Raw genomic sequence first — 72,089 nt, forward strand, 5'->3', positions numbered from 1 at the left:
TGGCCCTTTATTACATGTAATTTTTATTGCATCATGATCTGAAAATAATGCATTTAATATTTCTGCCTTTCTGCACTGAATTGTGAGGTTTTTACGCCCTAATACATGGTCAGTTTTTGTGTAGGTGCCATGTACCACCGAGAAGGTATATTCCTTTCTGTCCCCATTCAATTTTCTCTAGAGGTCAACCAAAAACTAACTTTTCTAAAATTCTATTCATCTCCTTAACTTCTTTCTTGTTTACTTTGTAGTTAGATTTATCTAGTTCTGAGAGGGGGAGGTTGAGGTCCTCCATTAGTGTAGTTTTTTTTTTTATCTATTTCTTCCTTTAACTCCCTTAATTTCTCCTCTAGGATTTTGGATGCTATACCATTTGGTGTATATATGTTTAGTAATGGTATTACTCTTCCTTATCTCTTTTAATTAGATTTATTTTTGCTTTTGCTTTGTCTGAGATCAGGATTACTACCCCTGCTTTTTTTTACATCAGCTGAAGCATAATATATTCTGCTCCAGCCTTTTACCATTACTCTCTGTGTATCTCTCTGCTTCAAATATGTTTCTTGCAAACAACCTATTGTAGGATTATGTTTTTTAATCCACTCTGCTACCCAATTCTGTTTTATAGGATAGTTTACCCCCTTCACATTCACAGTTATGATTATGATCTATGCCTTTCTCTCCATCCCATTCCCCCCACCCCAGTTTATGTTTTTCTCTCTTCTTTCTCCCTTTCCGTCCTCACTAGGGTTTTGCTTTTGACCACCACCTCCCTCAGTCTGCCCTCCCTTTTATTAGCCCCCTCCCTTTTCTTCCCCTTTACCCTTACTACTTCTTCCCTTTCTTTTATTCACCCCCTCCTTTTTCTTTCCCTTTCCCCTCATATTTCCTATAGTGTAAGTTAGATTTCAATACCTCACTGATTATGTTATTCCCTCTTTGAACCAAATCTGATGAGAGTAAGATTCAAACAATGCTCATCTCTCTTCCTCCTTTCCCTCTATTGTAATAAGTTTTTGTGCCTTTTCATGAGATATAATTTACCCTGATCTGCCTTTCTCCTTTCCTCTTCTCCCAGTACAATCTCTCTTCACCACTTTATTAGATTTTTTATCATCATATCAAAGTCAATTTATACCCACTCCCTCTGCTTACACATACCCCTTTTAAATGTCATGATAACAGTACAGTTCTTAAGAGTTACAAGTGTCATCTTCCCTTGTAGGGAAGTAAACAGTTTGCCCTTACTAAGAACATGTTGTTGTTTTGTTTTCTGTCCTGTTTACCTTTTTAGACCTCTCTTGAGTCTTGTATTTGAAGATCAAATTTTATGTTGAGCTCTGGTCTTTTCATCATCCCCTATTTCGTTGAATGTCTATCTCTTCCCCCAAAAGATTAAACTCAATTTTGCTGGGTAATCGATCCTTGGTTGTAGTCCAGGCTCCTTTGCCTTATGGGATATCATATTCTATGCCCTACAATCTTTAAATGTAGAAGCTGCAAGGTCCTGCATAATCCTGATTGCAGTTCTATGATATTTAAATTGTTTCTTTCTTGCTTCTTGCAGTATTTTCTCTTTGACCTGGCAATTTTAGAATTTGGCTACAATATTCCTTGACATTTTCAATTTGGAATCTCTTTCAGGTGAGTGATGGAGTCTTTTGATGACTATTTTGCCCTCTGGTTCTAGGACCTCAGGGCAGTTTTCCTTGATGATTTTCTGAAAGGTGCTGTCCAGGTTCTTTTTTTCATCATGGTTTTCAGGTAGACCAATATTTTTTAAGTTGTATCTCCTGGATCTATTTTCCAGGCCAGTTGTTTTACCAGTGAGGTACTTTAAGTTTTCTTTTATTTTTTCATTCTTTTGTTTCTATTTGATTGATTCTTGATCTCTCATAGAGTCATTATTAGCTTCCACTTGCCCAATTCTATTTTAACGACTTGTTTTCTTCTATTAGATTTTGTACCTCCTTTGCCATTTGGCCCATTTTACTTTTTAAGGAGTTCTCCTCAGTGAATTTTTGTGCCTTCTTTTCCATTTGGTCAATTCTACTTTTTAAGGAGTTCTTTTCTTCAGTGTGATACTATTGAGTTTAGCCAGTGAAAGCTTATTTCATAGCCTGACCATCCATTTCAAGATCTGCTGGCATCCTGACATTGCAGTTTTGACTTTATTGGAGGGTTTGTATTACTTCATTTCTTGGATTCAGTGGACCAAAATGGAATTTATCTTCATTTTAATGTGACATTTAAAATGAGGTCTTCAAAATCTGGATATCTACCAGAATAACCAAAGCTCAACAGAATTAGGTGGTTTTAGTTTATTTTGAAGTCATGGAACTCCCTTCCTATATATATGTATATATATGTGTGTGTATACATATATATACACATATATACATGTATATATATAATATACACACACACATATATACTATGTATATGTATGTGTGTATGACTTCAACAAATAAAAAATTTTAGATCAGGATAATTAAAAACTTAAAAGATTAGTATATGTGGAAAAGAACTCACCAGATTTCAGGTGGCACAGCAGAGAGAATGCTGGGCCTGAAGTCAGGAAGACATGAATTCAAATCTGACTTCAGACATTTAACTAGCTGTATGACCCTGGGCAAGTCAATTAATATCTGTTTGCCTCAGTCTCCTTAGCTGCAAAATAGGGATAATAATAACATCTATTTCCTAGAGTTGTTGTGAGGATCATCTGAAATAACAATTGTAAAACACTTAGCACAGTGCCTGGCATGTAGTAAGCGCTATGTAAACATTAGCTATTATTATTATTCATATGACATTTATAGGAGAATGTAAATGCCATTAGTGTATACATCCTCCCAATTACAGTGGTGCAGCAATTATATTTTTGGGCACATATCTACAATAGTAATGATTCCATTATTTAGGTAATTGATCTTGTTTAAACAGGCATAGTATTCATAGGTGCTTGCTTCCATATAATACACATCTGAAAGAAATAGTTCATAATTTATGCTTAAAGGTTATAGACATAATTCTTATACTAAATTTAGGCCACAGTTTGGCATATGGGCATAGCAGAATGGGAGGGGGGCAAAAGAGATTACCTGTTAGAGAAAGATTCATGTAGAATGGAGACATGTATCTGGTGTTATATTACACTCATTACCTCTCAGATTCTATAATTGTAGAAGTTTCAACTTATTATGTTAGAGATACTGGGACATATTCTTTTAAAGGGTGGTACAGAAAGGGTGGTATGAGAAATGGATATGCTTCCAAGGGAAGTTTGGTTTTTCTAGGCCTATGATTTCATTGATGTAGGGTACTCCTGAGGAGGATACTTCTTGAATAATGCAGATTACCAACTGTTCTGTAGTTTATAGTCACAGAAAGTTCCATGAAATTTTGAGAGGTCAAACAGTCTAGTACCTATATGAGACAAGATTTGAATCCAGGTCAATCTGACTCCAAGGCTAGCTTGCTTCTCAATTAAAAAAAAAAGTCAATGCCAAAACTTAATATCTAGGGTTAGTTTGGTTTTTTAAAAGGCTTTTTTTTGTTGTTCAGTTGTTTCAGTCACTTCCAACTCTTTGTGACCCCATTTTGGTTTTTCTTGGCAACGACACTGGAGTAGTTTGTGATTTCCTTCTCCAGCTCATTTTACAGATGAGGAAACTGAGGCAAACAGCATTAAGAGACTTACCCATAAGTGTCTGAGGCCAGATTTGAACTCAGAAATATGAGTCTTTCTGACTCCAGGCCTTACACTCTATCCACTGTTACCTTAGTTCACCTTTGGGACAGCTACTTATCCATTCCAGATCAGTGATTACAAAAAATGAATAATTTATGACAAATTCATCTGTTATCAATTGGTAGTATAAATCAAAGAGTTTTCATTATTTTGGCCTTTTATATATCTTCTCAGTTGGTTAAAAATGTAGGTAAGTATTTTATTCTTATTTTAAAAGCTAACATAGTTATAGAAATAATACTGTCTGGCTTGATTGTGAAGTTGGTATATATGGTCAGAATTGAAGGAAAATTGATAGATACATAATTCTCTTAGGTTTGCTGTATTAATCATTATATTTTCCCCTTCTATCCCTTTGCAAAACTTTAACTCTGAAGCTACATTTGTATAAGTATTTATGCATATATATGAATCCTTACATATATGTATACATGTATGTATGCACACACACACACACACACACACACATATCTCTAGCCAAGCAGAAAATAAAACCTTGAAGTTTATAGAGTTTATAGAGAATAAAACCTTAAACAATGGTAGAAAGATATTGGTGAAACATGTCACTTTTAATTGGCAGACATTTTATCATATCGTATCAAAATAATCAATCAAAAATGATCCACATAAAGGTACTGATCACAAATTTAGGCAGTCCAAAAATCAAGAAAATATGCATAATCTATACTCTGATTCACTTGGATGCCTAGTCTGATTTCAACTTGTTCTTATTGATGATGGCAACCTATTGGCTCATTTTTATCTTTATATTAATTAGAACTGCATAGGAATATTAATATATTTTAAAAAATCTAAACCATTATGTTGGATAAAGAATAAGAAAGTTCACTTGTAACCAAAGTTTTCATTTTAAAATTTAAATCCAATTACATTTTAAAACTTTATCTTTTATTAAAGTCAACAACATACATATTGTATACCCAGACAAATTCTTTTAGAATTGAAAAGCTAAATGGAAAGTGTTGTGATTTGGAACAATAAGAAAGTAACTAGATCTCTATGACTTGAATTCCATTCTATCCTTGGCCTCAGAAGGAGGAGCTCTAAGTGTCCCTAAGTGTGAAATAGCTCTGTGCCTCACTTTTTCTTCCAACTTAAACCTGGAAGGAAGAGACAAAACCTTGGTGTGCTTAGGTAGTTTGTGTTTAAAACATGCTAAAACATGAACATCTTGGTTTCTGAAAGGAGGTAGGAGAAGACAGAGAACAATAAGTCCCACTGATTAAAAGTGATCACTTGGGCCTATGGGAAGAAATCTCCTGGGATAGAAGAATTTGGAGAGTAGGGTAAGTAGGTTAGGCCAGAGCTCAGCTGCATGCCAAGGCAAGAACAAGGCAGGAGATGGGAATTGAATTTGTAGTAGTGACTTTGAAATCAGGGAGTCAGAATGTAGGACAAAGTCTGATTACAAAGTGGGGTGAGATGTTGATACATCTCTTGTAAATTCCCTCTTCCAGAATGCCTTTTTTCTGGTAGTGGTATGCTAGCTACAAACCCCTTTTGCTTTTCTGTATTTGTATTGCCATGATTGAATGCTATTCCACTCTCTGTGATCCCTTTATTGACCTCATGAATAAAGCTTGATGGAATATCATTGCTAATAGGCCTCTTCCAATTCCAGGGCCAACGTCTTACATGTGGACTTTTAATTTTACTCATTAGGCAAAAAGCCTTAACAAATACTAGGTTTTGGAATTATCCTTGTTGCCTCCATGGATTTAAGATATAGGATCTTAGATACAGGGGTGAAAAGGACCTCAGAGATCATTTAGTCTATTCCCTTCATTTTACTGGAAATGACTGAAAGAAACTGGGGATCTTCCTCAAGGTTTCACAGGTAGTAAGTACCCTGGTAGTATTTGAAAACAGGTCTTCTGACTCCAGAGTCAATGTTCTTTCATTATATTACACCAAGAATGTAATTTCTTTTTGATCCTACTATTTTTGGTGGCAATGGGTAAGGATTTCATGACTGTAGTTTGGGGTTGGGGTGAGCCTGTTGTGACAAGAACCAGTGAAACATGGTGGGGGGCACGTGAATGACGCATAGGATAACTTAGCAGGTAGGTCATGGGTCTAACTATTAGAAATGGATGAAGGACTTATTTTCCTGCTTGCCACTTTCTTTTTTTTGGGGGGGGCAAGGCAATGGGGTTAAGTGACTTGCTCAGGGTCACACAGCTAGTAATTGTTATGTGTCTGAGTCTGAATTTGACCTCAGGTCTTTCTGAATCCAGGGTCAGTGCTTTCTCCGCTGCGCCACCTCGCTGGCCCGTGCCTGCCACTTTCTAGGAAAGTTTATCAGACTTCAGGTTACAGGTAGATAGACAGATCTGATCACCCACATCTAAGGACTCTTTGGAGTTGTGAGGATATTTAGTCTGGGGATTGTCTAATTTGATTAGGTCATCATTGGCCATTAGGATTGTGGTGCACAGGGTAAGTGAATGCATGAAGCAAAGAGAGTTAAAAACTGTGACTTGTGTGAAAGGATATATGTTTTGCATAGTCAAGTGAACTATGTAATTATGAGAAAAATCTTTAGTGGGCAGTAATGTGATAAGTCATCTTAATGTTAGGAAGTATAGCACCAAAGATATGTTCAAGGGCCTAGTTCATATATTTGTCTGCCCATCAGAATGAGAATGATATGCTAGGTAAAGATGAAATATTATCTAGAAGGTCATTAATACTATAATCCTTAAATGAGAGGTAAACTGGAGACCTCAATTGGAGGTGATGGAAGAGGAGATGTTCAGCCTTAGTAGTCATGGGAAATTCAATGAAGGGGGAAAGTGAATCATCTTGATCAGGTGTTTACTACTATAGCATGATATAAACGAGGGCAGGTCTTATAAATACGGGCAGGTCTATAATGAAGTCTGACTTTACAGGTACCTGAAGATGAAAGAGCCATTTGGGAAGATAATAATTGGCTTCTCTATGGGCTCTTTGATCCAGGTATATTCTCTCAAGACTAGAAATACCAATAGGCTTGGTAGTCACCAGAAGTGTTGGTTTTAAAAAAATTATTATTTTTTATTTATTTCCAGGCTGTCATAAAAGAGGTATAGCACTGCTCATTAAGCCTCACTGAGGGTAATGTACATGTGTGAGCCAGGGTGTAGGAGTCTTTTGAAGCCTTAATCTCCTTTGGGAGCAGATATGGTGTTGACTTGGAGAGCAGACAAATATACAGGATGTGAATGCCATGCCTGCTGCTCTCGGATCATGTTTAATAGGTCTAGTCTAGATGACAAAGTTTATGGATAGCAGAATGTTGTATTGGAGTGACTAATTCACTGAGTGTCTAAATTATGATTTTTATGACAGTATGATAAATTTTGCCTCATAGGTACCAATTAAACTTTGTGGGATGGAACTTCCAAGTTGAATATGGTTATAGAAGGCTATACCTTGTTCAAAAGGAGCAGGATAGATAAAAGGGATGGTGGGTAGCATTATAAATTAAGAGAATATTATCCTATTAGGAAATCTAGGAACAGAATGGGAAAACATGATGTAGAACACTTGGGCAAACATCAATAAAGGGGAAAGTGGAAAATATGAGAAAACCCTAAGGGAAGATTGCATCTTATAATGTGTAATAGAGAAGAACAAGAAAGTCAGGCAAACTTTCATGTGTCCCTTAGATTGAAGGACAAAGAACTTCAAGGGGCTCACACAAAGATGAAGTAGAATCCCATGGCTTCAGATTTTTACAGGGAAAGTTGACTGGAATTATGTTCAGAGAGTTATTAAACTACCTATACCCTTTGATAGAGCAAAACCACTATTAGGCCTATTTCCAAAGATGATTAGGGAAAAAGGAAAAGAACCTATATGTTCTAAAGCATTGTAGTAGTTCTCTGTGGTGGCAAAGAACTGGAAACTGTGGGGATGCCCATCAATTGGGGAATGACTGAACAAGTTGTGGTATATGATTGTGATGGAATACTACTGTGCCACAAGAAATGATGAGCTCATTGATTTTTAGAAAAACAGGGAAAGACTTACATGAAATAATGAAGAACAAAATGAGCAGAACAAAGAGAATGTTACATACAGTAATGGCAATATTGTTATTAAAAATAACTTTGAGTGACTAAGTCATTGTGACTATTATAAATACCCAAATTAACTATAAAGGACCTATGAAGGAAGATGCTATCTGCACCCAGAGAAAGAACTGATAAATAGAAGTATGTACAGAATGATTTTACATATATACATATATTTTTACATATAACATATACATATTTGTATCTAACAGTAGCCATCTCAAGGGGCAGAGGGAAGAAAAAAAGGGAAAAAATGAAATTTACATGATAACTTTATTGCATATTTAAAAGGAATAGCAAGTTATACATAGTATATTTGCAGTTTCATGTGCAATCATTTTTAAAAGTCTCCTAAATTAAGTTCTCAGAAATGAAAAATGAAAAATGAAAGAAGGCTTCTAAGAATGAAATTCTGAGGATACAAATAGAGAACGTTCCAGTGAAGTAAAAAGGACTTTTGGTTTCCAAAGGAAAAAAAATGTGGTAGATGGAGGCAAAGAAGAAAGAAAATGAAGAGGACAAGGACTTTAGGAGAAAGTAGATGGCAAGGCAAAAGTCAATAGGAAAAGGTAGTTAAAACTAATGGGTGTAGTAAGATAATAATATTAATAACAATAAGTTACAGAAAAGAAAGGGGGCTTGGTGTGGCTGTTAAATTGTTAAGAGATATTTTAAAAGCTGTCATGGTGTCAAGGAGATGTCAGCATCACCCAGATACAGTTTAAAAGTCAATGACAGAGTATCTCATCTCCAGTAAGGAAAAATTCTGATTTGCAATAAATGCCTATAACCTTTAAGAATTTCTTATTTAAACTTTTTCTTTCAGTGTATGAGGATTTGTTACTGTAGGTTCTATAGCTATAACTAGTGAGGAACCAGAAAAGAATGTTTTTCTCCCCAAAATCCTTGATGCTGTCAAATAGTTGAACATCAGAAACTGATATGACTTTTCTCAGTGGAAATAATATGAAGAGGCATACTTTGCTGTTACACCCTAAGGACCATGGGACCTTTTCATCTGACTTTGCCGCTGAGACTTTCCTTATGTGTTCTCTCCTCCATTTGAATGAGAGCTTCCTGAGGGCAAGGACACTCTTACTTTTTTCTTTATATTTCCTGAGCTTAGCACAGTGCCTTGCATATGGTAAGTGCTTAATAAAGACTTTCATTCATTCATTTATTTGAGTGGAAGCATAAAACTGTGCTACATCTTTTGAAACAATTCAGTTATAGAAATATTGGGATCATTCCTATTGCAGACAGGTATACATGAGCAGTCCTTATACAACTATAAGTAAGGGGACTGAATATGAGCTATATAACTGTCATGGCCAAGGGACTTTTACCCATGTTTAAAGTCCAGACCATTGTCCCTCATAGAAGAGAAGGCGAAAGCATTTGAAGAATGACTTTTCCTACTCCTTATTTTCAGGGACAATGAAAAGTTTCCTAAAAGCCTAAATAAACAAACAACAAAAAGAAAAATGAATGAATAAAAATCATTTATTTGGTGCCTACCATGTGGTTTGTACTGCTTTAAGTGTTGGAGATGACAAAAACAAAAGGGAAGAAGATTGTCCTGTGGAACTTACATTTTTTAATAGGAGGAGACAATGCACATAGGAAGGTGGTTTCCAGGGAGGGGCTTTTTAGTTTGAAAAGCTGCTGGGCTGGCACCTGGAGCCAAAGGAGTGTAGATTAACACACTCTTTCCAGTAGCAGTAGCTATAGCAGTATTGATCTGATTAGGGCTTCAGAACTGGAAAGCATGGGAGTATGTGGGGTAGGAGAAAGAGGGGCATGTATAGGGGCAAGGTTGCAGATGAGAAGATGTCAGTGATAAAACAGTGCAGCATGGCTGAAATAGTGCACTGATATAGTGGGCCACACAAGAGGCATCTATCAGAACTTCCGGGGCCACAGGGTGGGAATTCTCCACCCAAAAGAGTTAAGTCTGACAGGGTATAGTCACTCTTTTGGATTTCAATGTGGGAGAAAAAAGGGTAAAAGAATCTGAAAAGGCAATCTCTATTTTAAGAAGTTGAAAAGGGGCAAATGTAATACAGAAGAGGAAGAGAAGAAAAAGGGTCATTGAACACTTGGAACTTAAAAACACATTTAAGGCTCTATCTGAAGATAAGAAAACAGAATGCTTTGTAGAGGAGGCAGCTGTTCATCCTTCCAGGATAAAATGACTTCCAGCTGGTGCCAGGTGAGATGTCATTCTGTAGAGATAAAAAAAAAAAAACTTGAGGTGTTGCTGGGTGGAAACTCTTTGCTGAGTACTATGAAAGTAGCATATTTCTTGACCTGATAACAATAGAGGCCTAGTGTCTTCCTAGGGCATGTGTCCAAGATATGATAGAGAATCTCTCAAGACTTGTCAAAACAAATTACTACTACCCACTTCTGGTGATTCACATGAGCCCATATGATGCTGCCAGAAGGAATCCACAAAGCATTGCCAAAGATTCTGAAGTCTTGGGCAAGAAATTGAAGGCCATGGAGACACAGGTGGTGTTTTCATCACCGTTGCCCATTGAAGGCAAGGGATGTAGAAGAGGAAAACAGATTTGGAAAGTGAACAGTTGGTTAAGAAGATAGTGTCTGAAAATGGTATTTGGATTTTTGGATCGTGCCTTAAAATATAGGCATGACAGGCTCCCTGTCAGTGATGGGAGACAGCTAGCAAAGGTGGATAAGATTAAGGGTTGGAAAGGCACTGTGGTATAGCGTGGTATAACACTGGGTGACCTGGATTTAAATCGTGCCTCAGACAATTTATCAGCAGTATGATGCTAGGCAAGTCAATTAACCTCAGTGATGGCACAGGAGATAGTGTTGGGCCTGGAGTCAGGAAGACCAGAGTTCAAATCTGGGCTCAGATGCTTACTAGCTCTCTGATCTTGGGCAAGTCAATTAACCTCTATTTGCCTCAGTTTCTTCATCTGTAAAATAAATATAGTAATAGCACCTACCATGAAAGGCTGCTGTTGTGAAGATCAAATGAAAATGAACAGTGCCTGGCACATAATAGGTGCTATATAAATTCTTATTCTGTTTTCTTGTCCCTTCCTTACCTTCTTGTACTCCCTCTGAAGGGACCATGAATCTATGATTTTACAGAGATATTTGCCTGATGTCTTAAAAACCTGCCAAGCCTCAGCTTTGGGATCACTCTCACCACCTGATGCCTTTGCCCTTACACATATGATGCTAAATGAGGATGGGGAAAATCATGCAACTGCTCTGACTGGGGCCACTACAAATTTATGTTTCTCAATCTCAACTAGGCCCTCACTGCTACTAGGCAATCCTACTATACCACTCGTATCAACTGACTATCCCAGTCTCCAGAATAGCTCTTCTAAACTTCCCATGGCTTCTCTTCCCACCTTCTATGCTGGCCTCCTTGCTTTGTATGTTACAAAAAATTGAAGCCATTTACCATGAGCTCTATTTTCTCTTCTCTTTCATGTCTCCTATTACTCAGATGCCATCTGCCACTTTCTTCTCTTTCACTCCTGCCTCACTTGATGAAGTAGTTTTACTCCTTACCAAAGCTAATCCCTCTACTTGTTCAAGCAATTTTATTTTGTCCTGTCTTCTCCAAGAGATTGCTCTCCGCCAGTCCCCCGCCCTGGGGGTCAATCCTAATCTGTCACTTATTTTCAATCTTTGCCTGTTTATTGCCTCCTTCCCTACTACCCACACACAAGCCAATGTCCACTCCCTCATTCTTAAAACAAACAAACAACCATATAAACCCTTAGTTGATCCTTCCATCCTGGCTAACTATTGTTCCTATTCCTCTTCTGTCCTTTGTAACTAAACTCCTTGGAAAGGGGTGTGTGCAATAGATGCCTCCTCTTTCCTCTCATTCTCTTCTTAAACCTCTACAATTTGGTTTACAACCTCATCATTCCAATGAAACTGCTCTCTCCAAAGTTACTAATGATCTCTTAGTTGCAAAATTCAATGGCTTTTCTCAAACCTCTTTCTTCTTGACCTCTCTGCAGCATTTGACACTTTTGACCACCCTCTTCTCCTTGATACTCTCCTCTTTCTAGGTTTTCAGGACACCAGTTTCTCCTAGTTCTCCTTCTACTTGACTGTTACTTTTTATTAGACATCAGACAAGAGAGTTCCAGCATCACTGGGAAGAAGAGTTCATATTCAGCCTTAATTCTTCACAATGCTCCTTAACTTGAACCCAGAGGGATGTTGTTTCCTGGGTTAAAATCCAAAAAAGAGTAGATACTAGAGGTAGCTAGGTGGCACAGTGGATAGAGAGCTAGGCTCAAAGTCAGGACGATCTGAGATCAAATCTGGCCTCAGTCACTTGCTAGCTGTGTGATCCTGGGCTGGTCATTTAATTTCTGTTTGCTTCAGTTTAATCATCTGCAAGATGGGGCTAATAAAAGTATCTGTCTCCCAGAGTTGTTTTGGGGATCAAATGAGATAATTATAAAACACTTAGCACACTGCCTGGCACATAGTCAGTGCTATATAAATGTTAGTTATTATCTATACTCAGTTTTTTTTTTTCAGGCAGTTGGGGTTAAGTGACTTGCCCAGGGTTACACAGCTAGTAAGTGTCAAATGTTTGGTTTGATGTCAGATTTGAACTCAGGTCCTCCTGACTTCAGGGCTGGTGCTCTATCCACTATGCTCAGTTTTTTAAACTACCACTGAGGAGACTTGGAGTTGCAGAGGCATTTACTCTTGCTAAATAAGCCTCAGAGTTCTCTGAATACAATAGAACCTCCACCTGACAGCATGGTGTCATTGGAAAAGCTCAGGTCTTATAGGCATTTGATTTACCACTCAGGGCAGTACGACATTGGGGAAGTGAGTTCACCCCTTAGCTGCCTCATTTGCTTCACTTATTGAAAAAATTGGGTCAAATGATCTCTAAGCTCCTTGATAATGCTGACAATCTTGAGATTTCTTTTCCGTGACATTTGGATTTGTTATTTTCATGAACTCTGGTTTGATTGGCCAGAACCTTTGCTTTATTCTGTAGAATTAGGCTACAACCTTTTTTCCTTATATGGTTCTTCCTGCTAATTGTCCTCAAGGAATTTTTTAAAAGCATTTATTAAGCACTCTATGTCAAGTACAGTGGCAAGTGCTAGAGATTCAAAGAGAAAATCAAGAAAACCTCTGCTCTATACATCTCACACTCTAATTAGGAGAGACAACACATATAGGAATGTTCAGTTGCAGTGTAGATGATAAGACTTGGAAGTCCTAATGGTGCCACAATGGTCAGTTATCAAGACTCAGAGGTCCTTAGGATGTTTTACTAGGTCAGATGTCAGTGCCTAGAGATCTTGAGGGCATGGCACTAGGGTGTATGGTTAAGACCCATAGCACCTTAAGAATTCAGTGGCAGAGCAAATGGTATCCCCATTTTACTAGAAAGATTATTGGTGACTTCATGCTTATCTAAGCAGTGTGAGTGACCATTTTTGCACTGAATTCACTGGAATGTCAGTCTGACTCCACTTAGGAAGTAGGAATGAACTCAAAGGCAACTCAAATAAAATTTTTGCCATCTATGAAGCCGAGGTCACCCTTGCAGTTCCTATAACAGCAGTAGAACTGTGGAATTGGTTATGCCCCAAGGAGCATTTGCTGACTTGAAGGAGATGAATAAGCAATCCCAGAAGTGGATGGAGTCAGTTCTGCATCCTTGGCAGCACAATAAGTTCCCCAGATTCCTTCACTGGGAGAACAGAATACCTCTCAGGGTTTTTGGCCCAATATAATCTGTTCATAGATTCCCCGATGCTCGAGCAAAGATGATCTTTGTTTTAACCTAAAATTGGATAAACAAACAGTCCCCTTTGGGATAACCATTCAAAAAATATTTATTAAGCATCTAATATATACTGGGAATTGTATTATTTTTACTGGGGAGAGAAAGACAAAAACAAAACTGTCCTCCAGGAGTTTATATTTTGTTAGAGCAAACAACATGTTCATATAAAAGTGAATACAATATATATATATATGAAATAAATAATTTCAGGGGGAGGCAGTACAGTTAGAGGCAACGTAAGAGGCCTCATACAGGTGGTGGCATTTAAACTGAATTTTGAAGGAATCTAGGGATGCCAAGAGGCAAAGGTGAAGAAGAAGTCTATTCTAGGTATGGGGTATAAAAGATGGAGTACTATGTACGAGGAACAGCAAATTTATAATCAAAACAACAATTTGACTGGAACATAGAGTGAAAGGCAGTAGTATATAATAAGCCTGGAAATGTAGATGAATCAGAGTTTGAAGAGTTCTAAATGACAAGCAGAAGAGTTTGCATTTTATCACAGAGGCAATCAGGGGTCACTGGAGCATCCTATGCAGGGGATAGTCAGGAATAAAGCGCAATGCGGAGAATACTCTCTAATCAATTTTGTCATTTGTTCTTCATCATGTAATTTCGAATTTCTGAATTCAGAAAGGGGAAAAAGCCTCACAGAATATACCAGAAAGGCAGCTTTGATATAGTGGCAAGAGCACAAGATTTGATGGCTGATAACTTGAGCTTAAGTGCCAGTTCTGTTACTATGGGAATGACTTTTGAACAAGTCACTTAATTTCTATGAGTCTCAATCTTTTTTTGCAAAATCAGGAGATGAGACTAGATTACTGGGATGATCCTTTCTACCTCTAAATCCTATACTTCTGTGACTTATGAACAGTTCCTTCTGGTCCATGAGTCAGAAGATGTCACGGAGTACTCCTGCCCTGGTTGACCAATTTTTGAATGGTATAGTCCCAGGCCTATCTGATGGAACTGATCTAACAATGTTCTCACTTTGGCCCCAGCCTCAATGAGTCCCTGCCAAAGCTCTTGTGGTGCCTCCAGAATAATTCTGGCCTACGTATCAGCAGCTCAGTGCACAGTGGGGGAAAGAGGATCTGGGCAGTTTAGAGAATATATCAGTCTGTGCTCAGTCCTAAGCATGACTTAGATATAGGACTATCTATACTCAAGAATACCCATCATTATGTGAAGGGAACTGTGACTGTACCTCCTATCTACCAATTCCCAGGTTGCTTAGTCCTCAAAGCCTGTCCCATTTCTTCCTGATCCTTAAAATCAAACTCCTGTATCATCAGGTCCTGGGCTTTTTCTATGACACCAAGTTGCCAGGCAGAAATCACAGAATCACAAAATCTTAGAGTAGGAAGGAGTCTCAGGGACCATCTATTACAAATTATATGTGAAAACAAGGACTCATTCCTAACATAGCTAACAAGTGATCATCCAGGTTTTGCTGAGATTGCCCATAAGAATGACCTATTGCTTTCCAATGCAACCCATCCTACTTTTGTACAGTTTAATTTGGGGAAGATTTTTCCTTTTGTCAAACCTAAATCTACCTCTATACAATTTCCACCCATTCCTATTAGTTTTTTTTTCCTCTCTAGGATTAAACAGCACAAAGCTTCCATTTGAAAGTATTTTTGAATACTTAAAGATACCTATGATGTCTCCTCTAAGTCTTCTTTAGCCCAGACCAAACATCTTCATTTCTTTCAACCATCCTTTTATGGCATGATCTTGAGGTTTTCCACCATTCTTGTTAATCTCCTCTGGATGCTCTCCAGTACATCAATGTACTTCTTAAAATATATACTGTATGTACTACTCCAGCTGTGGTCTGACTGGGGCAGAATAGAATGGGACCATATTTACCAGAATCCTGGTCACTGTGTCCCTCATTGAAGACCAAATATTAGTTTTCTTAGAGGCTTTGTGATCACAGTAGACTCATATTTAACTTATAATCAAGTAAAAACTTTAGATCTCCAGAAAAAAAAAACTGCTGCATAGCCACGTCCCCTTCTAGTACTTACATAGTTGATAATTTTGAACCCGAGGGTAAGATTTTACATTTGTGATTATTAAACTTCACCCAGTAATTCAATCCAACATTCTAACCTACTGTAATCTTTTTGATCCAGTGTGTGAGTTACTCATCCTAGTTTTGTGTCATTTATAAAATTGATAAGCCTTCCATCTATGCCTTTATCCAAGTCACTGATAAAAACCTTAAATAGTACAAGGTCAAGAACAAATGGAGTTTGTAGCAATGGTTCCAAAGAGTGCAGTTTTTAAGGATGAACATGGTTGGACAGGAGATAACAAGTGCTGGTGAGACAATGGTTTGCTTTTGTCTTTTGCATGGCCATGGATAAGTCATGTCCCATTCCCACCATGAAGTGTCATCTTTGGTGCATGACCAATTCTCCAGGTAACTTAGCTCATGAACAATAGAATTGCTTTATCTGTGCTGCCATGTTCACTGGCCCTTTTACATCTCAGGGGCAGTAAAAGGAGCAGTAAGGTGGAAGACATCAGAAACTTTTCCACTTATCATATAACTATTGAAGGATATGGAGGTGCCGTTGTAGTATTACTTGGCAATTTTAAGTGAAGAACAACTTTTATCTTGCTTTCCTCAATTAGAAATTGGAAATTTATGCTGAGTAAGGCAGTGTGTTGTAGCAAAAAGCACCCTGACATTAGAGTCAGAGATCTTTGTTTTGAATACTAGCTATACCTCTTGTGACCTGTGTGACCTTGGGCAAGTCATTCAAACTCTACGGGCCTCAGTTTCCTCATCTGTAAAAAGGAGTTGGACAATGTTGCTTTAAAGTTCATTCTAGCTTTAGATCTATGATCCTGTGGTAAGTTGTTATTGTTTGTCCTTCATTTTCCAAGAGGACCATGACATCAGGAATGAGCTGTCATGGCTTGCAAGTGAATTGGATTTGAGTGAGGGAGGGCTGTGCAAAGTCACTAGCCTCACTTTCTCCTCCAGAGTCAACTGGGTCCAGGGGCAAGATATAGATCAGGATGACTGGGAGGCCATGACCTTTTTAAATTAAAGTCTTTCCCAGGTCTCAGTTTGACTGAGGCAACGCCCATTCAGTGATTAAGGCTGGTTAAGAAATGAGCCAAGGAATGGCCCCTTTTACCTAGTAAAAAAACAAACAAAACAAAACGAAACAAAAAAACCTGATCAAACTGGAAGGGGGAGACCCTCAGGGTTTCTGGCCAAGACAGAAACAGTTGCTATTTACACTCACTCAGAGACCTCTGGGCCCAAACAATGACCAAGTAAGGCTTGGTTTGAGACTTATTGTTGGCCAATCAATGGGAGCCAGAATGAATTGGGTTTAAGATATCTCCTTAAGAAAAAAATCTAGGCTGTGTACCCCAAGATATCTTGCAAGGTTTCACCAAACAAAATTTATATTCCTTTGAGTAGAGCATCCACAGGTAAAGGTATGATTCCTTATGTGGACAGAGGGAAAGGAGGGAGGGAGAGAAGGAGGGAAGGAAAGAAGGCAGGAAGGCAGGCAGGGAGGAAGGAAAGAAGGAGGGAGCTGCATTGTCCAAATGGAACTGGCTAGTTGGGTCCCCAGTGGGGCAGCTACTACTATGCACAGTTTGTTGTTTGTCCTTCATTCTTGAAGAGGACCATAACATCAGGAAGGTGATACCATGATTTACAAAGTGAATTGGATTTAAGTGAGGCAGGTCTGTGCAAAGTCACCAGCCTTATTTTCTCCTCTGGAGCTATCTGGGTCCAGTGGCAAGATATTGATCAGGATGACTGGAGATGGCTTCCCAGTGGTAAGTAAGATTTCCTCTAAGAGACAGATCCTTTAGGAGAAATTCCTGCCCCTTCCTCACCCTAGTATTGGAATTAATTGTTCTTTAAATGTTTGATAGAATTCACACGTAAATCCATCTGGCCCTGGAGATTTTTTCCTAGGGAGTTCATCAATGGCTTGTTCAATTTCTTTTTCTGAGATGGGGTTATTCAAGTATTTTACTTTCTCTTCTGTTAATCTGGGCAATTTATATTTTTGTAAATATGTATCCATTTCACTAAGATTGTCAAATTTGTTGGCATACAGTTGGGCAAAATAGTTCCTAATTATTGTTTTAATTTCCTCTTCCTTGGTAGCTTAACCCTTTTCATTCTTGATACTAGTAATTCAGTTTTCTTCTTTCTTTTTTTTTAAATTAAATTAACCAAAGCTTTATCTATTTTATTGGTTTTTTCATAAAACCAGCTCTTAATTTTATTTATTAGTTCAATAGTTTTCTTAATTTCAATTTTCTTAATTTTTCCTTTGGTTTTCAATATTTCTAATTTGGTGTTTAATTGGGGATTTTTAATTTGTTCTTTTTCTAGTTTTTTTTAGTTGTATGCCCAATTCATTGATCTCCTCTTTTTCGATTTTATTTATGCAAGCATTTAGAGATATAAAACTTCCCCTAAGAACTGCTTTTGCTGCATCCCATGAGTTTTGGTATGTTGTCTCATTATTGTCATTCTCTTGAATGAAATTATTGATTGTTTCTATGATTTGTTGTTTGACCCAATCATTTTTCAGGATTAGATTATTTAGTTTCCAATTATTTTTTAGCCTATCTTTCCATGGGCCCCTGTTGCATATAATTTTTGTTGCATCATGATCTGAAAAGGTTGCATTTAATATTTCTGCCTTTCTGCATTGGATTGTGAGGTTTTTATGCCCTAGTACATGGTCAATTTTTGTGTATGTGCCATGTACCACTGAGAAAAATATATGTTCCTTTCTATCCCCATTCAGTTTTCTCCAGAGGTCTATCATACCTAACTTTTCTAATGTTCTATCCACCTCCTTAACTTCTTTCTTGTTTATTTTGTGGTTAGATTTATCTAGTTCAGAGGGGGGGGAGGTTGAAGTCCCCCACTAGTATAGTTTTGCTGTCTATTTCTTCCTGTAACTCCCTGAACTTCTCCTCTAAGAATTTGGATGCTATACCATTTGGTGCATACATGTTTAATAATGATATTACTTCATTGTCTATGGTGCCTTTTAGCAGGATGTAATTTCCTTTCTTATCTCTTTTGATAAGATCTATTTTTGCTTTTGCTTTGTCTGCGAGCAGGATTGCTACCCCTGCTTTTTTTTTTTTTACTTCAGTTGAATCATAATATATTCTGCTCCAGCCTTTTACCTTTACCCTGTGTGTGTCAGTCTTTTTCAAATGTGTTTCCTGTAAACAACATATTGTAGGATTATGGTTTTTAATGCACTGTGCTATACCTTTATGTTTAATGGGAAAGTTCATCCCATTCACATTTACAGTTATGATTACTATCTCTGTCTTTTTCTCCATCCTTTTTCCCCCTGTTTATGCTTTTCTTTCTCCTTTCTCCTTTTTCTTCCTCACTAGCGTTTTGCTTTTGACCACCACATCCTTCAGTCCCTCCTCCCTTCTATTAGCCCTTTCCTTTTTCTTCCCCTTTACCCTTACTGCTTCTTCCCTCTCTTCTATCTCCTCTCCCTTTTCTTTCCCCTTTTCCCTCCTACTCCCTATAGGGCAAGTTAGATTTCTATACCTAATTGATTATGTTATTCCCTTCTTGAGCCAAATCTGATGAGCATAAGGCTCAAACAATGCTCATCCCCCTCCCTTCTTTCCCTCAGCTATAATAGGCTTTTGTGTCTTTTCCTGTAATGTAATTTACCCTTGTCTGCCTCCTCCTTTCTTAGGACATTTTCTTAGATCAGACTAATCCACTTATTTGGATCCATTTAACCCTCTTGATTAGATTTTTTTATTATTACATCAAAGTCAACTTATATCCACTCCCTTTATGTATACTCCTTTAACATGGTATAATAACAATACAGTTCTCAAGAGCTGCAAGTGTCATCTTCCCTCATAGGGATGTAAACAGTTTGCCCTTATTAACAACATATTGCATCTTTCTGTCCCATTTACCTTTTTATGTCTCTCTTGAATCTTGTACTTGAAGATCAAGTTTTTGTTGAGCTCTGGTCTTTTTATCAGGAAGGTTTGGAAGTCCCCTCTTTCATTGAATATTCTCCTCCCCTGAAAGATTATGCTCATTTTCACTGGGTAGTTGATCCTTGGCTGTAATCCAAGCTCCTTTGCCTTATGGAATATCATGTTCCATTCCCTACAGTCTTTTAATGTAGAAGCTGCAAGGTCCTGTGTAATCCTGACTGGTTCCATGATATTTAAATTGTTTCTTTCAGGCTGCTTGCAGTAGGTTCTCTTTGACCTGATAATTTTGGAATTTGGCTATTATATTCCTTGGCATTTTCAATTTGGGATCTCTTTCAGGAGGTGAGTGGTAGATTCTTTCTATGTCTATTTTGCCTTCTGGTTCTAGGACCCCAGGGCAGTTTTGCTTTATGATTTCCTAAAAGATACTGTCCAGGCTCTTTCTTTCATCATGATTTTCAGGTAGACCAATAATTTTTAAATTGTCTCTCCTGGATCAATTTTCCAGGTCAGTTGTTTTACTGATGAGGTATTTTATGTTTTCATCTATTTTTTCATTTTTTTTGTTTCTGTTTGACTGATTCTTGCTCTCTCATAGAGTCATTAGTTTCCATTTATTTGATTCCAGTTTTTAACACATTGCTTTCTTCTATTAGATTTTGTACTTCCTTCCCCAATTGGCCAATTGTATTTTTAAGGGATTTGTTTTCTTCAGTGTACTTTTTTTCCAGTTGACCAATTGTATTTTTTAGGGACTTGTTTTCTTCAATGTACTTTTTTTCCAATTGGCCAATTGTATTTTTTAAGGATTCTTCTACCTCTCTCATTTGACTTTTAAAATCCTTCTTGAGCTCTTCTAAGATGGCTTTTTGGATTTCAGACCAGTTCATATTCCTTTTTGATGTTGCAGATGTGGGATTGTTGACAATGTTGTCCTCTTCAGAATTTCTGTCTTGATCTTCACTCTTCTTATAATATGAATCTATGGTAAGTTTCTTTTTACTCATGGTGTTTCTTTATTCCCTGGCATTTAAAGATATTGAGCTCTCCTGCTGGGGAGCAGAGGGCATTGACCCAAGCTTCTTGTGTTGGGAGCCTAGGTCTTGGTCACTGGCTTTGTGTGCTGGGGCCTCCGATGTTTGCAATTGGAAGTTGTAGGGTTTTGGCAGCTTATCTGGTGTTGGACTAGAATCAGCGAGGCTGGAACTGTGGGGCAGTTCTAGGTTGCCTGCTTTTCCTTTCCTTTAGCTTTAACTTCTTTTAGATGGGTGTTGCAGGGTGTTTATCTGCCTGGGGCCCTTTGTAGTGCTGCTTCCCTTAGTTTTGCTGAGGCACTGGGAGACCTGTTTGCTGTAGAATGCTGATGCACCAGAATCTCATCCTGGTATGCTAAAGTGGGGCTTTCCGCTAGCTGACTGGGCACTTCCCTTTCAGTACTGCTCCTTTTCCCCCCAGGGCAAGAGGGGCCTTTCCTGTTAATCCCTCAAGCTACCTGGGCTACTGCACTGCTGCTCCTCATTTTTCTTCTGATTCACCTGTTCCAGGGTTTTTCCTGGGGGGATATTTTCTGGGCTTTTAGAGGTTAATAGGGGAGAGTGAGAGCGACTACCTTTTTACTCCACCATCTTGGCTCCTGGAAATGGAAGTCTCCTCACCTTAGTATCAAGGCTTCATTCCCACAGTAGTAAATGGTATAAATTCAGCCATGCACCTTTTGCTTCTAAAAGAAAATACAGTATTAGGAGAGAAATATTAAAACAAAATTAAATTCTTTTTCTTTCAGCTGCAGATGTCTGGAAAAATTTAGCTGAGTGCAGTAAATAGATATAATTACAATATTGTGTGTGAACAATTTTTTATTTCAATAAAACTAATGTTAATCAAGCTGAAAAAGTTTTAAATGGGTTCTCTTAAGGCTTTAAAGAACCCCTCTGTCTCTGATACATTGAAGTGAGCTAATCAGTGATAGCTTGAACCAGACATGATTCAAAGACAAAGAGACATGGCAACCTTTCTTCTACCATGTTGCTTAAAAAGCAAATGTATTAAAAAGAGCCTCTTTTATATGTGAACTTCTAGCTTTGGTCCCAGTTAAGTTCTAAAACATTTTATATTTTGGACTGTATAACATAGTCTGCAGAATGAATGTAACCACATGCTTAGTTTTTTTAAAAAGACATATTAAACTACTTAATTTTGGATGTTTTACAGCATGTATACTTGTGCCCTGCTTTTAATGAGACATTGGTGGGTCAGGTTGGTGGGGATTCCAGAAGAGGGCATGATCAAACAACCTGGGATAGAAATGAGGTATGATTCAGTCAGGACAGAAGAGAAAAGCATAGTCAAACAGGCATTGGTTTAGACAAGACATAATTGTTGGCATTTTAAAGGCTAAAGGCTTTGTCACCATGAGTTAAGAAAGGGTCAGCTTACAAGACTATGTGGTGTATAGTTAACTGGCAGAGTGATAGAATTAGAGAATCCTAAAGTGAGAGAGACCTTAGAATCCATCTAGTCTAAATATTTTGTTTTACATATGAAGAAAGTGACTTCCTAGAAACCTCACAACTTCTGTCAGGCCAAGCAATAGAACTTTGGTTTTCCTGATTCCCACTCCTGTATTCTTTTCACTATATTGCATGCCTTCCAACTAAAACAGGGAGAATACACTATTCTCTCTCGCCACAGTCATGGTCAAAGAATCAAGCACTTAAAGCAGTCTTTGAAGATCAGGGTCTGAGGCAAGCACCAAGGATAGCTCCCTTGTGAGCCTCACTGTTGCTCCCTTAAGAGATTGCAGCAACCTTTTTTTTCGTCTTTCTTTCTTTCTTTTCTTTCTTTCTTTCTTTCTTTCTTTCTTTCTTTCTTTCTTTCTTTCTTTCTTTCTTTCTTTTTTTTTAGTACTGGGAACTTCAAATCCAATCCCACCTCTGAGGTAGGGGTACTTAGGGTCTAGGCATGTTAAGGCAGGTTTCAGTGAAGAAGATCAAGTCCCCTTGGATACAGGAGCTCTTGATGTCCTCATCAGATGGCATTGCTCCATATTAGGATTAGAGATTTAGAGTTGGAAGGAATATCAGAAGCTATCTAGTCAAATCCTCCCATTTTAAAATTAAGGAGCTAAGATCCAGAGAAGTTAATGACTTGTCCAAGATCACAAAGATAGGAAAAGGAAGAAGTAGGATTTAAATCCACATTTTCTAACTCTAAATATACAGTGCTACAAACCAACATTAACACAACTGCAGCTGTATACACTTTGACTTCAATTATATATAAGAAAGTCAAAACTAGATACATCAGGCAGACTTGGAAAGGTTCTAGAGAAAATGTATTTCTCATTTGCTTTTCAGTTTGGTTGATTCTATGTTCACATGTTTATATGATCAAAGGATCATGTGTATTTTGAGCTGGAAAGAACTTTAGGAGTCTAAATTTCTCATTTTACACATGAGGAACTAAATTATAATTATTTATGTAAAAACCAATACCTTACTTTTTATATTTACTTGGTAATTTGTATTCATTGATGGTTAATAGTTCATAATGATTTTTTGAAAAAATTCAAATACATCATATCATATGCCAACCCTCCTATTAGGCTGAATTGAGAAAATAGTATAAAGCATAAGTACATTGAACAGCCATCCTAAAGAATGGTATTTGTAGTTTTTTGCTTTCCATACATAAGCTTTAGACCAGCTATTAGCATAAGAATGAATTTTAGCCTCATTTAGTGTCCTTTCCAACTGTTAGAGATGCTGGTGGAAAGGAAAATCACAGAAATCTAAGATGAGTCCTTAGGAGGTCATTAAGTTAATACCCCAAACCACCCCAGGCAAATCTACCCAATCATTAAAGTTTTCTAGAGAAGAAAGAACGTCTTCTTCAGGAATATATTCCAAAGTTAATTAAATCTCATTGTTAGGTGGTTCTTCTTATTACTAATACCATAATGAATAAATACCATAATGAATAAAGTACCAGATGAAAGATGAGAAAGTAAAGGTCAATACCAATACCATACATAAAACTGGAGAAATAAAATTATAATTCACAAAACAGATATTCAGCTTCAATGAGAATTGAATATGAGCTAATGAACAGAAGGATGGCCAAATAACCCCTTTATGTAATGTAATTTCCCCATAAAACAATTCATCTGCTTACTTAGATGTCTTCTGAGGTGGGCTGGCAAGATTTCAGCTTCCATACTGAACTCCAAAATATATCAGAAACATTAAAAAAAGTCTAAAAGTTTAATTCAGCATATTAAGGTTGCACTCACCCAAAAACCTGAATCAAAACAGATGTGTGAATCATTATAATATTCAAAATTAAGTAAGAAAAATCCATCATATAGAAACTAAATTACTTGTCTTTTGACTTTGAAGGGAAAGATTGAATAAAATCTTCAGAATTAGGGAAATTTCTGAAGTTTAGAGAAGTATGCTTTGAAATCTGGGTAAATATGGGTTAATTTCATAAGTTTAGAGAAGTATGCTTTGATTCTGTTTAAATATGAATTGTGCTATTAGGCTAGTTGTTAACTGAGTTGCTTAAAATAACCTTACTTCTGTGCCCTTGAGGCAAGAAAAAAGTATTCAGAAGAGAATATATATTGTAATTCAAAGGCAGATTCACAGGTATTATGACATCAGAAATTAACTTAGGCAATTGAGAAACATACCTTGCTTTTATGTTTTTTTTTCTTTGTAATTATTTTAAATTTCTGAATATTTTGTGGTCTAGTAGAGTTTGCTAGAAACAATGAGTGGAGTCCCCTGATACAACCTTTACCAATTTACACACAACTTCTTTCCCATCTGCTGCTTATCAGCCAGTATGATTAAATCTACTAGAAAACTGTACACTTGCTCCTTCTCTTTTATACCTAGCTAGGCTCTTTCTCAACTCCTAATCTCAACCCTTGCAGCCAGCAGGAAAGCAGCATGAGTGCTTGCAAAGTATTTGACCTGGTCTCCACCTGGGGAGTAATTCTTTAATTACCACACACACACACACACACACACACACACACACACACACATGCACACACAGATAGAGAGAGAGAGAGAGAGAGAAGAGAGAGAGAGAGCAATTCTTTAATTACTATATATTCCATTATGTAGTATCTATATTACTATATATGTATAAATTACTCTCTCTATATCTATATCTATATATAGACTGCTAAACGAATAACTTGATAAGGCTATATTTGATTATCATTTTGATGTAGCTTGGAGAGGGCAACTTCTCAGGAATTTTCTTTGGCTAAAGACTACAGGGGGATTTATGTGTAATATTTAACTCATTCTGGAAGCAATATGATATATACAAAAAACTACTGGTCTTAGACTTGGACTATAGACCTGAAACATTAGCACTTGCTAGATGGGTGCTTTCGATAAGTTACTAAAACTTGCTGAGTCTGAGGTCTTCCTCATCTGTAAAACAAGGGGTTAAACTAGATGCTCTCTAAATTTTCTTTTAGTTTTAATGTTTTCTGATTCTAATTCAAATCACACCAATTAGGTTCTGAGAGTGCAGAAAGGATGACATATCAGAGGGATGTATGTAGGGTTGATGCTGAAAACCAGAAGAAATGAAGCTTGATAATGTACCATAATAATGACCTTAGACTTGTAGTTGTTTCATATTCTTCTTAAGGGACATAATTTTAGAAATGTAAAATCATGCTTAGTACTCATTAAGGTTAACATTCTGGATACAGAAGTAAAATTTAAATACTTTAATAATGGCTTCATTCTTATATGTTTGAACCAGTCATATGGAATGTAATATATACTGCCTTGCATTATAATTATTTGTGCATTTGTCTTATTTCCCCAAGATTATAAGGTTTAAGGTGGCAGGACCTTGGACTTTTTTTTTTTTGTCTTATGCTTCTTTATATCTCCACATTAACTACTATAATCAGAGACATTTTGAGGGGTGGGGAAACTGGACTTTTGCCTAGGATACCAAATTTAAAGGGTGATAACAGAACTTGTACTCCCTTAGCACAATAGAAACAACAGAGCTAAGCTCCTAAATAGGTGAAATAATTAAAGGAGAAAAATATTAGCTAGTAGGCTGGGGTCAGTTGTTTCCCTTCCCTTAACTAAGGGTATACACACTTCTTGTTATTTATCTTTGTTTGTGTCTCTCTCCCAAGCATAAAAATCCTAATTGTGGCTTTTAATACAGTGCTTTTAAATGGATGAAAGCTAATAAATGTTTACTGATGATAGATGGATGATTCAATATCCAGTTTTTCTAAAACATTAGCAAGATTTCCTCAAACATTGTACCAATTGTGGTCATGCAATGACATTTTTTGATTCTGATATTTAGAGATGTGTATTGCATAAATATATAATTCTCTTTTGTGATTTTCCCAAATGATCACATGAATCCTTAACATAACAGGCAACAACTATGAATCAGAAGTATCTTTTGATTGATGGTGGTAGTGGTAAAATGGTGGCAAACCATCATGTCACCCTTATACTAATCATACCAAAGGGGTTTTTTTTGTTATAAATAATATTCCTAAAAATCTGTAGAATGGAAATTAAGGGCTGTATTTTGTGATGTAAGGGAAAGATAAGTAAAATTTTAAGAACTGGGGAGATTTTGTGGTAGGAATGATACTTAGACCTACAGTTTGTCATTTTGATAACCATCCAAAAATAATCATACAGAACTTAGAGTTTCCCCAAAATTACAAGCTTAGGAAAACTGTGACAAGTGACTATTGGATAATTGGAGGGAAAAATAGTTGGAACAGTCTATTTTTCACTTTTTGATTCAAACCCTTAATATTAAGAGTATGTGCAAAGAGAAAATCCTTGAAGTTTTCTCAGTGAATTATATTTTTCTTTGTGTGCCCCCCTCCAAAAATCTATCACAGTCTCCAAATGCTTAGATTGAAAAATAGACACTTTTGTCAGCTTAACTGTCTCATTGAAGGAGAATGCTTCTTCTTTTTGTCTAAATGACTAGGTTGTCAGAGATACTGATGTTGATGGATTTTGTATTTCTCTCACTACACCATTTTATTGGCAGGATATTTAAAATTAAAAGGTCAGGATATATTTTAAGAAATGGTAAGCTTCCAATGGAAAACACAACAATAAATAGTAATAACTAACGTTTATATAGTACTTACTATGTGCTAGGAACCATCCTAAGCACTTTACAAATATTATCTCATTTGATCCTTACAACAACCCTAGGAAGTAGGTCTTATTACTATTCCCCTTTTGCAGATGAAGAAACTCAGGCAAGCAGAAGTTAATCGACTTGCCCATGGTCACATTATCAGTAAGTGTCTGAGGCTGTATTTGAACTCAGGTCTTCCTGATTCCAGGCCTGGCACTCTATCAATTGCACTATCTAGTTGCCCTATATTGTTTTATATTATTGTTTTGTCTTATTACAAGTGTAGTCAATGCATCAAGAGGATGTGATTTTATTGATGGGGATCTTCTTCCACCCATAGAATGGTACTTATCTATAATTTGAAGTGGCACAGTGTTACTTGAGACTTAGAGGGATTCAGTAACTTGCCCATGATCATACAGGAAATAAGTATCCAAGGTAAATTTGAATGCTAGTCTTCTCGAATCCAGGTGCAGCACTCTATTTGCCTGTATTCCATGTTGCTGAACAACACTCCGACAATTTTTAGAATCTAATGATGACCTTAAAAGAATTAGACTGAACAGTTAAGGTAATATTTAAGATGAACATTATGAACCTATTTCAATGAGCAGATGTCATGAATTCAATAAAAGGATACAAAGTAAAATGGCAAATGCCATTTTACTTTATAAAACTTCAGTAATATTACTTCCAAAACTTAATTTTTTTTCCTATTTAAATTTTTTTTGGTGGTAACACAAAGAATACTTCTTTTAAATTTTTTGGTTATGCATTCTTTGCTTACTAATACTATCTAAGATATGTTTTTTAACATGATATAATGCTACTTCAAGGCATCTCAAAGGCAAGAGAAAAATCTAGACTTGATTAGATATGATGAGAATGAAGATAGAGATATAGTTATTCCAATTAATATCAATAAATAATTAGTTTGGAGCCAACTGTGTACCAGGAACTGTGGTTGTTCTGAGAAAATGAAGATGAAAATGAACGTCCCTGCTCTTTGAGTATGTACATTCTACCAGGAAAGACAACATGTACATATAAACATAAATTACATTAAAAAGAGGCATTATCATCTGCTTTGCTGCTATATCCTAAGAACTTTTCCATTTGACTTGCAGCTGAAACCTTTCCTATGTATTGTATCCTGCATTAGAATGTGAGCTCCTTGAGAGCAGAGATTACCTTATTTTTCTATTTGTATCTCTATCACTTAGCACATTTTTGGCAAATAATAAGCACTTAATAAATGTGCATTCATTTATATTCATTCATTCGCTCCTAGAAAACAAAGTAAATGCAAGTTAATTTAATGTTGGGGGGCATTAGTAACTTAGAGAGAATAAGGATTGGCTTCATGAAGTGCCAAACACATATCATGAACGTACATCTTCTGCTTTATATCTTTTCTGATGTTATCAATCAGAGGGTTATATAACAATGTTGTCTCTGCTAATTGTTTTGAGGAATCTTAATAGGTGCATTAAGATGATGTTTTATCTATTGAATAAAAAATTACATAACACAATAAACACAGTGAGATGTTGCATTTCTTTTAGTCATTTTTGTGGCAGTAAAAAAATGATCTGATATAGAATATTGCTTGCCAAAGCCTCCTTATTGCCTACTGATAGCCTTATCTAGGATCTCTCTCTCTCTCTCTGTCTCTCTCTCTCTTTCTCTCTCCATTTTATGTAGATGTGAAACTGAGTGGTTCTTAATCACTTTGTGGGGGATATTATTAAGTTGTAATCAACATGTACATTCTATTTTTTTTGGGATAACTTTGGTATCTTCCCTTCCTTCAGCTCTCTAAATGCCCTCAGATTTGTGCTCCTTTCAACTTGGACTTTCTGACACCTGTTCCAGCATGAATCTAGCCAAATTGGTCTTCTCTCTCTTCCTAACACACAGTATTCCATTTCCCATCTTTATGTTTTTGTACTGACCTTTTCTCCTTCCTGGAATGCATTTCCACATTATCTCTTTTCTACCTCATAGATTCCTCTCTCCCTTTAAGATTCAGTTCAGGCACCATTTTCTTTATGAAGCATTTTCTGATTCCCTACAGCTCTTAAATCTTTCACTCCCAAACTTCTTTGTGTTTAACTAATATATATGAACATATGCACTGATATTTAAAAAGTTTAAGAGACATAGTTTACAGGTAATTTAATAATTTTATTAATAAGGCTATCATGTTTATTAATAAAGAGTGGTCAGTGGCATTCTAGAATATCAAAAACCTCTCATGGTGGTGGGCTCATAGTTTATATGCTCATGGAAGAGTGGGTGTTCCTGAGGGTGGCAATTAACTCTGGTTAACCATTAATGAGAAAATTAATATTACAATGAAAGGCTGGGCTATATTCCAATGAAGATCTTGAGGTACATGACTTGGATCATCCCAATCTTGGTCAAAGAGACATAAATTTCCATATTACCTGTATGACAAAAGGGAGAACTGATATTTTCCCAGTCCTGTATATAAACACAATGAGAAGAAATCCATCCATTAGTCTAAATTGGGATTTTCTTTTCTTGCCTTTGAGAAAGATTTCCCACACTGGTTCATTTCTGAATGAGGAAGTAGAAAAGGTGAAAAATCTTGGTCCTGATTCAATAATTAATCACCAATACAAGAAAGAAATAATAATTTCTCTCAGTCCCCCATTTGATTCTATTGAAAAACAAAGTCTCCTCAATGAATCAATAACTGATGTTACAAACACTTCATCAAAGGTTCTTAACTATGGGTTTACGAGGGAAAACAGTGTGAAGGGAAAGAGTTTGATTGCATTGACAAAATCAAAGGGAGCAGTCTCTTCTGTTAAGTACACCTTACAAATAAAAAGTGCATAGGGAAAAAGCAAATAATAAAATTGTCCAGTTCATAGAAGTGTTATATTATGCAGTCATCTGGTTCTCTGGACACATCTAATACAGCCTTCTGATTTGGGTGTGGTCTCAGAACAGTTTCCAGCTGACTGGCTTCTTAGTAAGTACAGGTCACTTATAAAGATCCTCTTCCCTGCTAAAAATGTCCTACACAATTGATCTTAACACAGATTTAAATTTACTTTGCAAATAACTAGGTCAATTACTGAAAGTTAGCTCAAACCTTCTGTCTCTACTATTAGAAAATCAAATTTGGAAACTTTTAGACCAGGGACTTTACAATTTTAGGTTAGCCAATTGTCATATTGATATATCCAAGAAACTCAGATACAAATTGAAAATTAGAATGCAATTTTTATGCTGGCATTGTTCACCCCTCCCCATTAGGAGGATGAGATTCTGTTAAGGAATTAATAACATAACCCTTTTTATAAGAAGATGAATTCCAATACAAAAATGAATGCATTCAAAAGTTGTCAGATTAACTACAATTATAAGAAAAGGTTCCAGGATAGGATATATAAATACATTGAATAATCAATTTCAAAATAGTGCCTATCAAGTAAGTTATTAAATAATAAAAAAATTCAACTTCTAGCCATGTTTAAATGAATAACCCCTAATAAATTTCTCTAATGGATTTCTCTAAGTGGATATCTCTTTGTCATTTACAAGATAGACCACAAACCATTCTTCTTTTAAGATAACTAATCGTGCTGATATTATTTTCATTAACACAGAACCCATACAGTTATGATATTAACCTCAGTAAATAGCAGAATTATATCTTGGTTTCACAAGTCTTTGCATCATTTATGTAAACATCCCCATACTATTATGAGAAATTAAAGAATCTTATCTTATACAAGACTATATAACTCGTAACAGCAGATGACAAGATAAAATACTTATTCACTTGGTTGTTCAGAATATGGAGAGGACTAAAATTCTAGACCAAATAGTGCAAATCTTATATTTGTATCTTATTATGATGACTCAGATGTACACAGCATTAACCTAAAAGATAAAGATTTAATATTGTGCTTATACTGATTATCTAACATAATTATGGAAATTTGCCATGAAAGGAAAATTAAGGTCACAGCTACACAGTAAATGAATAATGCTTGCCTAACTTCATGTCAATTCCAGGCAAAAGTTACGTAGATAGCCAATTGCATTGGCTATTAAAGTCAGCCAGATGGGCTATATTCCATTCAAGAGGACTGGGAATCTTGCCTCAGCCCCTGCCAAAAGTCATTCTTCCAGTGTTTCCCAGGGGAACTTCACCTGCAGTTCATGGATGTTAACCCCAGAGGGTTGCTGGCATTGTGAATTGTTGACTTAACAGCATTTCTTGATGATTATACCTGGAGTCAGACTCAGAGTAATATCAGTTACAGTCCCATAATGACTTAAATAGCAAGTTCCAATAAAGATCAGAGCTTCAGGTGGATTCAGCTCTCCAGGATCACATATCCTAGATAACAAGTACTGACTATAATCTTACATAGGTAACAGTAAGAGACTCATCATGAAAATCACAATTTATCTTGATAGTACTATAACTAGTACTCATGGTAAATAGATGCTTTTTCATCTGTAAGTTCAACATTACATACATGATTTTGCTTTAAGATGCTTAATAATAAACAACAAAAGACTTGGGTTGGGATATGTAAATATAATAATCCCAAAATGTGTACAAAGAACAGCTTATATGAAACATTGTCTATCGGAAAACATATTCAGTTATTAACCATGTTCAAATGGTCACAAATATAGATTACTGCTCTCAGAATCCCTTTAAACAATAAGAATGTCTTTAAGGTGACTTTTAATTAGTTTGCATTCATTTTAGGATGTGCTCTACACACTGATTCTAATCTCAGATTAAATAAAAAAATAAGCAAAATGAGATTTCCTGTTAAGGTAATGCAAAATAGCTCATAAGTCACTATTCTCCACTTACATAACAGATTGTAATGAAATCCTATTCCTTGAAACATAAACAAAAGAACTGACTTTAATGCCACAATTTAATATATTTATATCTTTGTTTCACAAGCTTCTCTACCTCTGTCTAATTATACTCATATCATTCTGAAAGAATGAGATACTTCAGGATTTGAATCTTATAGATATGACAGGTTCAAGCACTAATTTAATTTTTGCTTAGGCTGTGCAATAAATTAGCTTACAAATAAAATTTATCAGGCCTTCTAAAAATCACACAAAAGATCTTTACTTAGACATGTACACAAAAGAATTTTATACTTAAATATTCCTAAAATTATTTCTCTTTCTTAAAAACAGCTTAAAAGATAATCACTGATGTTAAAAAGATAATCACTAAACTTTCATGAAGTAAATTGGGCGGAAACCTCTAAACTGACAGATATCTCTCTCTTATTCAACCTTAAAGCAAAAAAAAAATCTTTAAAATTGGAATTTATCAAAACTAAGTTGGTATAAAATGTCTTTAAGTATCATAAATAAATCCCCAAATACTATAACAAAATAAACTCCTAATTGCCACAAAATTCTAAATTGCCACCCCCTTTAGACAAAAAGTGTTTGCAATGGGGAAGAGATTCAGTTTTTCTAAGTGAAGCAATGCCAAAAAAAATGCCCAATTAGATTAATTTTAACACAATAACAAAGTTTACCAAGCCTTTAAAAATTTACTCAATATCTTTCTCTTTCTTCATCTTCTCCTAGAGTGTAAACTCATCTTGGCATAAAATATATCACTAGAAATTAACAAAATAATTACATTCTGTAATCCCACATAGATAGTGAATATGTGATAGTTCAGTTAAACTCCCTAGAAAAACAACAGCAGCCAATTGCTGTAAACCTCCAAATTAACACACACACACCCACACACACCCACACAGATCCTTAGCTGAAACTCATTCTACACTATAAGCAGGTTTGAAAATTACCACTCCCCCCATTTTTTTGCAAGGAGTATTTATATCCCATTTACTCAGTAGAAATTCCATAACACAGCAAGGTCTTACACAAGGTTGATAAGAATTTATGACTAGAAGGTTTCAAGAATCCTTGTAAGTTTACAAAAGATATTTTATAAGGTTTTTTCTTTGTATATTTTCTCACAGAATAATTAATTATCAACTTTCCTTTTTAAAATATCTATGCAGATACTTGATAGATTTTAACATTATGATAGTAACTCCCAATAACTTAATTAACAGTCTCATAAATTTTCATAAGTGAAAGCAAAATCATTTCAGGTGATACTTCTTAAATATAGGCAAAGCTTGGAAGTTTTTAAGTTCTCAATTACATTACTTTATAATATTGCAGCATGTGGTCAGCAGGACTGATAAAATAACTTAACAGCTTTCTAACCCATTTTTAACTTTCTTTTAATAGTACAATTCTTAACATAACAACATCCAGATTATAAGAGAACTTGCTTTTTTATCAACATAGATGATATAATAGTTTACCAAATTTCACAATATAAGAAAATTTAGAAACATAACAATACCATAAACAATGTATTTGAAATCATATACATGAAACTTGAAACAAAACCCATTACCAATCAAATGACCTAAATTCAGTTGAATGTTTCCAAATTACCTTACACAGAAAATCATTCATCTCATCATTGGCATTGTATACTGATCACATCTAAAAAACCATATAAAGTTATCAAGTATAAAGCAATTACATCTAATTAAAGAAATAATCAAAACAGTTAATATTAATATAAAACTTGGTTAATACCAGGTACTGTGTTAAACACTTTACAATTCTGTGACTCCCACAATGACTCTGGGAGGTGGATGCTATTATTATCCTCTTACAGAACAGTAAACTGAGGTAAACAGACTTAAGGGAACTTGCTTGAGGTCACACTGCTAATAAATTTCAAATCAAATCAAATCCAGATTGTAATCACTAATGGTAACATTTTAATTTCTAAGGCCCAATACTCTTAGCACTTCAAAAGAAAAAAGATTATTATTCATAAATTCATAAATTTTTTCAATTTTTAAAAGAGACACATGGTGATAGTTCTCAGTTCCATATAATCTTTTCCTCTACTTCCTTAAAGAGCTAGATCAATTCTCAATCCCATGCCTCCTTTACCTATCTTTAAGACTTTTCAGATAAGGAGCTGGCCTAAGCATTCAGCCAGTATAGACATATGCTTAGAAAGATATAAAGTTTTATACACAGTTTGAATTCACACTTGTTATCATTAGGCTAGCTTAAAGTGTGCTGGGATAAGTGTTATAAGTTATTGCTTTTAGAATTTCTTGCTCTAAGATTCTAGGTGACTGATTTCTTTTCTCAGGCAGAAACCATTGAGAGCTTTCACAGAAGGAGTTAATTAAATAATTCTCAATTTGAACAGTACAAGGAAACATTTAAGCTCTTATATAATATTCACAGATCACAATAACCAATATTTTATACAATATCCAATATTTGTGTATGGTTAGCTTTAATATGGGTTTCCTACAGATTTTTCCTGAAAGGTGGGTGGACACAATTAACCAGATGATTATCTGATGTTATTCTTAGACCAAAACTGGTTGAAGACTGATTTCTAAAAAAACTTTTCCTTGGCAATTTGTAATTACTGATTTTTGATTTTTAAATAATGTTTACTCCAGTTTTTTAATAATTAAGTCCATAACCCAAAAGAATTAAAGAAGAGTTCACATTTCTAACAATATTTCTATATTTATAACAATATTTCTAATACAATAAATTATCAAATTAATTTTAGAGTCACTATTTCTATCTAATCCACTGTAAAAGATTTCAGAAGTGGTAGTCTGATATTAGGTTTTAATCTACCTCAGTTATTACATTTCCCTTACCAATCACATTCTGCACCTTGTTTCATTGGTTCCTAATATTTCATTTATCTGTTTTCCTCTCATCTGCCTCTCCAACTTTGGCCATAGTTAGAAAGGAAAAGGAGAGAGATTCTTCTTTTTTTAAAAAAATTTTTAAAAGCATTATAACCAGGATTCCCAAAGTTCCCAGTCATCTTCCCTCCCCCCTCATTGTGAATAGCTATCCCCATTATCCACAACCAGTCTGGGCTCAGACCATGGTTGGAATACAGTATGTAGTCCTTCTTCTTCTTGACTAGAGCAGCAGGTTTTTTCCTAAATCTTCCTTAAAACAAATTCTAAAGAATGTTAATGCAACCCCCCCAACCTGACCACCATTCAGGGCTGGGAAAAGAAAGGAAGAATGTTTTCCTTTCAACAATGAGGACAATATGTTTTTGAAAGCCGTCTCACCAGTACACTCTTTAGATCTACAAATCAAGTTTAAAATGAGCATCTGACTAAAATAACCAAAGCCCCATCTCTTATCTGGTATGTATATATACACACATATACATATATACATATATACACACACACATATGTATGTGTATATATACATATATGTGTATACACACACACTCACAAATCCCTTTTGCCAAGTGACTTTAAGTGCTATTTAATTTACCCATTAAAAAAATCAAAGGTAGCTTTCCCTCAACAGTCCTTGCAAGCTATGATTGGGCTAACAATCCAAAAGACAGAAAAAGCACTCTAAAATTAAAGCTATCCCTTTTAAGCATTATAGTTTGGGGAGGTCTGGCCCTACTTTTTCAGTTCCCCCCACATGGTAAATGCAGGCCATATCCTAAAGACATACAGAAATCAAAGTTGAGAAGCTATGTTCCTAGTTTGGAAAAACATGTGCTCCCCAGGAGTAGTAGCTTTTATAAGAGGTACCCTTCCAGTTGGCCTCATTTTCCTTTGAAATTTACCTGCAAGAAGCTTCCAGGTCATGCCTACTTAAGCAGGGACCCAGGCCACCATTCCTACACCTACAGAGTGTGGTTAGACTTGAGATTTCCAATATTAATAATAAATAAATAAGCCAGAGTTGCTGCAATCTCCCCAGAGAGCTAGTGAGGCTCTCAGGGAGCTATCCATGGTTCTTGCAATTGGGTCTTGATCGTTGAAGCCTGCTTTAGGTGTTTGATACTTTGGATATGGCTGTGTGTAGATAGCATGGCATAAAAATCCTGAGTTTGTAGGAGGGCATGTGATATAGTGAAAAAAATACAGAATTAGGAATCAGGAAAGCTCAGGTTCTATTCTTAGTCATAACGCTTAGAGTTGTGGGACTTCTAGGAAGTAACTTTCTTCATCTGTGAAAATGAAATGTTTAGATAGATTCTAAGGTTTCTCTCTGTGTCTGAATCTATCATCCTGTCTATTCACTGTGCATCATGTAGCTTTGTCATCTGATCCTTTCTTAACTTATGGTGACAAAACCTTTACTCTTGGGACTGCTGGCAATCTTACCCTGTCCAAACCAATGCCTGTTTGACCATGCTTCTCCTCTATGTCTTGCCTGTACTATAACTCATTTCAACCTTAGGCTGATTGATTATGACCTCTTCTGGAGTCCCCAGTGACCTGACTTGCCAGTGTCTCATTTAATATGGGACACAAAGTATATATACTTTAGGAATTCCAAAATTAATACACACTTTCATTTCTCTGTAACTTGCTTCTGTCTGGGTTCCATTTATAGGGAAATGTTGACTGCTGTAATTTTACTCTTCTTGTTGGTCATTGGACAATCTTATTATCAAGAAAAGTGACTTTTTAAAATATTATGTAGAGTCTAAAACTGATTCTTAATATCCTCTGTCGAGTCAAACATGGTATCACAAGACTGAAATCCATTGTTTTTTGGTATAATGAGTAGCAATGGCCAAAGAATTTGTTACTAAGTGGCCAGTCTACTTGTTACAGGATTGTCCACACTTAGATAGGCTGGTCCTCTGAAAGCATGCTCAATCTATTGTTGGTACCACATGATACTTTTCAGCATGATAGATCCTGTCAGAGCTTGTGTTCCACTGGTATAACTTTGAGATCCTGAGGCTATTTCCATGCCCCAATAAGATTCTGGAGTAGAGGAACTTTGTAGATTCAATGATATCATCATCAGGATCAATCATAATTTTCCAGTGACTGATCTATGGGCTGGCACTAGTCAAAGGTAAATTTTCATTATTTTGCAAAAGTTTTTACTGTCTAAAGTTTAACTTATATAAACTTTAAAGTACTGAATTGTCTCTTTTCCTATAGCCAGCTCCTCCTACTCTTGGCTTCATGCTTCTTTATCATTCCTGGACTTAGCCATATAAACTGTAGAGAGTTGTCTAGCAGAAATAAGTAGTCTATGGTAGAGAATTTAGATTATTGTTCATTCTTTTGAACTTTTTTGAAGTCTGCAGCATAGTTTTGGATGGCAAACACTGATATAGAAGATAAAATCTCAGAAATTTGGAGGAATAAGCAACTTCCTCTGAAAATTTAAAGATAAATAATAGGCTTAATTAGAATAATAATAATAATCTTAAAATTTAAGGATAACAGATTCCTAGTCAGAGAAGGAGTATGCTTAACAAAGGCTGGTAAAGATGCATTGCAAATCTAGCAAAAAAGACTTAAAGTTTTAGTTTAGAAATAAAATGAACAGTGGAGGGAGAAGGCTATGTATATCCTTCAAGTTGCATACCAATTTAGCGCACTGCCTGGTATACAGTAAGTACATATTAGATGTTTATTGTCTGTTGGCCACAATAAAGAGTACCCTCATAGCAATTAGGATACCCACAGATTCACAGAAAACAAAATCCAAGGACGGAGCCAGCAAAAAAAAAAACTTGTAGTCTCAAGTGTCTATGCACAAATGTCCAAAGTTTTGTCAACAAACAAGATGTAGAAGTCCTAACACAAAGGGAAAAATTTTACTTTTTATGTGTCACTGAGATTTGGTGGGATAAAATTCATGACTGAACTGTGGCTTTGGATGATTACACTTTATTCAAGTAAAAGGGAAGGGAGCATATTAAGAGAGTATATTCAAGTGAGGAAATCCAGGAGCCAGGGCAGGTAAGAGGATGACTAAGTTGAGGGAAAAAAAGAGGATGGTATTCCAGCAAGGAGAACAGCAAAGTTATTTTATAGAATGATAGTCCTTTAAAATGTTACTCTGCCAATTTATTTAAAAAAAGAACTGGGGAAAGATAAGAAAAAGGAATACATTAAGCTCAAATTTGATTTTCTGCACCATGCTTCTGAGAATTTTAAGCTTAAACCCATTGTGATAATATATGAGGCTTAGTGAGAGGATAAGAAACTGAGGAACAGATTGGAATAATCTTAGCTGAGACATGAGAATGACTTAATGGCATATTATAGATTTTTGTAAAATGAAAATCCTATGGTTTAAGAACAAAGTAAAATGCCCTGCCTACACATGACTATTTTGTGAAAGAAACATTTAACTTTTTGATGGTTTTGGTACAGATTTTTTTATCAGCTATGTGAAAGGTGATTGATAAAGGCACAAGTAATTGATAACATAGGTAGAATATTCCATCATGTATTAAATCATATATGACACCATTCAAGAATTTAACATATTGAAAATGGCAAACATTTACTTAACATCCACCTACTATGTGTGAAGCAGTTTAGTGGTGGGCATATACAGGGTAAAAAAACCCTCTACAAATCTAAAACAGTCCCTATATTCAAGGGTCTTATGTTCCACAATGTGGAACATAAAAAAATGTGAAAGTGTCTAAATGGATTAAATAAATACAAGACAATTGGAGGAAGAAGAGAGGGCATTAATAACTAAGCAGATTAGGAAAGTTTGAGAGAGAGGCAAAGAGAAAATGTGTCCCAAACAAGAGGGTCAGCTAGTAAGAAGGTGCAGAGGTGCTAGTGGAGTATGCTCTCTTTCCTTGGAAGAGAGGGGGCAGACTATAGTGTGAAAGGAAGCATATGTTGTCAGACACAGCCAATGGGTTAGTTCATTTTGTTTAACTGTATTTTTTTTTTACTATTTTATCCTTTTTTTTGCATTTGTAGTTTTTGTATATATTATTTTATTGTTTCTACATCATTCAGCATCACTTCATATGTTTCTCCATAGGTATGGGGATAGTGATCTCTGATTTTATGGTTATGGGGAAATCTCAGATGATAAAGCTCCATTTACCATTCAGGTTAGGGCCTTCTTTACAACTTACAGTATTAGAGAATTGCCTAGAACACTAAGAATTTAAGTAACTTTTTACACAGCCACTACATGTCAGAAGTGGTACTTGAACTCAAGTCATCTTGGCTTCAAGGCTAGCTCTCTTACCCTTATATCATGCTGTTTCTCTTCCCATGCTTCTTTAGAGTCTTCATATTTGTGATTTCTCATGGTGTAGTAATATTCCATTATATTTATGTGCTATAATTTATTAATCCATTTACCAAGCTGTAGCCCCTCTACTATATCCAGTTAGAAACACATGCATTTACACACACACACACACACACAACAGACATTTCTTTTTTAAAATAAATTTTTATTGAGGTATTTTTTAAATCTTTCAGATTTTCTCAAGTGTCACTCTCTTTCCCCCCAGAGAGACAGCCCATATAACAAATAATATTTTTAAAGACAAAAAGGAGAAAAATAAACAAAACTGAACAATACATTAAAAAAGTGAAAATATGTACTATGCACTACACTCCTCCTACCTCTGTGAAAGGGAGAGAGACCTTTCACATGGCTGCTAAAAAGTCTTTACCAAATCTATCAAAAAGTTAAATATTATTTCCACAAAATAGCCATGTATAGTTAGAGAACTTTACCTTCATTCTTAAATCATAGGAAAGAATATACTTGCTTTGGTTATTTTATAAAAATCCATAGTGTGTCATTAAGTTAGTCTGGTGTCCTTTTCACTTATCATATTTCTTCCTTTGAATCATTCTCATTCTCCTTAACTTGATTTGTTTTGTTGTTATTTCCATTTCCATTGTTGTAGTCACTGTGCATATTGTTTTCTTGGCTCTATTTATGTCACTTTGCATCAGTTCATATAGATCTTTCCATGCTTTTCTATATTCATAATGTTTGTAATTTCTTATTGCACAGTAATATTCCATTATATTAATGTACCACAATATGTTTAGCCATTTCCCAACTGATGAGTATCTACTTTGTTTCCAATTCTTTGGTATTGCAAAAAGTGCTGCTATAAATATTTTGGTATGTGTATATAGGGCTTGCTTCTTATCAATGTCCTCTTTGGGGCATAAGCCTCATAGCAGAATGTCTGGGTCAAAGACTATACATATTTTAATCACTGTTGGCATAATTTCAACTTGCTTTCCAAAATGGTTATATTGATTCACAGTTCCACCAACAATGTACTAGTTCCCCCATATAGAACAAAAATATTTATCGCAGCATTTTTGTGATACCAAAGAATATACTATTATTCCTATCTTCCCATAATCTCTTCCCATTTTTTGCCATCTTTTCCAATTTTTGGGTGTAAAGTAAATCTCAGAATTGTCTTGATTTGCATTTGTTTTATTAGTGATTTTGAACATTCTTTCATGTAATCAACAATTTGTATCTCTTCTTTTGAAAACTCTTTATTCATATCCTCCACTTGTCTATTATGTGTGTTTGGTCATTTTTCAGTCATGTCTAACTCTTCATAACCTCATTTGGGGTATTCTTAGCAAAGATACTGGAGTGATTTGTCATTTCATTTTTCAGCTCATTTTTCAGATGAGGAAGCTGAGACAAACAGGATTAAGTGACTTGTGCAAGATCACATAGCTGGTAAGTGTTTGAGGCCAGATTTGAACTCAAGAAGAGCAGTCTTCCTGACTCCAGGCTTGGCATTCTATCCACTGTGCCACCTACTGTTCCTATTGTATATTAGGAAATGTTTTTTGATTTTTTCTCTCTGTATGGATATGTGCCCACGTTTGCATATATTAACAGATATATTAGCATATGTAGGCTTATGTTAATTGTTTATATATCTTTGCTATCATACATTAATCAGGGATCTTTGATAAAACAATTAATTACCCCCCTCCCATCTACACTTTTCCTTCTTATCCTAGGTGCATTAATTTTGTTTGTGCAGAAGCTTTTCAGGTTTATGTAATCAAAGTTTATTTTTTAGGTTTGCTTATGTGTTAACTTTCTATTTGTTGAATACATATTCAATTCACAAATACTCTCTCTTTCTATTTTGTTATTGTATGTTTTTAGGGATATAATTTTCCCCCTGAGGACTGCTTTAACTGTATCTAGGAAATAATTGTATGTTGTTCTAGCACTATAATTTTTTTTAGGGAGATAACTAGAAAAGAATTCTATTCATGATGACATTCAGACAGGAAGGTTCATGATTTGTCTTTTTATTCATTGACTCTCCTACCTTCCTTCTTACCTTCCTTCCTCCTATTCACAATGAAGGACATATATACATCACAAAGAAAGACTGGTCATAATTTTATATCAAGGATAAACTAGCTTTTAACATTAATAATACTGATAACTAACATTTGTGTAGCACTTTAAGGTTTGCCAAGTTCTTCACATATATTATTTCAGTTTATACTCATAACAACACTGGGATGTAGGGGCTATTATTATGCCCATTTTATATATGAGGAAACTGAAACAGATAGACATTAAGTGGCTTGACCAAGGTCATATAGCTAGTAAGTGTCTGAGGCAGGATTCAAACTCAGGTCTTTCTGACTTCAAGTCTAACACACTACCTACTACATCATCTAGCTTCCTACTATGCAAATTAGGAATTATGAACTGAATGATTATGAATAATATGAACAATAATTAAATAAAAAAGAAAATGTACTTCATTGGCTTTTCAGAGACCTCAACTCTTGTCTGTCCCAGTCATATTTGCTTCTCAGAGACTTGAAAACGCCAAATTGCAAGTGGGGGAGATTTCAAGACAATTCAATGCCATATTCTTAGTCCCAATACAAATTCTCTGCTGGAATGTGCCTCTTCTCCCTCTCCATCAAAAAACTGAAACCAAACTGCTCACAGTAAGCTTCTTCTTCCTGAACTCTTCTCCCTCAGCCAAGGGGAAGTTATCTTGCTTGGATTAAAAGCCTTTGGAAGCCTCTCTCAGACTTCTGGACTGTGGGTCACTTTTATAGTTTAGTTACCTAAATGTTGTGTACTTGTATTTACTTGAATGCATGTTTTATCTCCTCCCAGCCCTCATTAGAATGTAAGCTCCTTGGTCACTGTGTCTGCAGTGCCTATCACAGTAACTTGATTAATAAATATTCAGTTATTTCAGTTTTGGTATATGTCTTTGAATTATTTTGATTGTATGTTATAAATTTCTGAATTATATGATTTTATAAACATGTAAAATAATAATTACCTTTTATATAGTACTTTAAGGTGTGCAAAGGGCAAAATAAACTTATCATTTTATCCTCATGGCAACCCTGCGAGGTATGTATTAAATCTAGAGTGCATACAAAATTTTTCTTTACCCCTGGTTCAACCAACGATAGATTCAATCTTCCTTTAGATTATCATGTGCTGTGTGAAATTAATCTTATTACATTATAGTTGCATGTTGTTTAAAGCTGTGAACAACTATTATAACCCTATTCTTCTTTTGACTCCTCTCTTCTTAGTCTTAGTCTCCTTCATTGTTGTCGTTTTAAACAAATTATAATAAAAACACTATATTAAAACTAAGAAACTACTTCACAAATATTGAGGCCAGGAAGTTAGAATATCACCTTTCTACTGGTATGCTCATTACTTAAGTCCTGTCTTCACTCAGAGTTTTCAAACATTTTAAGTCATCATTAATTTCTTCAATTTTTTTTCTGGAGCTTATCAGTTAATTGACCATGTATGTTAATATTCACTATACACCTACCATGAACTACTGTTCATTAGTACATTGTGTTAAGTGTTGGGTGGATTTATAGTTAATAATACTCACTTCTTGACTCCATGGATCTCCTCTAAGGAGAAGAATATAGAATATATTTGGGTAGATGATGGGCACCCATATACGTGGAACAATACAAACTAAAATGTGATAAGGAGAGCTACAAACAAATAACTATCAGAGATCTTTGGAAGAAGAGATTACTTCTGGCTGAGGAGATCATGGTGAACATCCTGGAGAAGATAACAGCTGAGCTTGTTTTTGAAGAATGGGAAAGATTTCACCTGCAGGGATGAATCAAAGAGGGAAATGGATTCCAGACAAAGAATGGCATGAACAAAGACATAAAAGCAGGAAACGATAGGACAAGCTTGAGAAATAATGAGTCATCCAGTTTGAAGAGACTATATGAAGGGGAGTAGTGGGAGAATAGATTGGAAATGTAGGATGTTATTACACTGCAAAAAGCTTTGAATGCCAGGCTAAGGAACCTGGACTTTCTTCTGTGGTTACCAGGCAATTGAAGGTCTTTGAGTGGGGAACTGACAGAGCAGAGCATCAGGAAGATTTATTCTCCTTTGTCCCTGAAGGGAGGAAGTAGGTGGAATCTTGCTTGACCTACACTGAGCAAGGATCAGCCTAGCAACCAATTGAATGCATATATATTAGGGGGAGGGAGAGGGAGAGGACACATGGCTGCATACATGGTGTGGACAGACCCTGAGATCAGTGACTGAGGCCAGCCCTCCTGTTACATACTGTTGTCCAAGTTCATAACATCTGTAGAGACCCTGAGCTAAAACCTGAGAAGACTTTACTGACAATGAAAGAACTTAGCATAATAGGTTGTGGCCTTTATCTAGTTCATATATTTAGTGTGTTCTTTTTACATTTTGATCATTGTATCAAAGGTTTTTGCTTTTTCTTTTGAATTGGTTTTATATGGGTAGAAGTTACAGGAAAGCAGGTTGTGGTTCAGTAAAAGGATACCTTACAAATAATTAGAGGGGTACAACAATAAAATAGATTACCTTTGCAAGGATGGCAATGTTCCGCACCTAGGATGGTGTTCTAGTAATAACTGGAGAAACATTAGTCAAGAGTATTTAAAGTGAAATTTATATATGGGAGGTTGTATTAGATGATCCCTGAGCAGGAGTGTGTTAATGTTTAACAACTGACTTTCCAAAAAAATGTATACAGGTCACACTTTTAAAAGTTTAATTTGCATCATTTGCTGATTTGTAGCATTTGCTGATTTCTAGGGTGGAAATGCTCACATTCAAAGTCTAACAAATGACTCAACATACCCCTGCTTCTAAGGATCCTTTCATCTATGGAATTCTATGATTTAAGGTTATTTCAGCAGTATTGCAGAGTATAGACTGAGTTAGAATAATTTATCACCCCAAAGTCTGCAAGAATAGCTCTAATTTGTTCTTAGGTTAATGATGAGCTTCAGGTGATCTCTGTGCTTACTGGTTATTTAACAAGTTGAAGGTGTTGCCAATTAGTAATTCATGCTGCTGTTGTTAGTAGGGTCTTTAGAAGTTCAATGCCATGTAAAAATCTTGTAACTGTAGATGGCAAATTACATCAGACTAGAGATAGAACTTTATGTTCTAAAGGTTTCTTTGGAAGAGCCATTGCTCTAAAATTATTAAACATCATGGCATTAAAAATAAATGTTACTTAGATTTTCCTGGAAATTAGATTACTTCCTAAATAAATGGTTAGATAATTTAAATTTCATTTGTGGAAATGACTTCATTTTGTTTAAAAGAGAGGTGGATAAATCACCTGTGGTTCAGTTTGATTCATAAATTAAGTGTGCTAATATTTTCAACTGGAGAGTCCATTTTTCATTCTGACAATGACCAAGGAAAGTCTAGACATTGTTAAACCAAATTAAGTAGAATATTAGCATGTGCCAAACAGCTTTTATTCATAAACTTTCACCTTGGATTCTCTGTGGTATAATAAATCAAAAATATTGGAAGGTAGAATAGACTTCTGATTCATATCCAAGGAGAATGTATGAAACAGGCAAGATTTGAATCCTGATGCCTTACTGTGGCATTAGAACAATATAGCAAATTACTTAAAATTATCTTTTTCTAAGACAGAATTTTGAGCATGGTTATTTAAATTTCTATTTTCCTACTTAGAAACAGAGGCTCAAGGATGGTGGTATAGAGGCTATTCATTTTAGAGGTTCCCTTGAATGACTACTCAATTTATATGACCCAAATAAAACTCTTTTAAAATTCTAGTACCTTTGTTGTTCAGTCATTTTCAGTTATGCCTGACTCCTCGTGACCCTGCTTGGGGATTTCGTGGCAAAGATACTGGAGTGGTTTGCCATTTCCTTCTTTAGTTCATATTTCAGATGAGAAACTGAGGCAAACAGGGTTAAGTGACTTGCTGAGGATCAGCCAGTTAGGAAGTATCTGAGACCGGCTTTGAACTCAGGAAGATGTCTTTCTGACTGTGGGCCTGGTGCTCTATCCACTCTGCCACCTAACTGCCCCTTTATTACCTTACCTCTGTTACTTATTTCTTATGTTATATATAGCTCTTTTCATATATATTCGTCTACATCATGTCTCCCTCCTTAGATAATCTCTTTGAGGGTAGAGGCTGTATTTTGCCTTTTGTTTTCTTATCCCCAGTGCTTAGTACAGTGCCTGGCAGCTAGCTGTTGTTGTTCAGCCATTCAGCTGTGTCTGACTCTTTGTGACCCTGTGGACCATAGGACAGTAATACTGTCCATGGGGTTTTCTTGGCAAAGATACTGGAATGGTTCCTTTTCCAGTGGATTAAGGCAAACAGAGGTTAAGCAATTTGCCCAGAGTCAGACAGCAAGTAAATGTCTGAGGCCAGATTTGAACTCAGGTCTTCCTGACTCCAGGCCCAGTACTCTATTCACTGAGCCACCTAAATGTTTATTGATTTTTTTTTTAGGCAATTGGGTTTAACTGACTTGCCCAGGGTCACAGAGCTAGTAAGTGTCAAGTGTTTGGTCTGAGGCTGGATTTAAACTCAGGTCGTCCTGACTTCAGGGCTGGTACTCTATCTACTGGGCCACCTAGCTGCCCCCTAAATGTTTATTGATTAAAGAACAACATTATAAATGACACATTTTTAAAAAGTTTATGAACTAGATGGTAACTAAAAACTACTGTTTACTCCCATATCCCTTCTGGACTTCGTTTTTTTCTCTGAATTTTTCCATGTTTTGTTTCTGTTCTCAAAACTCTAATGGGTCTGTAATCTCTTTGATGTAGACATTCTCTATAGTGATTCAGATTCCCACCCATACATACTTATTCAGCCTGACTCTTAACTGTATCCTCCCAAAGGGGTAGATATGTGACATGCTGAGGGTTTCCTAGCTTTCTCTTGACATCTCAGAATACCAATTGGCATATGGACTATCCTTTGATTTATCTTCCTCTAACGCCTGGAACAGCCCATCTTCTTTTTTTTTTTCTTTTATCAGACATTTCTTTGATCATATCTTTTATTATAGTTCTCTACTGTAATTTCTTGTTATAATGTATTACAGCTTATTCACAACCACCTACCATCTCTCCATTGACTTCTAGGTAGCATCCATTTTGCCCTCTTCAGAGACTCAAATTTTATGAATGTTGGTATAAAAGATATAAACCTTTCTTTCAGGGAGCAGTTTGGGACTTTTGCAGATTCCCAAAGACAATTCAGTCTGCTGTTTTCCTCCTGTTTAGTTTTAGGCCCAATTCATTGTCCATTAGCGGTCCCTGTCCAAGATATATATACATGCACACACATACACACACCCACACCCACACCCACACATATATATGGATAAGCTGTATAGATTATCCATTTTACTACGTATCACATTGTTGCTGCTTATTATTATGTAGCTGTCATATGAGTTCAAATTGTTCTGATACTGCTTTCTTCACTCTGTATTACTTTGTATTACTGATTCTATTGTGTGTGTGTATTTGTTAGGGCTAAGTAATTTCTGTGACTTTCATTTATATGGAGAGATTATTCAGACATTTCCCAATCATTGGGCACATGGGTAATTTCTACGTTTTTTTTTCTATTATGAGTAATTGCTATGAGAATTTTTGTGTCTTTCTCTTGTCAATAGCATTCTTGGGGCATAGATCTATGGGATAACTGGGACAAAGCTCATGAATAGTTTTATAGCTTTTATTTCCACATACATTTTCCATTTTATCCACATAGGCTCCCTGGTTTATATCACTGTTGTTTTCCCAAGCATATCCCTCTGTCTTGGGTACCTACTTTATTTTCTTCCTTCAAATTTTTTTTTATTGCTTTATTTTGTTTTTACATCCCCCTCATTTCTGAATATATTCTCTATTCCCCTGCTGAGAGAGTCATTCCTTGGAATGAGAAAAAAAGAATAAGGGAGAAAAACCCTACTTTATTTTTGTCATTTGTTTTTAGATATGCTGCTCTGGATTATTAGGACTCTGTAAAAAATAAATCAAACCAAAGAAAACACTTCCAGTACCTCAGCTTAAATAAGTGGCTTCTGGCTGGAAGACCTTTAAATCCTAGCAGTGGAAAATATTGGACAAGGATATTTAGAGTGATTTCTTAAATCTCTCCAGGACATTGACACTGAAGCTGTCTATCTTCCTATAGTAAGGTGCTGCACATTAGATTGCTTTAAATGAAGCTACATTTAATGACCACAACTCTGAATCACTTAAACCCATGTTTGAATTTGTACAGTATTTTCATGGTATTGCATTTGTACAGTATTTTTAATGAGAGGCAGCATGGGTAGAATGGATACAGGGCCACCCTGGGAGTCAAGAAGATCTGGGTTCAAGTCCTGCCTCTGTCACATCCTAGTTCTGTGATCCTGGGCAAGTCACTTAACCTCTTGGTGTCCTGCGTAACTTTGAGACTGTGAGTTTCAGACTAGTTGATGGTCTGCATGGTTGGGGAATTCCTTATACCATGAAATTACAGGGCTAGATAATCATATAAATTCAATACTCAAATGGTATATACTAATATATACCATCATTGAGTTTAAAATTTTTGGAGTTTATATGGATACATTTATTTGTATATCTACCTATATCTATATCATCTGTCTATACAGGATTTCCCAGAAGTCTTAATGCAATTTTAATGTATTAAGGACTTTCCATTTCCCTAAACTATATTGGGACTGGGACTAAGGGATTACCCTGAAACTCATGTTCTTTGTTTTTTTTTTCTCTTCCCCCCCAGACCTTATAAGCAGAGCCAGTAGGAGCATGAATCTATATACAGCCATATACACACATGTACACATATATGTCCAGACCTGTGATTTCATTTGTGATTTCAGTGCTCTGTAGTTGCTTTGCAACTTATAGTCCTAAATTGCTTCCTGGGGCACCAAAATATTAAATTACGTGCTCATGGTCACACAGCCAATATGTTGTCAGAGACCAGAAGTAAACTCAGGTCTTCCTAATTCAAGGCTGACTCCCTATCCTCTATTCCATGCTGCTGTTTTATACATGTGTCTATACATTACTTATGGCACCCATGCCCTCTTGCCCCAATAAAACAAAGCAAAAACTCTAGGTTCCCATGGACTAGGTTTGATCCTAGACTCCGAAAGATCAGTTTCTTTCTCTCTGGTTCAATTCCCCAATCCCAGAATAATATGAATGTAGTGTAGACATAGCTCCTTTCTAGGATTTCTCTAAAGTAGTTAACAGGCTGCCCAAATAGGCAGACATTCAGTGTACAAAATCTATACCAAGAAAGTAATAGCATATGATGTAAAGGACTCATGGGATACTGTGAATAAATACAAAAACATAAAATATTTAAATTATCCACTGATGCTTGACCATGTGTTTTTCCTTTCAGTCCCCATTTTCTATTTCTGGGATCAAAAAAAAGTAGAAATGATAGAAATGATCTTTCCCTCTTTAATTGACATCTGAAAGTTCAAGAAGAGAAAGTTTTGGAAAAGATAAAAGGGGGAAAACCATATCATAGCTCACTTTTATAGATGACAGGAAATGGGGGTTTCTCGACAAGAGTCCATTCCCCTTCCCTCAACTACCCCCTGCACCATCACTCAGTGATGGAGGCACCCTTAGCCACTGGAAATCAATGAGAGAATTTCCCTATGTCAGCACAGCAATGGATGGGGACATCTGTCTACCTCCATGGGAGGTGCCCTTCAGACAAAAGTCCATGCCCTGAATCAAGTTAGGGGACTCATTAAATTGAACAATGACTTCCTTGATGATCCCTAACATATACCTAATGCATATATTTATATACACCCATACTCTGTGCGTGTATGTGTGTGTATGTGTTTTGTACAAGTCCTGTGATTTCATTGGTATGAGGGCCAATTCAGATCAATATATCTTTGGAAATTTCTAGTCTTTGAGTAGCTTGGTGCACTGAGAGATTAAAAAAAAGCCTTATTTAGGGTCACATAATCAGGATTTTTCAGAGGCAGGACTAGATCCCAGGCCTTCTTGAGTTTGGAACTCCATCTACTATGCCTTCCCTCTCCCAAGCTATTCCTTGTATTCTCTCTCTCTGTCTCTCTGTCTCTCTCTCCCTCTCCCTCTCTCCCAAGAAAGGACATAATAATGATATGAGATAATATTCCCAGTATGCTATGCTTTGGTCACATCACATCTATTAGCTATTATCTTTCAGCAAAGGCTGGATGACCACTTATTGAGGATATTGGAGAGCATACCTGAACAACATATGGCCAGCAGGCTGCTTACAGTCTGTCAAAGGATTTCAGGTAGCCAACAACAAATGTAGGATTGCTACTGCACACTCTCTTGTTTGTCATGTGACCTGTGGCAACCAACCATCCTCAGTCTGTCTCTAGTCTAACCTAACTGCAGCCCCAAGAAGTTTAGCCTATTTTAATTTTGGCTCCTACCTAATGTCAAATTGTGCAGGTCTGTTGTATAGAGGGGATTCTTAATCAGATACAAGTTGAACTGGGTAGCCTCTGAGATGTCTTCCAAGTCTGAGATTCTGTGTTAGGATGATAATGATTTTGGTAATAGTAGTGGTGGCGTTCCTGGGTATACCATAACACAGAGGAAACTACCATATCTCTTTTGCTAGTCTCAGCATGGTCTACCCACATCTTACATTCCAGAGTAAGCTAGATCTTATGGTATAGCACATTATCTGCAGTAACTATGCAACAATGTCTTGGGTAAATTTCTTCCTAACTGACCCTAGCAATCATCTTATTTATACTTACAAGTTGAAATACAGAATTATTACTCAAACACCTAAGTTTGGAGTTATAACTGACTTTCAAACTTGGGTAAGAAATAAGAAATTTCCTTAAATATTTTAATTTCCCTCCTGCAGTTGTATCCAGGTAATTTGAGAGAATGTGCTTTCAACAAACCCTTCAGTGAGAGGTTGGTATTATGGTTGCTCTCTTACTCTTAATTGTCTTTCTTTTGTCAGTTTAGTCATTTGCTTCAACGTTCCCCTGGGGGAACACAAGGTATGAAGCCAAAAACATCCTAATGATGGACTACTTGGGTCCTTGGGTATCTTTAAAGGATTTAGGGGGCTAGTATTGAGTTAGATTTAAGAGTAGAAAAGCTCAGTAGCTGCTGGATCTAGCTAATGGTTCCAAACAGAGTAGACCACAGATTCAGATAAATAAGTCTCAAATGGGCACAATTAAACAAACCATTCTGCTCAGCACCCCTTTGTTGTATTAAATTGTCTTAAAAATCATAGTTTATTCTTTCTTCTCCTTTGTTCTTTAGTGCTAGCCTAAGAATTGTTTTTGTTTTAATATGCAGAGCAGCAAGGGAACTCTCAATGAAAGGCTTAATGGTTCTTCTAGACATTCAACAATATCTGTCAAGGTGTGTCTCTATCTATTTGCCTGGAATTTGGGAAATAAAACCTATGTCAAACTAATAAATTGTCAGCAGAGGGTTTATATCTTAGAATAATTATTGGTAAGGAAAACTAAGAGTGAACTGTAAGATATGTTAATGGTAGAAGCAAAACATTTCTTAATCTATGTATCTATTTCAGGCTTTAGCACTGAATTTCCTGGTGGGAAATGCTAAGAACTGAGGAAATAGAACTCCATGTAGCCTTAGGTTATATACTCACAAAGAATGAATGACTTTGGGACATTTCAAACTAGATGTCTTGGAAACATGTCAAACTCAAATTGTCCAAAACAGGTCAGGGGAGTTGAAGGACATCCAGAGCAGATACCAGAATGGTGAAAAGAGCAGAGAACATGGAAGTAAGGAATAGCTGAAGTAACTAAAGATGTTAATCTAGAGACAGGAATACTTAGGGAAGACATAACAATAGTGTTGAGTATTTGAAACACTGTCATATGGAAGAGTCCTTAGATGGGATTTCACAAAAAAAAAAAATCAGATCAATAATGCATAAAGCAGCAGGTCTTTTACCATGATGCACTTTTACATAAATAAGTGGAGGATAAAAACTTAAAACAGTACACTGGGGCAAAAGCATGGAGGTGCAGGGAATGACCTTAAATAAGTTTAGGACTAGGGATATATTTTGTAGAGGAGAAGTTGCTAAACCCTCAGAGAAACTAGACTTAAAGCTATAGTAGGAAAAGGGATGGATGTGTGTGTGTGTGTGTGTGTGTGTGCATTTGTGTGTGTTTGTGTATATGTGAGAGAGAGAAAGAGAGACACAGAGACAGATAGAGACAAAGACACAAATATGCAGAGAGAGACAGAGACACAGAGAGAAACTGATGAATCTCTGTAGAAATTGATCTAAAGCTTGGCAACCCAGGTTTCATTGTACTCTCAATCTCTCTTACTCATTGATAAGTTGACACACTTAGGTCCTTTGCCTCTTCCACAGTCAGTGGATCATGTATTCCTAGGGATGATGACTTTTCATAGAAAAGGGGAACCAATACTAATTCCCTCTTAGCTTTAAGTGCCTTAACCAGAGCTGCTAACCAGGGGTCAATGAGGATCCAGTCTCTTTCTCTTACTTATATGTGGAGACCAGTTTATAATAGGTAAATACAAATAACTGATAGAAGTAATTATACCATAGTGTGTCTTCCAAACTATTTATACAGGGAAGCAAGGATTGAAGAATGGTGGATAACAGCCAATTTTTTTTTTTGGCTTTAGCAACTCATCTACCAGCTATGGAGTAATTGCTACTTGAATTGGTGGATGGGATGATTAAAAGCAATAAAATCATATCTTCTCTCATCAGAATATAAGCTCCTTGAGAGCATGAACTGTCTTTCCTTTTTGTGGGTGATATGCTAATGAATTGGATTTAAGTGAGAGGGTAGAACAAAGTCATCAGCCTTGCTCTCTCTTCCAGAGTCATCGAAGTCTAATGATAAGACAAGAATTAAGATGACTGGTAATGGCTTGGGATGCGGTGGATGACCTTGGTGTCTTAGATGTCTGACTAGGCACTAAATGCTCCACAGCACCTGCATCAGCTGTCTTCACGGTCGTTGGAACAAATTGTTCTTATTCATGCCTTCCACTAGGGGAGGTCTTCACTCATTGGGGTAGACATCCTCCTAACTCACTGCTGGGCTTGAGGCCTTTCAGTTACCCTCAAGCTGGTTTAGCTCTTCTGCCAAGATGATTCTACTGGGGTAGGGCTGCTATCCATGTTACAGCTTCTTGGAGCCACAGAGAGTTGGGTGAAAAATGGACACCAAAGTGGATAAACAGCCCCGAAAAGGGCTCAGCAGCCCTCACACCAGAGATGCTATTCCTCCTGAACACCCCAAAACCCCTTGTGAGTCTTGTTATGTCCTAATAATGGTTATGAGGTAGAATTTGCCTTCTAGCATTAATTTCAATTTCTCTTTGTTTATTACCAATCCTAAGCACATTGGTATATAGACTTTAGAGGCTTCATGTTCCATTGCTGATCTTCCCCTTGTTTTTCATTTGTTTATTTCTATTATTGTCCATTCCAAGAATATCAATGCTCTACATGCAGTGTTTTAGTCCCTCTCACACACTCTCTGAGAGGAAGGAAAATACTTTACTTCAATCCAGCATTTTGCAATTGGAATGCTGTGCCAAAGGTCACAAAGTGACTCTGTGGGAAGCTGAGAAAAAGTCCAATTTCCTTTACATTTAGGACCATCCACTTATATGCCTGTATTGGCTTACAGCTACAGCACCTCAAAAGTCAGTGAGTTCTGTTGGCATGTTGCTCTTTAACTTGTTTTCATTTTGGTACCTTCTGGCCTAAGTGTAGGTAAAGACAATAGCTTCATGACTATATTCCTGCAAAAATACTTTTAGATATTTTGTGCTGCAAGGACTGAAAATGATTCACATATTTTGGAAAGACAATTTCACTCTTTGAAATCTAAGTCTGGGAGATATCCTACCTTCAGGTGCTTAGAAAAAAGCACTCAATACAGGAACTTACCTCCCTCAACCTTCCCTCCCTCCTTAACATTGATTAGTGTGACTCACTGGAATCCTCATTCATCATGTTGAATATGTATAGACCTGAAGGTGTCAAAGAAAAACAATATAGAATGCCACCTGATCACAAATTATAATTATGACTCTTAAAATATATCCAAGCAAGAACAGTAGGATAAGCTTAAATTTAAGGCTTCAAAGCAACTCTACTGAACTTTGCAATAGGGGCTGTTTCAGCTCACTGAAAACAGAACAAATTGTCTTCTTTGCCCCTGGAAAGTTTTTTCCTTTTCATGAGCCTTTGAGTTCTAGAGAGGATTGCTTGAGCAACAGTTCTAGGTAGGGTTGTATGAGTGTGGAAGTAACTTTTGACTACAGTAAATCTGTTTCTGTTTATGTCAGTTGGATGGTTATAAGAACCATGAATAGCAACTTTGATGCTGAGTGTCAAGACATAACTAGCAAGGGAGTTCTGGAGCCTGCTTCTATTGGCTTGTGAGAGTCTATTGTTAAATTTTCAATGCGAGCATTTACACCTTGTAGCAAATGCTACAAATCAGGGCTTGCTTTATTGTTTTATTAATTGTTTAGATAATAAAATGATGGAGGGAATGTTAATAATGCCAATTAAAATTAGAAGTGTGTTTTGCACACATTTTTCTCCTCTTTAACATTAAACTTTAAAATTCTGGTAAACCAGAATATCATTTTAGATATTCTGACATCTGGGACAAATCAATATAGGGAGCCGGACACTTAGTAAGGACTTAATAAATGCTTAGTTTTGAAGTCGTAGGGAGAGGAGAGGGGGAAGCTAAGATTCTCTATGGCATTGTGTTATATTGGAGAAAGTGGTCACGGAGTCAGGATGGGGCTAAGGAAGTAGAAGATTGGATGGAAGGGGAACAGGGGCTATCAAGAAGACAATTTGTGTCTTCCTATGTCCTTTATTATTTAAAAAAAAGAGGAGAGATGGTTTCTGAGTGATGGTGGTGGAGAGAGGGTACAAAAATGGTAATGGGGAGGAAGGAATATTTCAATTTCTACTCCTAGAGTGACCTGGGATCCCTCATAGGATCATAGATTTAGAGTTCAAAGGGATGAGAGGACAGTCAGTTCAACCCCCTAATTTTACATTTTAGGAAGCTGAAATTCTGTGAGGTAGTAAGTTGCAGAACTGGGATTTGAATGCAGGTCTTCTGGTTTAAATCCAGAGCTATTTCCTTTCTATCATGTAATTTAGGCCAGTGGTGAAAAAATCAAATAGAAATGGGAGTCTAATCCATATATCTGTATGTACTTATAATCCATATATACATGTAATCTATAATTACTTATGGGCCACATGTTTTGACATAGAAAACCTCAAATTGACATTTTCTATATTTTATTACATTTTCATTTATTTAAAAATATTTTCCAATTACATTTTATTCTGGTTAACTGGGGAGTGCTACATGTGACCTGTGGGCTGTATATTTGACATCCCTGGGCCTAGACCACCTCCCTCAGTTTGCAGATGAAGAAATGAGGTCCATGGAGATGAAGTGATCTTCCCAAGGTCATACAGGTGCAAGTGACAGAGCCAGAATTTGGACATAGGTCCTGTCACTCAAGATCCAGTCATTCCCACTGCATCATGATAGAAGGTTCCAGAATGAACTGTGGAAAGGGAGGCAGGAGGAGGAAATAACTTATATAACATGTATGACATGACCTTCTGTCCCAGAGCCAGGCAGACCATATCTTCCCTTCAGGATTCCAGGGGGTAGCCATCAGGGGATGGGGCAGCTTTTTCCCTGCTGGCATTGGCTTGAGCTTCCACCAACTCTGTTCCCCATTTCCCCCACTATTAGGGACCCAGTGCCTAAAGCTGCAGTTCCATTTAACTACTTAATGTAGCTTGGGTTTTACGAACCAGTATTTACTTCAAAGATATATCAGGAACAAACATTTTCTCCAATACCTCCATGCTAACTTGCTCTGGGAGGTTGGGGTAGGAGGAATTGGCTCAAACTTTAATTCAGTTCCTGCATGGCAATGATTCTACCAAGTTCCTATCCAGATTCTGCATGACTGCTAGATGAATCTTCCTACTGAGTCGGAGTTCCAAGGTCGCTTCTGGAGATTATACTCTGTTCTTTAGCCTATTGATTTTGTGCTCATTTGAATTTTGGCACCCACATTCCTGTGGCTTGCTTTCCTAGCCTTGGATAAGAAAATCCTCTTCTTGCACCTGAAATAGAAAAGAGTGAAGAAAAAGGCTAAGGAGGCCTCCTTCACTGGAGGCTATATGGCTTCAGAGGAGTGTTCTAAAGCCATTCCCCTTCACCATATGGTCTTTCCCTGGATGCCATGAGAGAGTTACTGAGCTCTTCAAGATATGAATAAAGCAAAGAGGTGGCTGCTACTGACTCAGGCCTTTTTGAAGATGATAGTTCTGTCTATGTAGTGATTCAAAAAAGACTCCTTCCAAACATATAGATAGTCAGCCAAAACCAGTTACAGAACATATGTGTGTGCTCCAGTCTCTCCAAGGCACTTCCCTTGCATATCATGATTCTCCCTCAAGGCATTTCCTCACATCCTCACATTTTCCATCAACCGACCATGCTTATGTATTTGGTACATACATTACACCTTTGTTATACTAGGGAATTTCTAAGTCTGAATTTACTTTCAGTGAGGGAAGGGCAGCAGAGGTAATTGGAGCAGCCAATGGTATTGTCATCAGTTAGTTTCTTTTGCCACTCATTCCCTTTGCTGTTCCCCCATGGACCCCAAGAGCTACCTATACCAGTCTTTAGACTAGGCTTTATGTGAAAGACTGGAATAGTCTACACATCTCCAATAGGAGGACACCCTTGGGAAGACACCTTGGAAAGGGGGTTTGATGATGAGCTCTGGACCATAGGGAGTAGTAGTCTGAGAGGGACTAATGAGGGAGTTGGCGGGATAAATTATTGACTCTTGGGATTGGGGAAGGAGGCATCTCTTTGAGGAGCGAGAATAATATAATTTGGAGATATTGAGATGTTGGCATGTGAGAACAATCCCAGTGAGCTCCTGTTAGTTCTGACTCTGGCCTGGGGTAAGCTTCACAGAGCAAACTTGGAACGATCAGTCATCATCAAATCAACTTTTAAAGACAAATTCATTTGGGGCATGGGTTAGACTTTAAGACTCTAGATACTTGTGGGCAGGGACTACAAAACACTGTGAGGCCATCACTGGAAAGGCCACAAAATGAGAAAGCAGGGAGGAGTACAGGGCCAGTCCATCTAAAAGCTCAGCTAAGGTTTAGTTTAAGAGGTGAGGAAGTCCGCTATTTTTCTTGGTAACTAGGTGCTGATATCAATTTTTCCTATGCTGTTAGATTGTAAGTACTGCCAACACAATTTTTTAAATTAAATGTTATTTTAAAAGTTATCAAGTATTTATTTCTCCCACTCTTGGAGAACACACCTCTCTGGGTCCACTGGGGAAGAAAAGAAAAACACCCTAACACTTGCAACAAATATGGAGAGTCGAGAAAAGCACATTTGTATTTTGTTCCCCTTCAAAAATTTGTGTCTCGTTCTGCATAGGTTATCACTTTTCTGTCAAAAGACAGGGAACCTTCTTTATCATAGGTCTTTTGGAATTATGGCTAATTGTTACTTCAATCACATTTCTCAAGTCATTCAAAGTTGTTCATATTTACAATTTTGTTGCTATAGTATATGTTGTTCTCTTGTTTCTACTCGCTTCATCTGCATTAGATTATACAGGTGCTGATGGACAAAACTTCAATTGCCCTGTCCTCTGTGGAGATCTTATGATTATGAACATCCTTGAAATTTAACTCAACTGTAAAGAACACTTAAAATAATACAGTTAAAGTTTTGCTGAAGTCCAGGTATTCTCACTCTACATTTTGTGCCATTGGAGACAGATTTTAAAGTTTTATGTGTATAACAGAAAAGTGAACTGCATTAGTAATTTTCTTCATCTTCATCCTAACCTATTTTTCTGTAAATCATGCAGAAAAATTGTCATTGTCACACATGGTACTGATCCTGGGAATTAATTCCATTTCTTATTCCCAAAGTGGATCAAACAGCATATGCAGTGATAGATCTTTCTGCTCTAGGGTTCTCTAGAAAATATACAGTTGTACACATCTGCAATCAGTGAAATTTTCAGAGCACCAGGGAAGACATCCAATCTCAAACACCTGCAGTGTCTCTTCCGCACCTCCTTCTCTTTCATATAAAACCATACAAGTCCCAGCGTGTACAATGGTTGAAATTAAAGGAGGTGATGGGTAAATGTTCACAGACCAGCAAACCAAAACCTCTTACTTACATTTCCACACAGTTGGTGAGTTTTGCTAAATTGATTTTTGGCTTGCCTGTGCAAAATAGTCTCAATAATTCTTCCCACAGGAATTTTTATTTTGTTCACAAAGAATATCTTTTAAAATATTTTCTTGATTTTTTAGAGAGCTTTCTATGATAACTCATGCCCTTCTTTCTTAGGTCAGCCTGTTTCTCTTGTAACATCTTGTCACTTCTTTAGGCTTTAGTTTCCTCTGCTGGATTATCAGGAATTTGGAATTGATGTTCTTTAATATGCCTTGCAGCTCTAATCCTTATGTTCTCTTTTGCAACACTTGGACATTTCTCCAAATTAGATGAACATGTTCTTTTGTCCAGTGGCAATGCAAACAGGAGTATTACTTCATAACTTTTTGCTTCAACAATTTAATTCAACAAACATTATTAATCACCTATTATGTATAAGGTAATGTGCTAACACTGGTAAAATAGATAACCTGTCCTGTTTTTTAAAAAATATTTTATTGACTCTTTAAAAATATTGTCATCTAGTTCTGAAAGGCTTATGAAGAAAAATGCTATCCACCTCCAGAAAAAGAACTGATGGAGTCTGAATGCAGACCAAAGCATACTTTTTCTTACTTTATTTTTCTTTGGGTTTTTTCCCTTTGGTCTGTGTTTTTTCCCCCCACAACATGACTAATATGGAAATAAGTTTTGCATGACTGCACAGGTATTTTTGTTGTTGTTGTTCAATTGTTTTTTCAGTTATGTCTGGCACTTTGTGACTCTCTTTGGAGTTTTTCTTGGCAAAGATGCTGGAGTGGTTTGATATATCCTTCTCCAGCTCATTTTACAAATGAGGAAAATGAAACAAACAGGGTTAAGTGACTTGCCCAGGGTCACACAGCTAGTAAATGTCTGAGGCTAGATTTGAACTCAGGAAGATGAGTCTTCCTGACTTCAAACCTGGCACGCTTTCCACTGTGCACAGGTGTAACCTATATTAAATTGCTTACCTTCTCAATGATGGCATGGGAGGCTGGGGGAGAATTTGGAACTCAAAATTTTTTTAAAAAAAGAATGTTAAAACTTTTTACATGTAATTGGAAAAAATAGAAAATTTGAGGAAAAAATTGGCATCTCCTTTTAATGACTCCCCCTGTCTACAGTGGCAGAGTAAAGCAAAATAAATCAACTAATTAGTAACAGTATTTGGCTCCATTCTATACCTCTAGTCCATTACCTCTCTGCCAAAAGAGGCAGGACATATCCTTTATCATCAGTCCTATGAAATTACGATTAATCATTTCATTAGTCAGAGATCTAAAATCTTTTAGTGTTGTTTTTCTTTACATTAATGTGGTCATTGTGTAAATTGGTTTTTTTTTTTTTGGTTCTGCTCCCTTCACTCTGCATCAGTTCATATATATGTTCCCAAGTTTCTCATAGTCATTGTGTTATAGCAAAATCGTATTCCATTATACTTTTACAGCAAAATTTGTTCAACTGTTCCTTAATTGATGGACACAATTTCCTTCTAGTATAGACCTTATTCTCAAAGAGCTGACAATTTGGTAGGAAAGTAAATTCATGTTCATAAATAATAAGATATAAAGAGAGTTTGGTAAGTGTAGCACAAAAGTCTAGACAAAGTGCTATGGGAAATCTAAGGGAGGGAAACATTACTTTTAGCTGGGGGTGAGGGAAAGGAAGGTGTGGGTCCTGGGTAGTTCTTGAAGGAAGGTCAAGTGTTCAACAAATGGAGGTGGGGATAGTATATAATAAAGAGTCCATTCAAGGTATAGAGGAAGCAGATAAACTCAGTTTTAGGGAAACCTCTGCTCTCCAGATAAAGTAACATGAGACCAAAGATTTGTACTATAAAGTATTTGTACTATAATGTGCAAAGTGGAAAATTTCTCCTTATTGGCAATGACAGAATGAACAACAATGTTTCTATTTTAAAAGAGTCCCTGCCATTTTAGAGATTTCCTACTAATACAGGGGATTGTGATAAGACTAACCTCAGAGAAATGCATTTCGCACAGGAACAGACCTCACCTTTAGCAACGTCTATAACCCCAAAGCTTGAACACTTCCGTTGCCATTATGCTGGTCCAAGCAGTCTTCCTTTGTCTACTAAGGATGGGAGCATTTTGTATAAGAAGTGGGTCTAAATTTATTTTCCTTTTAGTCTGGCTACTTGCTTCTTTACCCCAGTCTTGCAGACCTCATGATGGATGAGATTCTCCCTGGGCTGTCATGGAACTAGGCTGGGAAGCTCCTATGACATGGGCATGTGAGAGAATAAAGGTAGAGAAATGGAAGAGAGAAGGATAAGAATAATGGATGAAGTAGTTGTCAGAATTGGCTGGAGTGTAGCATACCTGAGAAGGAATAAAATGAGGCATAATACTAGATACTAATACAGGTAGGGTGGAGCCAGATCATGACAGACCCTGATTGTCATAATTAGGAACTTTATACTTTGTTCCATGAGTATTTGGGAACTACTGAAAATTTTGGAGTGTTGTAATTAGAGAATAATATTAGAAAGATGACTCTGGCAGCAGTGTTAAGAATGGGTTGGATAGTATAGATTGGAAGTAGAAAGACTAGATAGACTAATAAAATTGTCTAGTAGAGAAAAGATGAGGGGCCAAATTAAATTGGTTTCAGTGGGAGCGTAAAGAAAGGGAGGTGCTTAATGTAGAAACGGAACTAACAGGACTTGGTAACTTATTAGATGTGGGAGATGAAGAAGAGGAAGAGTCAATGATGAATCTGCAGATCTGAGCCCAAGTGATTGGGAGAATGGTGGTGACATTGACAGAAATAGAGAAGTTTTGGGGGAAGATGAGTTCACTTTTGAACATATTATGTTTGAGGCACCAGCAAGATATCCAGATGGAGATAACTATCAGGCAGTTGGAAATATGGGACTCAATCTCTGGGAAGAAGTTGGGGGTGGAAATGTAGATTTGGGACTTATCTGCGTAGAGGTGATAATTGAAGGTATGGGAATGGATGAGATCATCAAGAAGAAGAGCATACAAGGAGGAAAGGAAAACTCAAAGGAGAGAACTTTTGTGAAAATCCATTTAATTATCATAGATGTGGATATACTTTTGAAAAGTCCATTTTAAAGGTGAAGTACTAAATTCATAAAAGTTGGATATTTGGTTACTTTTGCCTAATCTATTTTGATATATCCCCACTCAATATATGGAATATGTGGCATTATATGTGAAGTCTAAGTAAAAGGTTAAGATAACACTACCCAGGAAATGAATAATTTGAAATTTTGATGTGTCATAATTGCCAAGTTAAAAAACAAATCACTGGTCTACATTTTGTATGCTATGATAATTGTTACATTGTATATAATTAAGTTCCTCAGATATATTTTTTCAAGAGGTTGGATTACTATTCTAACAGCTTCTGGAAACAGTCTAGATATATCATCATTATGTAGTATTCTTTTCACTTTAGGTAGGTAGATCTTGACATTTGGGTCTTTTCTATGAGCGCACTTAACTTGAAAATCCAAAAATAAGCCATTTTAACTTTACCTCTTTATTAACTTTATGATGCAAACACTACTTATCTCTTGATGTATGTATACATGTGTGTATAATGCATCCATTAGAGCCCTGCTATGATACTTAATTATGGAATTGAGGTGACCCCAGGTTTTCGAAGACTATTTCAGTGGAGTATAAGCTCTGGAAGATGCTACCACAGGAGCAAGGCTTTAAATATGGAACCAGCAATGAATGTTTGTTGTTGTGTAACAGCTTAGCTGAATGGGTATCTTATAATCCTCTTACATATTTTACCCCTTGCTTGTACTAAATAAATTCCTTACTTTTTTCCAGGTATCTCACTGGACCCCACTATTGACAACTTTTGCCGGCTTGTTTTCATGATGTTCTCTGCTTGGTCACTGCTCTCTCCTCAGATTCTATCTCCATCAGTTCACCACAGTCTTTCAGAGCTCCTCATCTTCCTCAAAGATCTCTCTGGAGATCTGTTTCCCTGTGCTGGTCAGGCAATATTGCTTCTGTCTGTTCCATCTTTGGCTGGTGTGCTTTCCTTCAATAACAGAGTCATTTGTATACTTGGAAGTTTGTCAAATTCAAGACCTCAAGAACATGTAGGGGATTCTGGATAGTCTTCCTGATCAGCAGGCAGGCATTTTCCCCTCAAATATCTGTGGGAATGCTTCAGTGGGCATGACAAAATGTAAGTTACAAATATGTCTGATCAGGTTAGCCATTCTTCCTTTTGCAGGTCATTGATATTTCTTTGTATTACCTATGGAGATGTAAGTCCCAATGTGGTATTTTCTTTGTAATCAATGCAGTCACTGTGCAAATACTGGTCACAATCAGTCAGTACTTTTCCTTTCATCTATTTTTTAAAAAGTATTTTTCAGAGTCAGCACCTTGTTTAAACACGACAGGTTGGAGATAATTGTCCTTGTGCACAGATGTTCCATCTTTCTTCTAATTTTGTGTTAATTTTGTCCCTTACTCTAACCAGTCAGTGGTCTGACTGTACACAGACAACTACTGATTCTTAAATTACTCTCTTGTCAGTAACCAGTTATTTTCTGACTATTAAGATCTATTCCATTTTATATTTTGTGATATTGTTCAGAACTCACCATGTCCCATGCTTCTTATGCTCTTTTTGAAGAACATATTCATAAAGCACAACCATAAGCCTTTGAATTGCAAAATTTTTCTCTTTCAAGTCTTAATCCCAAAATATGTTGTCCAATATTCATTTACTATTTGGTAATCCTCTCTTGTGCCCATCTCAGCATTAAAGTTACTAAGTATCAGGATATATGCTGACTTGATTTGTAGAGTCTTGTTAAGTTTTTCATGGAATTTCTCTTCTTTATTCTCTGCAACAAGTTTTGGTTCAAAAGCTATAATTATATTTGTGGTGATCTTTGTTTTCATCCTTATTATGAAACAGCTCAGGGTTTTAGTGGATATAGCACTGGGCCTGGAGTAAAGAAGACTTGAGTTCAAATCTAGCCTCAGACACTTATTAACTGATTGACCCTGGGCAAGTCACTTAACCTCTGTTTGCCTTTGTTCTCTCAATGGCACAATACTATCAGGGTGTTGTGAGGATTGAATGAGATAATATTTGCAAAGCACTTAACATAGTACCTGGCACAAGTTGGCACTATATAAATGATACTATTATTATTGTTGTTATTATTTCCTTTCTACCTTAAGAACATTGTAAGGCAGAATTACCAAATGTCCTGTGAAAAGATATTTCCCATGGCCTTTGGATTCAAGATGAAACCAATCTTGTTTCTTCCTTTATTTGCCTCTCTAAGGACAATCTGTGTGTCACCTTTTATTTAGTTACAACTTTTCATGTTTTCTGGTTTTATTTATAGCAAGATTGTTAGCATTAGTATGGTTTAGTCTAGTGGTATTTCTGCTTGATTGTTGTTAGATAAGGGTTCTACCTTTAGTACAAAAGTTTAATATTTGGAAGTGATGTAAAAATTGGCTCAATTCTTATCACTCTCCACCCCTCTTTCCGTTATTCTATGACCATCACTGTGGAAATGGGCTACAAAAGATGGTGAATTCCTTGATACTAAGGATTGCTTAATTATTTTTGTCTATGTATCCCTAAGATCTAGCAATGTACCTGAAACATAGTGGGTACTTAATAAATGCTTGTTGATTGATTAGACAGAGAGTTTTGTATTTTTATTTGTTTCATGTGCCACCACAGTTTAAAGAAATCACCACTTAGAAGATGAAACTCTGTACTTAGCTAGGCTGGTCTTCAGACAGCAGAGAGTATGTCATTAGGACTGGGCTTGAAGCATCTCCTACTTGGAAGAACCTGCTAGAGCTAATACTTCATTGGTATAACTTTTGAAAACTCAGAGCCACTTAGATTGATACCATGATGGGGCATGAGAATAGATCTTTAATGAAGAATATATACATGCATGTACTTATATGCATTGGTTTGGAAAGAAGAAAACATGGGCTCTTATCCTTAATCTATCATTAATTAGGACTTGATCTTGGTATGACATCCCCCTCACCTCAGATCTGCTTCCCTATAAAATGGAGGGTTTAGACTAAATCATTTCTAATGTCCTTTCTGGTTCTATTTTTATTATTCTTCTATAATATATCCATTTATGCACATGGTCATGAAAGCTGGTCCCCACCTAAGCTGGGTGGGGGAGGCACAGTCTCATGTTGCATGCTATGTTCAGAAGGAGACATGAATCCAAATCAGAATCATGAAGAGAATGTTGACATGAGGTTTTGGACTTGTGTGAATAGCCAAGTTGGTGCTAGAACTTTTTTGAAGAGAGACATGTGTGGTTCCACCTATTCTTTATGAGAGAAAGACTTTGAAGCTGCAGACATGTAGGGAACACAGGCTTCCTGAATTTAACCCTGAATTCTAGAGATGACAAAGATTTTTCCCTTGAGAGAGATAAGGTTCTATATATGCTGCTTTGAGCTGAGATATCTTGCTCCCAGCTGGAGAGCTAATTATTGTATATTTTCTGGGATATCCTAAATTATGCAACTTCTCTAACTTTTGTCTCCTGTTTTCTTGGATAAATGGATTTATGAACCATTCACTAATTATAATAGTCTTTTGTGTAACCAGTATTTAGAAGGAGCTAAACTATCAAGTTAAGCTAGCTAAGGGCTAGCAACCAGGATAGCCGTTTTCATTCTAAACTGGATTTGTATCCCCCTAGACTATCAATATTTAAAAGGGGGTAGATAAATAAGATTCTATTTCAATAGCCTTCTTGCAGACAGGCGGCGAAAGGAGCAAGAGCCCAGTCACAACACTTCTGTTCTATTCAAGATGGAAATCACAGTTCCCAATGGAGAGGGGTGGGTGGATCAAATTCCAGAGAGATCTAAACATAACCCCTTTGAATATACAAATAATATGTGGTCACACACATCTTCCATATATAAGATAGATGCTGTTTACATAGTATAAGTACACACACACACACACACACACACATGTGAACTGTGAAAAAAATTCTCCTTAAAGAAAGATTTAAATAATGAAGGAGCATTGTGTAGTGGATGGAGAGCTAGCTTCTGAGTTAAAAAATAAAAGATGAGGATTCAAATCATGCTTCTAACACATACTGGCTTTGTGATTGTAAGCAAGTCAGTTAACTTCTCAATGCCCTAGACAACTCTCAACAACTATAAATTGCAGAACAGGTGTTGATCTGTATTATTGGAGGAAATTTCTTCCTCTAGACCAATAAAAGCATAGGTCCAGTCTTTCCAAATAAATTAAAATAATATTATTTCCAGGGATACACAGCATTTATATTATTGTTTACTTTCTCTATTCTTGCAAGCTGCTAAACAGTGTGGTTTTCCCTTTTTTTTCCATGGGGACACTCAGGCTTTTGAAGACCCACAACTCTTTGGGCAAGTTACTGGTAGTGGTACTTAAAAGTTCTTGATATTTTTCCACCTGCTTATGGGATGATTCAGGAGGAGAAAGGGAGACTGAGGATTTTGGATAGCTGTACCTCACTTCAATTCACCCACAAGTAAAAACATCACCCTCATAATGTCATTGGTCCTCTTTGAGAACAAAGGACAAATCACAACAACTTACTTATGCCTTCAAACCAAAACTCATTGCCTTATCAGAGGCAAGATAGGCTCTCATTTAGCTGAGCACCTTAAGTCTATCTCCTGGACACAAAGCCATCTATTGTTCCTATACTGGAGTCCTTGTGAGTCAACTAGATCTCTTTTCAACATGGCAGCTGTACTCATGGACAGTTGCTAGTTGTTTGTTCTGTAAGGCAAGGCTCACATCATGCTTGTCTCTGATCCTTAATTATTCTCCTCTTTATTTGTGTCTTCTAGCTCCTGTTCTTAGTAATTACCTTTCAGCCACTGTGAAGATCTATGTAAGGAGAGAGCATGGCACAGGGGAATGAATGTTGTATTAACAATCAAGGGAGATACAAGTTCAAAATTTGGCTCAGGAACTTTTTAGCTGTGTAGCTCTGGGAAAAGCATTTAGCCTCAGTTTTTTCTTACAATATCCTCTAATAAATGGAGAATAATGATAATATTGATGTTATGTGCTTCACAGTCTTGTTGTGATGATTAAATGAAAAAGTATATGTGAAATGCTTTGCAAACTCTGGCATTACATATATTATTATTATTATGCATTTTACCTCAGTTTATAGCAGCATTGGTGCTTAATCTAGTATGATTCTTAAGGGAGAGTGCTTTTAAAATGTCAAAATAGTATTCAAAAGTTAAAGAACAGGAAAAACCAGATGCTGCAGTGTAATTTTCCCTTACACAAGCAAAATAATAAAATTTTCTAAATTTTTAGTGCTATTTTTGCTTTTGTTAGTCTGGTCCTATGACTTTATCAATGTAAGAGACCCCCAGTGCGGAACTTCTTTACACTGATGAATATAAGCAATTTGTCTGTAACTTATAACTTTGGAAAGTTGTCTAGGACATTTGAGAAGTTAAGTGAATTGTCCAAGGTCACACTGCTAGTGTATTTCAGAGGCAGGACTTGAACTTGGGACTTCCTGATTTCTAAATTTAGCTTTCTATTCATTATACCTCACTGATGTTTTAAACTTGAGTTATCATTGCTTTCCTACTAAAGCCAAATAGCTGGTTATAATGTAGAATTACATTTATATAGTTTTATATCATATAGAGAGATTCCAGACACATATATGGATATATATGAAGCTATATAAGATATATTGTATACACATGAAACTTCATGAGGTATATTTTTTACCATGGATGTGAATGACTCATTATGAATAGAAATCTGATAATTTTTTAAAATGAGAACATATGGCAAACTGAATATATACCAGTTCAATTCTGTGTCATGTCATGTTCTATAAGCATTTTGAATTCTTAATTGAATTCTTGTGATCTTTTAGATTATCTGCATAAGAAATAAAGAATTTCATGATTCACTAATGAATTGAATACTCTTTTGAAGATTTTTTTTCCCTTGGGGAGGCAATGTGGTACAATAGAAAGCAAAATCTAGTTTAAATCTGACTTCTGTCTCTCACTATCTATATGACCTTGGGCAAGTCATTTTATTCTCTGGGCCTCAGTTTCCCCATCTAATATAAAATATGAGGATTTTAATTGGATGACCTTTGAGGCCTTGTCTAGCTTTAGGTCTATGATCCTATGGTTTTGTCAGTTACACCTCCTATATGTGTATGGTTTGTAGCAATAGTGCCCAAAGGGAACACTTAAACTTTTGAGAAATACTTCATTTATGACTGTTAGCAATTAAAGATGCACTGGTCAAGTAATTGCCTCATGAAGTTGATAGGCCACTAGGAAAGCCGTTTGGTTGTTTTTGATTGTTTAATAGGTAGCACCTGTAATTCAGACTGCCCTTTGCTATGTGAAGTCTTCATTTCACCGTCAAATATTTTTAAGAAACAGGAATAGCATTAGCTATGTTTTCTAGAAATTTTATTTCATTCATTGAATTATCATTAAATTCAATATCTATGGCATGTTTAATATAATTGTGATGACAGAGCATAGGAATCACTATTCTAAATTATTTATTGAATGCCAGGATAATTTAGGTGCAGTTTAGCTATGCATAGAGCCTAACCCTCTTATGTTTGGTTTATGAACTGAATTAGACTTTCAGAGATTAATATTTATAAAGGATCAGAATGTGGTAGAAGCATCCTAAAGTTGTAATAACTGAGGATCCTTGATTATTATTGAGAATATTTTCTGAGAAAGAAGAATTGGGAGAAGGAACATAAGGTATTCCCTGTGCCACATGCTGTATGGACAGCATGCTGCTGTGGCTAGAGCACTGAACTTAGAATTGGGAAGACCTGTCAGACGTTTTCCACTTGTGTGACCCTAAGTAAGTCACTTAGCCTCTCTGTGACTCAGTTTCCTAATCTATAAAATGAGGGGGAAAGATGGACGGGGTGTTGAAGGTCTCTTCCAGCTCTTGATCTATAATCCTATAACTTCTCTGGGAATTGATGGTGTGCCTGAAAAATACAAAGAAAGTAAAATAGAGAGCTTTAAATTTGAAGGTTGAAAAAAATCATTAGGATCAAATAAATGAACAGGGGTAGCTAGAACTACATTTGCTCCTTAAGAATATTTGATAGTGAGATGAAGAAGCAAGACTACCAGTGTATTGAAACTAACTATAGATGACTTCAAAAAGTCCAGGGCCTCTCCTCCCTGGACCTTAGAGCTGTTTGACAAATGGGAAACAAAGGAACAACTTTGATTTTACCTTTCCTTCAATTTGACCCTGCAATGAACAGATGATGCTGAGGAAATAGAATCCAGATAGATTTCTGACAGATAGAACATATAGACAGTCTACAAAGTCAGGCTATGTGTAAGGAAATAGCAAAGCAGCTTCACTGGTTTCCATCTCCTAAACTCCAAATTGCTTCTGTTAAAAACACATTCTGTTAAAAACACAGTCACTGCTCCATAAAAACGTTCTTCCAATATGGTAAGCTTATATTTGACTTTGTTTTTGTGACTCAGATGTTAGTCAAAGTCACTCCAAGTTACCTTTCTTCCCCATGATGGCCTCCTTCATCTTACACAATGCGAAAATAGAGCTTGACCCTCCATAGTCTGTCCAACGCTTTTGAGTCACTGTTGAACCAAATCCACTGATTACAGAGAATAGACACATGCAATTTCCAAAGGCTTTAGCTTTTGTTATTTTTTATTTTTAATACTTTTAGGTATCTTTTCTTTATGCATCGCCTATGTTTTCTACTGCATCTCTTCCCTTATCCCTTCCAGAGACCCATTCCTTATAAAAATTTTAAAAGAGGAAGAAAAAGAGTAGTAAAACTAAATTAACATTTTGAAAAGTCTGATCTTATATGCAGTGTTTCAAACCCATGCTTTTCCCACCTCTGCAAAGGAGTGGAGGGGGTGGTATCTTCTCACATCTCTTTTTGGGGCACAAGTTTGATTATTATAATTTTTCATGATTCAGTTTTGATAGTTTTGTTATTGTGTTCTTTCCATTTATGTTGTTGTGGTTATGCACGTTGTTTTCTTGGTTCTGCCTACTTTATTTTGTATTTCCATGCTTCTATTCATCATAGTCATTGTTTCTTACAATACATTTATGAACCACAATTTCTTTAGCAATTTCCCATCTAATGGGTATCTACTTTGTTCCAGTTCCTTGCTTTCACAAAAAGCATTGTAACAAATGTCTTGGTGTATATGGGCCCTTCTAATTGTCATTGACCTCTATGGGCCATTCCTCATAGAAGAATATCTGGGTCAAAGGGTATGGACACTTTAGTCCCCCATCCTTTTTCTGTTTAAAGCATAATTACAAATTGCTCTATAGCATGGGTGGACAAATTCATAGCTCTACCAGCAATGAGTTAATATGCCCATCTTTTTACAGCTCCCCCTCTATATTGAGGCCATCTGTTTTTCATCGTTTCCAGTTTGCCAGGTATGAGGTAAAAACTCTGGGTTGTCTTGATTTGTATTTTTCTAATTTTTATAACTACATTTTGTAAATACTTTGCACTTCTTTTTCTTTTGAGAATTTTGTTCATATTTTTGAACATGTATCTATTGGGGACTTTATTTTATAGCTTTCACTTTTCATTTGAGTAACTGCAATCCAAAAATTCAAAGTTTGGGTCAACAGAGAGGCAGGATTATTTCATATCAAGAAGTGAGACTAGAGACAAAGAGAATTAATCCAGTTTGTATTTAATCTTGGCATATCATTTACAACTATAAAAGTTGGGTAATTAAAAAATACTTATCTCTTAATTCTCTGAAGGGTTTCTTAGCTTATGTACAGAAAGCTTATGGACTGTTTCTGCCATGTTGGCTTCAATCATAGTGAAAAAGAGGGTTACTTAGGAAACTCAGGCAAGTATAGGACTTTTTTTGGTCTGAATTACCCATGTAACTTCACATTCTTTTAATTAGTAGACCATAACTAGTAGTTCCTTGAAGAATAGATATTTCCAATTATTCAAGGTTATTTTCTTTTTCTCTTTGAATCTTCCTCTAGTTTTCCTCAAATTACTGGTTCCTAGCTTCTTTCTCTTTGTGCATAAGGATAATTTTCTGTTACTTTTGCCACATACATTTGTTTTATACCCCTTTTCTCTCTTCTACCTCTGTTTAGAGCTAGAAGTTGGCATAGATGTGAACTTCAATATTGGAAAACAGGAACTTAAATTCCCCCCACTTCAACAATCTCCACATGTGGTCTTGGGAGAAGAAGGTTGCAGTAGAGAAGAAAATATTTTGAAAGGAAGGACAAAAGCTTCACTACTGAAAGTAGAACATGAGGAAACAACCTTGTCCTATATGTAGATCATATAACTTTGTTTTTAGATGGTCGATAGATTTCTACCATACTATTATGAGATATAAAAAAAACCCTTCCTGTACATTCCCATTAAATCCATTTACACTTATAACCAATTGGCCTTCAAGCAAGATGGTATGCAGAACAACAAAAATGGCAATTGAGGAAGCAATGAAATGTTAACTGAGGACGGATGATATTTAGCTGGCTTTATAATTTATGGGCTATCATTCTGATTAATAATCAGACTTACTGTGTCTATGGAAACAAAGGAAAAAAATCAGTTCTGCCTCGAACAAATGTACAAAGATGAAAATTGTTTTGCTTGTCTGAATAATCAGCACAGATGTTGCCCTCCTTGCTAACCTTGTGTTATTCTCTATTTTAACCAGGAGGAAAGCAAAGTGGTGTGGGTGGAGAGAAAAGGTAAAGTTAAGAAAAGGGACTGAAGCTGTCTTAAAGAGAATCAGACATTAGTAATAAAATGAAGGCCTCTGTATTACTTTCTGACTGGGGAAAACAAGAAGAGCCAATTCCCAGGTGTCTGTAAGTCATGAATCTGTAACTTACCTTCCTCATTAAAACAACAGTTCTCAAGACAATTACCTATGCTAATTTAAAAAAAATCTGTAAAATTCCAGACAGGGAAAAAATTGAGACTAAGAAAGTAGAAGGAACAGAATTCAGCAAGCACGCTAGGAAAAAAAAAATGCAATATAAGCAAAACCCATATGGCACTGTTTTTTTTTTCAAGTGAGATAAGAGTCCTATGATCAATGATTGACATATAATATTTCTTTGAGGTAATGAATGTTGGCATTGGTCTTTATTTCCACTTTAAGTTTTCATTTCATTTTTCATTTAGTGTCAGAGAAGTATTATGGGTCAAGTCAATAGAAGTAATCTTATTTTTTTCATAGCATAGAGTTCACTTAAGTTTTATTGAACAATGCCAACCCTTCAAATACTTTGATCCCTTTGGGACGTAAAAGTCAGGGATCAAATATAATCCCCACCCCCAAATCCAAAAGCTAAAACATAGGACTCTATAGGCCTTTCAAATAAATTTCAGAATTTACCTTAGGTAGTTTTTCTACCTAAGGTAGAGAAGATAAGTACATTCAAGAAGTTCTCTTTATTTACTATTGATTTGCATAATTCCCAAATACGAAGGCTAACCATTCTTTTTGTCTCTTATTTTTAAGGATTGGGTTGGCTTTTCCTTTTCTTGTTTTAGGAAGGTTCTAGGAATGTATCTTTCTGGTATACCTCCCTCATCATTTGCCAGTTACCTGGTGCATGCAGCCAGTTACCTGGTGCATGCAGCCAGGCTAATGAGCTGGAAATAATTTGAAGATGGAAAACCTGCTGGAAAGTAAGGCTCCAGATACATAAGCTTTTAGCATCTTGGCAAAAGGCCACATATCCATAGGAATGTAGAGAAGTTGACAAAAACAAAACAAAAACAAAACAACCCACAAAAAACACAAATTCTCTCTAGAAAGTTATCTAATTGTGGTGTGGCACAGAAAAATCTCATTTTACATTGTGAGATATGATGCTCTAGCATAATAAATATTCAAGGCCTAATGTCCTGTGCATTTGTCTACAGATGAGATGTAGTGGTCAGATGGAGGTCAAGGCTCAAACAACAAATGCCTCTGCCTCCTAACTTCCCTTAAATCTCAGCTAAAGTCCCGCATTTTGAAAGCAGTCTTTCCCAATTTTCCTCAATCTCAGTGCCTTCTCTCTGAGATTATCCCCAATTTATACTGTACATATTTTGTTTGTACATAATTGTTGGCATATTGTCTCCTCCATCAGACTGTGAGCCTTTAGAGTAGGGGCTATGTTTTTATTTTGTGTTTGGTTTTGTGTGCCGTTTCTTTGTATCCCCAAAGCTCAGTTTGGTACCTGGCATGTGGTAGACACTTGATAAATGCTTTTGACTTAACATGCTCAATCTTTTATTACTAATCCATAACCAATATGTGGTGGGGTCCTTTGTAGGCACATGGCAGAGAATAGAGAACGGCAGAGGAGGTAGCTGTCACTGAACTTGGAGCACAAAATTGCCATCAGAAGTCCTCTGTGCCTAATCTTTGGGCAGATTATAGTATAACCCAATATACAAGATTTCTACAGGACACACACAGCACAAGATACAGACACATAGGGAAGGCCAACCAGAAATAATTGACAGAGCCTTAACATAGATGTACAGTGCCTGAGAGAAAATTCAGTTGTTTTTCTATGTGTTTGAG

The sequence above is a fragment of the Vombatus ursinus genome, unplaced genomic scaffold, assembly GCF_900497805.2.
Source record: "Vombatus ursinus unplaced genomic scaffold, bare-nosed wombat genome assembly UNPS02014779.1, whole genome shotgun sequence".
In the NCBI taxonomy this organism is placed as follows: domain Eukaryota; kingdom Metazoa; phylum Chordata; class Mammalia; order Diprotodontia; family Vombatidae; genus Vombatus; species Vombatus ursinus.